This window comes from Akebia trifoliata, chromosome 4 (genome assembly GCF_017979445.1).
Source record: "Akebia trifoliata isolate Shusen 1 chromosome 4, ASM1797944v1, whole genome shotgun sequence".
NCBI lineage: Eukaryota > Viridiplantae > Streptophyta > Magnoliopsida > Ranunculales > Lardizabalaceae > Akebia > Akebia trifoliata.
This window is the reverse complement of record NC_141378.1, coordinates 35,001,233-35,073,321: the sequence shown is the minus strand read 5'-3', so window position 1 is coordinate 35,073,321 and position 72,089 is coordinate 35,001,233. Positions and strand designations below refer to the sequence as shown.

Below are 72,089 nucleotides of genomic sequence, written 5' to 3'. Positions count from 1 at the left end.
AAAAACACCTCCACGTTTATCCAATTGATTCGATGGATATATAAGTACAATGTTGAATTTTTCAAAAATGGTCCTCATTCTAAATATATATGCTCATCATCATATAAAAGAATTTCAAAATCCTCCAAATTCTTAGCCACTAAATCAGCACTATTGCTAACCTAGAGAATGATAAAATAAAAAATAAATTTGAACCTCCATCATCATGATTCGCATAAGATTGACCCGAGCACAATGATCATAAAATTTATAGAAAAAAGTTAATCTATTAACCTTGTTAACATGATCACGAAAAAAAAAATGAAAGAATGAACAAGAATGAAAATAAAAGAAAAATAGGGATGCGATGCTGTAAACAAAAAGAAACAAAAAAAATACTAAAAATAAAAAATAAAAACAATAATTTACCTGTAAAACGAGGTAGCAATTATTTTCTTTCTTTAGAGATGAATCGAGAACTCGCAAGTACTATAATAAATGGAAAAAAATAATGATATTTGTGATTGCTGCGAATGTATTGCCACTATTGTGGTCGTGATGGAGAGTGGCGGGCTATTGCTGTGCGTTGATCCAGAGAAAAAAAAACTAAAGAACGCCTAGCTGGGGACTATTGGTTTGAAAGTTGGAAAAGAAGGAATAAAGTAAAGGTACTGTTGGTTTGAGAGTTGGAAAAGGAGAAATAAGGTAGATAGGGGGGCTGTTGGTTTGAAAGTTGGGAAAGAATGACAAACGTAAGAATGTATATACTGTCAAGGTAAGATAGAGTCTAGAGAGCAGAGGTGTGTGAGAGAGGGAGTGTAGAATAGAAGGGATATGGGTTATTTTTTTATGACGTTTTGAGGATAAGGGAGACTGAGGTTGTTGTTGTTACCGTAGAGAGTTGGAAACAAAGAGAAAGGGAGACATGGAAAAGCTGCCTATTAGAGAGAGAGAGAGAGAGAGAGCTGAAGAGTCTGTGTGAGAAAGATGGAGGACGTGGGGGAAAGCAAATTGTGCAGGAAAGCAGATCATGGGGGAGAGAACCTTGGCTATCCCAAAATGTGGAGAGATCCCTCTCATTTATACAATATTTGTTTTCCTTTTTATTATTATTATTATTATTATTATTATTATTATTATTTTGTTTTGGACAACTTTTAGAAAGGCTGTAACGTGTAGATGGAGAGTTGCTTAAATATTTTTTATTTTTCTTTTTTCAACCCTTTTTAAATTTTTTTTTTATTTGGACGTTTTATTTCTTTTTTTATTTAAAAAATATATATTTTTTAATTTGTTTCCATGTTCTTTTGTTTTGAACACTTTATTTTATTCTTTAAACAAATGGGGACTAATCACATGTTTGTTGCGATTCGATAGCCTTTTGTTTAATTTTTTAATTTGATCGGTCAATTTAAGTTTAATTTTAGATTTGATTGGTTGATTTTAATTTTGAATTTGATTCATCGATTTTAATTTTGAGTTTGATTGATCGATTTTTAATTTTTAATTTTTAATTTGATTGATCGATTGAATTTTAATTTTAATTTGATTGGTCGATTGGATTTTAATTTCAATTTGATTGGTCGATTGAATTTTAATTTTAATTTGATTGGTCGATTTGATTTAAGTTCAATTTGATTAGTCGATTGAATTTTAATTTCAATTTGATTATTGATTGGTCAATTGAATTTTAATTTTAAATTTGATTGGTTGATTGATTTTTAACTTCAATTTTCAATCGGATTTTTAATTTGAATTTGTCAATTAGTTTTTAATTTGATTTTGATTAGTTAAGAATTTTTCAATTTTTTTAATTTTTTATCATGTTTTTTTAAGAATCACTGTCTTTAGGTAAAAAATCAGATATTGAGGGGCATTTTTGTTATTTTGTTGATTTATGCAAGTTTTATGAATTTTGGCATGAAATTTCTTTCAGTCCCAATGTGATTATTTCTAAGTCTCGAAGTTGTATTTTCCTAGCGTCACGATATCTCTATGTTATCGAAATATATAGCGAACCTAAGTATACATACTTACTAAATCAGGAGTAAGGTGTAACGATCCTAAGCGTGCATAAATTTCTATGTAGAGTAGTAACGAGTAAGGACTAGAAATAAAAAAATATTAGTGACAGTACTTACAAGCTTTTGAGTTCTTGGCTCATTATTAAGAATCCACTACAACTAGGTGACGAATTGTCGAATTAGGCAAATGCAAAAATGGAGTGTCTATAGGGTACGAGGATTAAATTACGAAATTGGAAGGTGTTAGGCATAAATCCCACCTGACGAAAGTCGATATCTACTATTCTCAAAGATTTACATTGAAAAAATGACCTAAATCAAAAATAAAGATAAGAAGATCACATGTTTTACCTAGGTGATTGTAACGATTGATTCCCTCAAAAATTGATGGTGAGCGTTCCTCGTGCGAAGTTTATCGGTTTGTATCCGCTTCTAGATCTTTTCCTGAACTCCAAGATGAGAATTTCTTCTAGTAGATCTGAATATTTTCTAGATATTTTTTAGGGTTTCTAGGTAATTTTTTATTTAAAAATAAGGACTTGGGGGTTAAGGTATTGAGTTGGGACTTCAAATTTAGGATTTTGTGAGATTTGGTTGTAAAGATATCTTTTTATAAAAGTTTTAGATAGGGTTAAAGTTAGATTATGTCTTTTCTAAATGGATTTCATGTATAACTAATCTTTAAGTTATTTTAGATAATATGTAAGTGATTTTTTATTTGGATTCAGATTTTTTGAGTTACGTAGAATTAAATTTTTAATTTTTTAAAGAACTGATAATTGTGTAAATTAATTATATTTACCCCTAATTTGTGGTGATTAATTAATGTTAATATGATTAATATGACCTAATTAGTTGAATTTTTTTTTTTGTAGGTCTTGGAGGTTCAAATGAGAGAAAAATGCTAAAGATGGATTTTTGGTGAATAAAACATGTTAAAGGGTGGAGGAACAATTATGAGCCAAGTTAAAGGAAGGGCTAAAAAATAAAGAAAAGTTTTCAAAAAATAGAAATTTATGCACATTCTCTTACGTAAAAGAATAAAATTTTCTTCTATTTTGTCTTATTCTAAAAGATCTCATACATCTTTCCATATCTTTGTCGTTTCTATTTCTTTCTATCTTTCCTCTACATATTAAATTCTCTCCTTCCATATCTCTCACTTTCTATTTTAATTGATTTTTATTTTATTCTATTCTCCTAACATTATTTATTTCTCTACACTTCTAATTTTTTCCTCTTCTTCTTTTTCTTCTCCAATCTTCATCTCTAATCTCTCTCTCTCTCTCTCACTCTCTCATTTCTCTTTAATTTCCTTTAATTTTTTTTTCTATATTTTTTATTCAATAATTTTGATAGACTTGTCTATGGAGATTGTTGGTTAAAATCCTAGTTAGGGTTAAAGGTGAAACTCAAAGATTGTAATTTTATATCGATCAACAATGGTGGATTAATATTTATATTTTTTTGCATTGATTTAAGGTGAGTTAATTATTTTTATTTAATTATATATCGATAATTTTTTTTTATCTACGATCATCACATTGAATGTTTGAAAAATTTTCTTCATTTAATTGGAGATGATTGTTACATTGATTTAAGGAATCCCTATGGCATGTGAATGTGAAACACGTGACAAACTTATATTTTAAAAAATAGTTTTTTGGTTTAATTGTTACATCATCTGGTTAGGGAGAATCTTTATTCGAACCTAATCGAGAAAAAAATGTTGAATGAATAAAATAACGACTTTTGAGTTGATCCTCGATGCCTTAGTGATTTTTAATTTCTATTTTAAATCTTTTAATTTTGTCTCAAATGATAGTGTGGAAAAACATATTTTTAATAGTTTAGGCCAAATCTTCGTCCACCTCATCTGTGTTTTATTTTAATTTTTACATAATTCCCGTGGATCAATATTGGACTCCTGAGATTTTACTAATTTGCTACAACCCTGCATTTGAGGTATTTAATCTATACTATTTCAATTGTAGCAAGACCGCCCCCCCTCCCCCCGATAGAAGGTTTATTTGATTATTTTAAATTCTTTGAGACCTCCAGTAGAAGATTCTTTAATTAAATGTCATGTGGGCCCCACTTAAATAAGTGGGTGTCACTTGAAATTGGCCCATGGTCTTAATTAATTGTATTTATTTATTAAAAATAAACTTTATATTTATTAATATTTTTAATTATTGATTTCAGATTTTTAATTTTTAGGATTGAAAAATTACTATTTTTCCCTCAAAGAGGGTTTTTGCAATGGGATGTCATTTTTTGATGTTTTGGAATCGATTTTCACAAGAAATTCATTGAGAATATTAATTGTGTCATTTATGAATTTTTGAGTGAAAAGAGTGCGGCCCCACGAGGGGAATTTTGATAATTTTGTCAAATTTTGTGAAAAATGGTGAAATAATTTATTTAGTTCCAGGTTGTCATTTTATGTATTCAAAAGGGTCTTTCTAAGTATAATGTAGCCTTTAAGGGCGTTTTGGTGTCAGGGGCATTTTTGTAATTTGATAATTTTTTGATGATTTTTCTTATAAAATTTCTTTTAATCCAAAAATGATGATTTCTATGTTTCGAGTCACATTTTCCTAATATAGTGTAGTTCTAAGGTTTGTTTGCGTAAAATATCTCATCTAAACTTTGAAGAAAAAACCTTTAGAATATTCGTCCATCATCAAGAATTGTCACAACTGAATTGACGAGTCGATTAATTAAGTGAATGCAAAAGTGGGGTGTCTACACCTGTTATTATCGCTCAAAGGCTGTCAAGGGAGCCTCAATGTCAAACTCCTAGCCAAAGTCTTCAAGGGGAGGCATCGAAGCATCTTGAAAAGGTGCAGGCTTATTATCTGAAAGTGAGGGAGGCGAATAAGGCGTATCTAAAATATTGGGAGCTTGTTGGACAGATTTGATTCGCCAAAAGCCTTGGCTGGAATCATACGTAAATGACCGATTCCAAGATGATACTCGAGGGCGAGATGAGAAATGAGATTACCAAAATCGAGACTCTTCTTGGACTTTAGATATGTCGACAAGATGATGTACTGAAGAATGATCGTCAATAAAGACATTAGATGGCCTTGAGCCACATAGTACATTAAATCGAATTGGTAAGACGCTAATTCAATAGTTATTCTAGCCCAAGGATACAAATTTCGCATAAAAATACTATGCAAAATCCTCAATTGAGTGAGCATACTTGTCAAGCGTAGGCCGGCATCACTGGACCAATGGAGTTGATTGGTGGAACTACATAATACTTGTTGAAATTGGTTCTACCGAATTAAGAAATTGGACTTTGGATCGAGCATTTGAGCATCGACAACAGGAACCCCAATAGTCTACCAATGGTGTGAAAGTGATCACTATACAGAGGAGCGGCTGAAGAGGGCTTGTCGTTGACAACGAGAGACAGGTGATTGTAAGTGTATTTTGTCACACTAGCGTAGAAGTTGAGAATGTGCATTGGGTACATTTCATTGCCAAAATGGATCATCTCTTCCCAATCCACATGGCAGAGTATATCCAACATGCCGAATTTGTGAGTGGTAGCTTTTTCAACGTTGATCTCACATACAATAGCACATCATTTGACATTCGTGCATTGAGCAAGATAGAGATCATAGCTCTCAAATTGATCTCCCTCTAATTTGGAGCCCTAATCAACCATTTGAGAGGGTAGAGGCAAGGGAGGGGATAAGGAACATGTCGGGAAGAGGAGGTTACATCCTTGGTGTTCTTGACGCGAGTGGAATGGCAATGAGGTGGATTTTATGAATTTTGCCCTATTTTGACCATGAAACCCACAAAAAGAGATATGGAAAAGAAAATAATGAAGAAGAAGATGATTATGGTGGATAGAGAAAGAGATAACCTAAAGAAGATAATGGAACAGATGGAAGAAATTGGGAAGAGAGAGCAGGAAGAATGGAAAAGAAAGGATGGGGGACGTCAAAAATGAAGGAGAAGGGAGGAGAATCAAAATAATGAAATTGGGGGTTTTTTCATGTTACTGCCAATGTCGCCGGGTGTGGGCACAGTGCCTCTAGGCGAAGGAAATTTCTGGCAAAAAAAAATTTATTTTTATTTTATTTTAAGCAACTTTTTGATTTTTGAAAATCAAAATTTTTCGCCCCAATTCCCTCGCAAGATCCCTTGAACCATTTTAGAAGATTTTACCAATAAACTTGATTTTGGAATAATCAAAAAGGAGAAATTTCGTCGAATGAGACTCAAACAATTCAAGTGGCATTCAATTTGGAACTTAAAGGGTATATGGACCCAAATCTATCAATAATACCAAGTTTCGGAGAAGCTCAAGTTTGACAAAAAATGGCCAAATAGGCTAAACAAGACATGAAAATTTTCACAGGGAAAACATTCACAAGAAGAAGATCGGAACCTCAAATATTACTAAAAAAAGCACACAAAATTAGTCTAAGGACTCGGATTTGCCCACATTTGATGAAAACCGAAAATACGAGAATTTCTATGAGTGCATATGAGCACTCGACCAATTTCTTGAACTGGGGGTTCACAAGAAGCACACCCCAATGGAATTTCAAAAACATTCAAATCACATTGAATCCATGGGTTTTGTGAGAATATCGGCTAGTTGATTCTCTGTCATAACATATTCTAACAAAATGTTGTTATCTTCAACAAGTTCATGGATGAAATGATGTTGAATGTCAATATGTTTAGTCCGAGGGTGCTGAACAGGGCTCTTTCAGATATTGATGAGTATTATCACAATATAAGCTAATCATATTTTGTGAATGAAGCATTTGCTTCATTCACAGAACTTGCACACAGTAACTTCCGATCACAATGTGCTCGGCTTCAACGGTAGATAAGGAAATGGAGTTCTGTTTCTTATTATGCCAAGCAACAATACAGTTCTCGATATAAAAATGACCATCATTGGTGGATTTTTGATCATCAATAATAGAAGATGAATCGAAGGGGTAGTAGAGGCCATACTTGGAGGTGCCAACCACATAACGAATAATCTGTTTGGCAGTCATTAAATCAATTTTTTGGAATTGTCTTGAAAGCGAGCATAAGCCGATTGTCTATCAGATAAATGAGGCTACCTATCATACTTTTATAGAGATGTTGATTCACATTCTTTCCAGATATATCTTTAAAAAGTTTGAGTATGGTGCTCATTGGGGTATTGTGAGTTCTTTCAGATTGAAGATCAAAACGATCTACCAATTCATACGCATACTTCGTCTGGGAGACAAACATACTATCCCAGGATTGTCTAACTTACAACCCTTGGAATAAGTTGAGCTCACCTATCATGGTTATTTCAAATTCTGATTGTTTCATGTGAACAAACTTGTGAGCCATCTCTTCATCTGTGGAACCGAACACAATGCCGTCCACATAAATTTGGGCAATAAGGGTATGACCTTTGACCTTTTGAACAAAGAGTATTTTATTGACACTCCCCCTATAATAGTTATGGTTGATCAAAAACTGAGTCAACCATTCATACCAAGCTCGAGGGGCTTGTTTAAGGCCATAGATTGCCTTTTTAAGTCTAAAGACTTTGTAAGGATATTTGGGGTCAATGAAAACCTTAGGTTGTTCAACATATACCTCTTCATCAATGATGCAATTTAGAAAGACACTTTTAACGTCCATTTGAAAGAGTTTAAATTTCAAAAAATAAATGATGGACATTAAATTTCGAATGGACTCGAGTCTAGTGACAAATGCGAATGTTTCATCAAAATCAATGCCCTCAATCTAAGCGTATCCCTATACTACTAACCGAACCTTGTTACGGACCACATTGCCATGTTTATCGGATTTGTTGTTCTTATAGATCCATTTTATTTCGATGACATTTTTGTCTAATGGATAGGGTACCAAGTACCATACTTGGCTCCCAATGAACTGAAGAAGTTCTTCTTAAATAACTTGTACCCAATATTCATCAGTAAGGGCTTCATCAATATACTTGGGCTTTTAACTTTGATGTGAAACATAGATGACCATTTAGTGTTTCCAGTTATTATCTAGTTTTTATACCAACTTTAGGTTCTCCAATGATTTGAATGGGGGATGATCCTTTTATGACGGGTAAACCTTTCGGAACAAAAGACGATGACAACAAATGAAAAGTTGATTCAGGAAAGATACCATTTTTTGGATTGCTGTATCAGAGGAACCACTATCCTTGGTAGGTTGCTCATTAACCACCACATTAATGAACTCTTGAATGGAGCTGATTCTCTTATTGAAGACTCGTTAAGCACCACTATTCATAACATATCCTAAGAATATTACCTCATCACTTTTCGAGTCAAACTTACCCAAATTTTCGTGGTCTTTCAAGATGTAGCATTTGTTTCCAAAGACCCTAAAGTCCTTAAAACTGGGAGTTTTATTGTTCCAGAGTTCATAGGTTGTTTTATCCAACCTTACTCATAGATATATGTGATTAATGATGTAACAAACAATATTGACAGCCTCAGCCCATAAATCTTTGGGAAGCTTTTTACTATGAAGAATAATTGTGGTCATCTATTGGAGAACTTGGTTATTCTTTTTAGCAACTCTATTTGCTAAGGGGTCTTGGGAGTCGAAAATTCATGTCAGATTCTATTTTGATCACAAAATTGTGTAAAGTGAGTTTCTTCATATTCATCGCCATGATCACTCCTAATTCTACTTACGATAATTTATTTTTCTATATGGATTCGTTTAATGATCTTTTTGAACTCTTCAAAAGTATCAAATTTTTCTCTTAAGAAAGCGACCTAGGTGAACCTTGAGTAATCATCGACTATTACAAAAAAAATTTTCTTACCTCCAAGACTGAATTCTAGTGAGACCCATTAAATCCATATGTAATAACGCTAGAGGTTTTGAGGTAGCAAGAGTGTTAGTTTTTTTGTGGTTACTTTTAATTTGTCTACCAATTTGGCACTCCTCGTAGGCATCTCTCACTTTTTTGCCCAATTTGGGCCTTAGACTAAAACTCGTGTAGCTAATCGAGACAGGTTTTTATAGTGAACATGGCCAAGACGTTGATGTCATAGTTAGATTTCGTCTACTTGAACCATGTTACAAACACAGGAAGTGGTGGACTTCCCAAAATTTTAGTTAACATAGTAGTTATCGAAAGTGTGAAGACCTCTCATAATAATTTTACCATCATGGCTTGAGATCTCACAAACTTCACAGTTGAAACTCACAAAATGATCTTTGTTACATATTTGAGATATGCTTAGAAGATGTTTCAAACTATCAATACAAAACACATTTTCAACCTTGGGCAATCTTGATCCACTGACCATGCCTCTTCCAACAACCTTTGTGGTGCTGCCACCACCAAAGGTAACAGATCCTCTATAGAACTCAACTATGTGAATAAACTAACTTCAGTCACCGATCATGTGTTGGGAGTAATCGCTATCCAGATATCATCGTGTAAAATTTTCAACTTTGAGAGTTGTGTGGATCACGAGGTACTCCTTATTCCCAACTTTTCTATTATAGGATTACTTTTAGGAGGAGAAAGAATTTTTCTATTAGGTTATGTTCTCTCCTTTATAGATAAGTTCCTCTTAGGGGACCTACTTTTCTTAGGTGATCTTGAAGGCAATTTCTTCTTCATGATCCTTCTTGCATCTTGATTGCCTTCACTTAACTTAGTAAAGTCTTGAGTTTTTAAGTTCAGGATAATAATTTTTTTGTAGAATTCCCTAACATAGTTGTCCTATTTGGGAGGAAATGGATTTTTCACTCCCTTGGACTTGGGATACTTCTTTTTCTTAGATATTTCATAGTTTTTTTGTAGACTAATATTTATTTTATAATGTTTCTATTTCTTAATCACTCAGGATTTACCAGTAGGAGCTTGTGTGGTTGTGCGGTAGATGGTCTTGTATTTGATACACTCGAATTTCATGTGACCTGTACTACCACAGAAGTTGCATCTGATGACTTTCTTGGAGTTAAATGATTCTCTATGAACAAATAGTGGGAAAGGGAGGTGATGTAGAAGTATACCTATCATAGCCCAAACCTTCTTTATCTTTATAGCGATTTTGCACACCAAGAGTTTTTCTAACTCCAAATTTCTTTGGGTGTAGTTATGCCTAATTCTAGTTTTTTTTTTTTTTTTTTTTTTTTTTGCAGCTCATTGACGTCAAACTTAAAAATTATATTTTCATCATGAAGGTTTGATAATTCTAAGTTTTGACAAGCTATTGTAGAGTTCATCATATTAAGAAAACTTCTCAATTGTTGTAAATTGGTGAGCAACTCATTCTTTTTATCAATGGCCTTCTCAAATACTGAGAGTAAGCTAGATTGTCTTTCCAAGGCTATTTCGAGTTGAATTTTAACATCTTCTAACTAAAGTCCTAAGGAGCAATTTTGTTCACTGAAATGTTCATACTTACCACGCCATTGTTCTTTTTAAAGTTTTTCTTGGTGAATTTCACATGACTTATGAATAGTTAGTCAAACTCTGAATGAAGTTCTAATTCATCGTCATCGACGTTCTTTCTTTCCTCATTAGAGGATGATGCATCTTGAGGAGGATTTTGATTTTTAGATTAATATTCTTCCTCAACTTGATGAAGACTGTGGTGGATGTCATAAGGACTCGAAGGGTATTATAGTTTTCAGAATCTAAAGATCTTTGTTCCTCACCTCCCTACTTATCTAAGTCATTATCCTACGTGGCTTTCGTAGCCATAGTAGTTCACTTAGGCTTAGGCCTTTGAGAACCTTTCGATTTTGATTTAGAAGGACATACAGTGGAATAATGGTCTTTTTCGCCACAATTGTAACACTCAGTGTCTTCCTTAGATTTGGACGAGAATTTACCTATGGGTGGTCATCTTTCTATAGGTTAATTATTTTTATCGGTGTTATTCAATCCTTTCCTCTTAAAGAATTTATGAAATCTTGAGACAAGTAAGGCCAAGTCCTCTTCTTCAAGATCATTTTCATCATCTTTTTCATTCGTGATTTTACTATTATCTTGAGATGAGGATTCAGAAGTGGTACGGGATGACCATTTAAAGGAGGCCTTAGTCGATGAAGTCTTAAGGAATGATATCTTTCCTTTAGAGGGAGGACCTTCGAGATGAAACTCAAAAGTAGTGAGAGAACCCATAAATTCTTTAATTTTCATAGTCTACACTTCTCGGTATTCCTCAATTGATGTAACTTTAGAGGCGAACCTCTTAGGTAAGGATCTAAAGATTTTGGCACAAATTCTACCCTGTGGGATAGACTCCCCTACATAAAATATAATTGCATATATCACTTAAATGTGCATAGAATTCTAAGATAGTTTCATTATTCTCCATTTTAATGTTTTAGAATTGCATTCTAAGGAGTTGGAGTTTAAACTTCTTCACAATACTAGTTTCCTCATTTGCGGCCTCTAAGATTTTCCATGTTTTTTTGGTTAACATACATGTGCATATCTTTTGATATTCATCATAAAAAATTACACTAGTTATGGAATTAAGATCCTTGAAATTATTATTACTATCGATTTTATCTTGTTCGGACCATTATGTTGATGGTCTAAGAATCATAATAGAGACTTCATTCGATGTCAACGTGAGCTTCCCGACCTTCCTCGACCATGTTCCACATGTCCCTACTTAGGGAATTAATGTATATTATTATTTTATTTTTTCAAAAGTCGTATTTGACACTATTGAACATTGAAGGATGAGTCAAGGTCCACTTCTCAAGTTTAGACATGATTCAAAGTCAATCGGATCAATACAAGGTTGTTAGACCTTTTTAAGGTAAACCATTCTAATACTAATTGAAATTCCGGGCTTTGTACCTAGTCTAATTCTAGAAGGGTGGTGAATATGATAATAAAAAATTTCTTCTAATATAACCTAAGTTCTTTAGGTAAGGCCAAAGATAAGAACAATTCACCTAGATCTATTCACCAAAAGTAAAATAAGTCATGGTCTCAAAGTTATGCTAAATCAAGTAATGAACTTATGGTTGCACAAGTTTAACTCATGTCATTCATGGCAAAGCAAGAGTTTAAGACATGATGTAGACATTTTAGCAAATATTTGTCTACATCCACTACCAAGTAGGCTCTAGGGTCTTAGACTTAACTCACAAATGAGGTTTATGGTTCACTTCAAAACCTTACAACTCAGATTTTTCTCTAAGATAAATGTAAACATATGGTTTCAAAAGAAAGTTTCTTCATCAAATTTGTGGATTTTATCCTTAGGGAATTCACAACCTTGATCTCTTGACTAGAGTCTTCAACTCTAGCAAGAGCTTGGTTTTAACTAAGAACCTAGAACCTTAGAGAATGAAAAGTAAAAGAATACACTCACAAGGACTTGACTTTGAAATTATGGGCTTTGTATCGTGTCTAAACCTAGAGGAGGGGTGAATAGGTAAATTAAAATTTTCGTTTTAAAATCACCCCACGAAGTTAATAAGTTACTATATTATGCTAAGATTGTTACAACATAGAGATGCACAAAGTTAATCTATTTTGAGTTATGGTATAACATACAACACATATTCATAAAGTAGACATTTTATCAAACACTTAATGTGCATGCCATGGCATTTATGTCATTTATATAAAATCAAGTATAATGCATAATCAAAAAGAAGACACAAGGTTTATATTGGTTCAGCACTTGCCTACATCCATTACGAAGTACCTTACTCTCGGGTCTTGGGCTCCACTATCACATAAAGGTTTATGGTTCACCTCAAAACCTTACACATAAATTTTATGTCTAAGACAAATTCTAACCCTTAAGATCAAAAGAATGACATCCTATCGAAATGGAATTTTTTTATCAATTGAATCCCTAAACCAATGTGTTCAAAAGAGGTAGAACCTCATTCAAACTCAAAATTTTATCCTTAGGAAACTTAGAATCTTGTTCTTTTGAGTAGAGTAATCAACTCTTCTCAAGAGCTTAGTTTTGTATTAGAACCAAGAACCCCTTTTTGTTAAAGAAGGAAAATAACAAAAATTCCACAAGGACCTAACCTAACTTGATTAATTTTCCAATGTATTAATCGAGTTCTTCATGTCCTTGAGAAGGTCTTCTTCAATCCAAAGTGCTTCTTACTTCGAAAGGATGCTTTGAGCTCCATTAAATTCACCAATGTGTGTGCTAGCAAAGTTGTTGGATGGAGTAGTTCAGTAGTGGGAAGGGCTTGGGTTGAAAGGGTTTTCAATGAAGGATATGGCCATTCATGGGCAGAGAGAGTTTTAGAATGGTTTGGAAGTGAGAAAGTTTCTTCTCTAGAACTTCAACCAACCAACAAAAACAAGTTGGGATTGGTTTAAAAGAGAAATGGATGAGTTCGTGTCTCAATGGTAAAAAATATGACCATTGAGCACTTGTTGTCGCCAGCATTGTCATGTCATGACGGTAGCACCGTAAATCACAAGGGTGGCATTGTAAGAAATTACAAAAATACCACTGAAGGGTATTTCAGTTATAACTTTCAAACAGTAGCTCCGTTTCACATGCCATTAGGAGATCTGATAGATCTTACTATGTAGAACATCCCAAACTACCACCAAGGGGTGAGTTATGATAAAAAATGATCAAAATACCTTTTTTTTTACCATTTTTGGTCAAAATGAGTTTTTGAGAAATCCAGTGAAAAAATGGTTCGAAGGTGTGCTAAATTTTACCAATATAATGTCATCAAAAAATCACCAAGGACATAAGATGGTTTTAGAGTGGTAAAATCTATAATGTCCCCTCTATGACCATTTTTTATTCCCAAAAGGTCCGATGAGTGAATGGGTCAAGGAAAAAAATTTCCTAATCACTACGGGTCGACCTTTCAATCATCTGAGTGTTGGGGAGTGGTCTTAAGTGGTCTCATTACCTTTTAGGCTTTGTGTACACACATTGGAGCTTTTTGTCGAAGCGTATATGGTTGAGCAATTTTACTAGAGTCTTCATATGTCTTCAATAGAAAATCGATCCGACACTCAACATGTCTAGGGATTGACAAAATATGGATCTAACAATTTCCTTCTTTGTCAATTACAAGACAAAACCCTAAACTAGACCAAATAAACTAGGAAACACTCTTAGAATAACCAACACAACTTACACCTGATTAGAATCTTACAAAAGTGTTTAAAAATAAAATCAAAGATTCTAAATGCTTCGCTCTCTTTAAGTAGTGCTCCCCCTAAATGATTTACCTATATAACTTGATTGAGACAGTACACATGGGTGGGAACTATATTTTCTGCCATTTTGCCAGTATTTGAAAAATGGCGTAATCAATCCAATGTCGATACAATGTATATACCAATAAGGATAGGGGAATAATATACATGCACGCAATTAATATGACTATCAGAGTGAGATGCATGACGGAAACAAACAAAGGCATGCTAAACAAAATAATTATAAGGCATAGGCATGGCATGATAAATGACATAGATAAAGAATAGAATTAATTAAAGCAATGTCATATCATGTATATGTGTGCAAAAAGTAAATGATATGCAAATAATCGATCAAGTGCACATGAAATATAGGCAAAAGATGTTACTATTAAGAATGGGTCAAGATCAAGGGACATATGAAAAAACATATGTAAAAATAATGTAACATTAATAAAATTTCAAAATATGGGTTAGAAGCTTCGGATTGAGCTGATTTTTTGTGAGGATGATCTCTATGATGGGAAGATCATCCAACAAAAAAATTAGTCCAATCTGAAAATTCTAACCCCATTAAAAGTGATTTAGAAGGTGGACCATCGATTTTTTACCAATTTTTGTCAATAATTTGTAAATCACTTTTGATGGATTTAAAAGTTTCAAATTGAGCTGATTTTTTGTGAGGATGATCTTCTCATCATAGTGACCATCCTCACAAAAATAAGCTTAATCCAAAACCTCTAACCCATATTTTGAAAAGCCATTGTTTTTACATATGTCCCTTGAACCGCCCCATTAAGAATATACATAATTGTTTGGATTACAAAATGCAAGTCGAGGTTACAGGAACAAGACTCAAGCAGACAAACAACCTATTACAATCCAAGAAATAACAACCTACAACTAACAGGAACATACAAGATCTAGACGTCACTAGAGTCACCTAAGGTAACGGGGCTTGTATTAGGAAAAGGTGGCAAAAGTTTGTAGGATCGAATGAGCCTATGAAGATTGTGTTGAATCTTCTTCATCCATGACTCGAGCCGGACATTTTGTTGTTATATGTGTTCTTGCGATGAGAGAATTTGATGTTGTTGTTTGCCAAGAACCTGTTGTTGTTCGCCAAGCGCCTATTTTTGGCTTTTTTAACTGGTCAAGCGAACCTCAATATCAAATTCCTAGCCAAGATCAGTAAGGAGAGACACTAGAGCCTTCGAAATTAGAGGAGGCTCCTCATTTGAAGGAGAGGCAGGTGGTTGAGGCAGAGCGGATGGATCGATGATCATTTTGAGGATGTTGGTTAGATTCTTGTTACTAAACATCTTAGTCGGAATCATACGGGGAAGGCCGACTCCAAGTTGACAATCCAAAATAAGTCGAAAGATGAGATGACCAAAGCCAAGACCCATCTATGATTGAGGTTATGTTGTCATAATTATGTACTAAAGAATGAGCAATGGCAAGCACATGGGAACACCTTGGATCACATAATACAGCAAGTCATACTGATGGGATGCCAGTTTGGTAGAATTGCCAACATGAGGATACAGGTTGCGCAAGAAAATGTTGTGTAAAAAGAATGAGCATGTATGTCGAGCATATAACACCTTTGGGTCATCAAAGTCGATTGTTGGGACCACATAACACTTGTTGAAGTTGTTTCTGTTGAATCAAGTAGTCAGACTCTAGCTTAGGCATGGGTACACTAGTGACGGGCAACCCCAAAAGTCTATTAATTGTATGAGGGGTTACCACAGTGCGAAAAAGTGGTTGATGGTGGAATGCTGTGATGACAAGTGATGGAGGATTGTACTCGAATTCCGTCACACTGGCATAGAAATTTACCACACGCATGGGATACACATCACTTCCAAACCAAAACATCTTGTCCCAACTTACGCGATGAAGCATACTAAAAGCACCGTATTTGTAGGCAGTGGATTCTTGAACATTGATTTCACAAATAACAAAGCACTTTTTGAAAGATGTGCAGCAAGAAATATAGCTAGTACGATCCGTAGGTAGTTCGTCACCTGATTCCGATTCCATCTCCACAACTAGCATCTGAGATGGTAGAGGCGAATGAGGAAGTGGTGGAGTGGTGCGGGAAATGAAGCCAAATTTTTGGACTTCTTGGAGTGTGGGGAACATCTTGGAAGCAGATCTTGTAGAGTTTGCCCTCATTTAACCATCACAACTACTAGTAAGGAGATGGAAAAAAGGGCAACTAAGAAGGAGATGAGAAACATAATAATAGGCAGATGAGGGATGGGGGAAAAATTGAAGAAAATGGGGAGGAATCTTATCTAAGAGAGAGAAAAGAAGAGAAGAAAGGAGGTTAGAAGATGAAGGAATTGTAAAAAAAATGAAGAAAAACAAGTGTTGGAGGCATTTTTATGGTGCTGGTAGCGTCGTTGTCAGCTACTGTTGGAATTAACGGCGCCGTCGTTAATTCCAAAGAATGCTTAAGATTTTTTTTTGTTCTCATGTTTTCAACATGCAAAAAAACGTTATAAACATGCCCCAAATCTCTTCCAAGAAGTCTAAAAAATTTTTTTTTGCCAAAACCCGAAAGTTTCAAAATTTAGAAAGAGATGAAACGAGCTAGAAATGAGCAAAGAAATCGATATAAGCTCAAGATTGAACTTAGGAGGGGTCCATGAACCGAAATCTACTAAAAATTTTAAGTTCGAGAGAGGTTTAAGCATCGGAGAAATTATTCAAAAGCATAGCCCAAAAACGATGTAAAATTGTTTTTACGCAAAAGATGTCATAACTTCAGGTATGACTAAAAAGCAGAATAATAGAGCCCAAGGACTTGCATGTACCCATATTAGACGAGAATATGGAAATTAAATATTTCCAAGAGTGTTAACTAGCACTCGGCCAATTATCTCGAATTGGGGGCCCACATGGAGCACATCCCAATGGATTTTTGAAGATGTTCAAAATGAATCGAATCCAAAGGTTTTGTGAGATATTGGCAAGCTGACTCTCGGTCGGAACATATTCAAGAGAAATAACATGATCTTCAACAAGTTCACATATGAAATGATGTCGAATATTGATATCTTTTGTTCAAGAGTATTGGATAGGATTCTTTGAGATATTGATAACGCTAGTATTGTCACAGAATAAACTCATCATCTCTTGAGATAACCTGTAGTTTAGAAGCATATGTTTCATCCATAGAAGTTGTGCACAACTTCTAGCTGCAATGTACTCAACCTCAACAATGGATAGAGAAATGGAGTTTTGTTTCTTGTTTTCCAAACAATGAGATAGTTTCCAATATAAAAAAAATCGCCAATGGTGGATTTACGATCATCAATGTTGCCAGCCCAATCAACGTCGGAGTACCCAACAATAATGAAAGATGAATCAAATGCATACCAGAGGCCATACTTGGAAGTGTCAGCCACATAACGAATGATCCGTTTGACAGCCATTAAATGCGATTCCTTAGGATTAGTTTGAAAAGTGGGCACAGATTCCAATAGAATAGGACATGTCTGGCCGACTAGCTGTCAAGTAAAAAATGCTACCAATCATACTCCTATAAAGGTGCAGATCTACACTTTTTCCAGATATATCTTTAAAAGCTTGAGTGTGGTGCTCATTGCGGTGTTGTGAGTTCTACCAGACTGAAAATCGAAACGATATACCAATTCACGTGCATACTTAGTCTGGGAAACAAACATACCATCCTTGAGCTATTTAACCTGCAACCCTAAGAAGAAGTAGAGCTCACCCACCATGCTCATTTCAAATTTAGATTGTATCAAATTGGCAAACTTGTGAGCCATCTCTTCATTAGTGGAGTTGGACACAATGTTTTCCACATAGATCTGGGCAATGAGGGTATGACTCTTGACCTTTTGAACAAAAAGTGCTTGATCAATACTTTCCCTACTATAATTATGGTTGATCAAAAATTGGGTCAATCGTTTATACCACGCACGAGGGACTTGTTTAAGGTCGTAGAGTGCCTTTTTGAGTCTAAAGATTTTATGGGGATGTTTAGTGTCAATGAAACCATTAGGTTGTTCAACATAGACTTCCTCATCCAAGATGTCTTTTAGAAAAATACTCTTAACGTCCATAAAAAATAATTTAAATTTTACAGAGCATGCTATGGACATCAGAATCCGAATCGACTCGAATATGGAAATAGGGGCAAAGGTTTTATCAAAGTCAACACCTTCAATCTAAACGAGCTACTAAATGAGCTTTGTTTCAAATGACATTGCCCAGTTCATTGAATTTGTTCTTGTATATCTGTTTGGTTCTCGATGAAATTCTTATTAGATGGTTTTGGTACTAAGTACCAAACCTGATTTCGAGTAAAATGAAGAAGTTCCTTTTGCATAGCTTGAAGCCAATATTCATTAGTGAGGGCTTCATCAATATTTTTGGACTCGATTTTAAATGTGAAGCAAAGGTGATTATTCAACGTCTTAAGTTGTCATCGGGTTTTACCATCGATGCTAAGATCTCCAAGGATTTGATTAACAGGATGATCCTTGACAACATGTAATATTTTTGAAACCTAAGACGTCGAAGAGGGTGAGGATGGAGCAGGAAATACTCTCTCGTCCTCAACCTCTAGGTTAAAGGGATTATTGTCCTTAATGGATTAATCATCGATCACCACATTTATGGATTCTTGGATGTAGGAGGTCCTCTGATTAAAGACTCGAAAAACATGCACTACGTCATAATGCGCCAAAAACAACCAAGACAGTCTTTGTGAAAAAAATGACTACTCCTACAGTCGCGAAAGGAGTTGTGTTTAAAAGGAGTGATTTTTTAATTGCGACAAACCAAAACAGTCGGAAAAAATGACTGTCCTTGACAGTCGAAAAAAAAAACAACTGTCTTTGACAGCTGGAAAAAACAACTATAAAAATGACTGTCTTAGACACTCGTTTTTCTTGAATTATATTTTAAATTTTTTTTTTTTTCTGAAGTTATCAATTAAAAAAAAATGTAACAGTGCAGTGAGTCCTCTTCAATGCCTTTTTTGTGCAATACATTCATATACAGCAATAATATTGACCTTGATCGAGTACCTAGTACTCGATCTAACAGCCCTTATTGTTCTTTGCTTAGTCGGGGAGCAATAGTAGGAGCTTTCATCTGGACAATTGTTCTTCGCTGATTGGTAATACTTCTTTCTTCCATGCATCTACTGCTTTGTCGACCATGGGAACATATTCATCATACTCCGAAAATACACCAGAGTAGCTCCCCTTTCCAGCAATTTCAGCCTATATTTATCAAAACATATCAACAACAACATACATATATGTTTTGAAATATAAAATTCACTGATGCACATCATCATTCAAAAATCATAAAAGTTAAATTGAGATGACAATAGCAACACACAACAATAAAATAATAAAATTAATCCTCAATAGAAAAAGGAACAATATTAACAAAAATAATAAATAAATAACGAAAAAAAATGGAACTTGAAGCTCATGTTCCACGAAGATTAATTAGAAATCTTACAACTGTAGTGTGGCTCAACATAAGAAATTATCTTCCCCTCAATGTTGGAAACTATCACAATTTGTCTGGCACATCGTGCTACACCATCTAAAACCATCTATAATAAAGTACACAAACAAGTAATCATAATTGTTTCTAATCCATATATGAATCACAGAAGATGAAGAAAAAGCTAAAAACCCATTTCTACATTATTCTCAAATATAAGAAATAAAAATTTTCCAAGGTAAGTAACAAAACCTTCAATATGTTTGGGTCCTTCCATGGACCCTTATCAGACCTAAGGCAACCCCCCTAATCTGTACAGGTACATGTACCACCGAGAAATTCTGGCAACTCACTAAAAACAAAGACAATCCAGAAATTTTAAAACATATATGCAAAATTAAAATATGAAATAGAGTTATAGAAACTCGATCAAAATAAACCTGCACTCTGATACAGAGATGTAGATTGAGAAAGCTTTCTTGACAACTCTACCACCATGTAATCTGTCAAGTTCTGTAAACTCACTCCGCTGATTATGCACCCAACAACCTGTACACAAATTTCATGGTAAGCTTCCATAAAACTAGGCCTGGTCCTCAGAAGCAGGGATACCTGAACCTGCAAAACTTATAAAGTACGTAAGATATGGACTTTTCTGGAAAAAAATGGATATAAGCAACAAACATCTCATCAAACCTTGGGAAAATGGACTGTCACTATCATGGAAATGTGGTGGTCCCATAAAATTGGCTAATTCACCACGGCACTCATGGCACACAAACACAAAAGTACAAAGAGACATTGAAGTAGAATTTCTCACCCCTTAGCATTCCTCACTCAAAGCAATTCTACATTTGAAACCATTTGGAGTGTTTAAAGTACAACAAAATGACATTTTAACCTTCAGACACTATGTCACCTAGATAAAGCAAAGATACAAGACCTAACAAATTATATTTGCAGTTATACTTAAGACAAGAGTACCCAATATGGATACATTAACCATTTTGAAGCATCTGCTTGATATAACTCGACACACAGCCTCAACAAATGTGCTGCATAGACAAGTCATCCAATAAATTCTTTGCTCAAATATGTGGTTTTTGTACAAATGTAACCCTATTTTCTAAGGAGCAAGCAGAAAGCATCTATCCAAGAAGCAAACAAGAAAGCTACTAGAGAAAAAGATGATGAGAAGTAAACAAGAAATCTTTTTTCATAAGCACACCATCATGCATGCAAGTCAAACACAAGGAAGCAAAAAAAAAATAGGAAAGAAGAAGAAAAGTTTCAACATTCCAAAGCACAAGATTGTGAACCTGCACTCCACCTGCAGGGCTTGGTCCATGGCTCAGTTAATTGACATATTGAAACACAACTTTGGGGCAAAACCCCAACACCAATCGAACTTTCAGCCTCTTCAATGAGTAATAAGATTCTCCCATCAGAACATAAAGTCACCTTAGTGGGGCCCCTAGAATTCCCATACAATCATTACATTCTCTCCAAAGGAACTGCAACAAGAAGAAGAAGCCAGTATGCCCTAAAATCTTCCCTTCAAGGGAGAACACACTAATTAATTCATAGTTTCAAACCACATAGAAATATTTTTCAAAAATTCAATTCAAAATGGTGAGGTAGAGTGACAGACAAGAAAGTGGACAATAGAGAAAAACGAAATTAAGTGTATCTTTACTACACAACACATAACTTGGGGGCGGGGGATATCACACAAGAATTGCTAGTAATGCTAGGAGGGAGCCAACAACCCCAAGGTTGCAAGGCAGAGCCTCATCCAATTCATCTATGAACCCTTTTTCGCTTGCAAAATTAATCCTGGCACATATGGTTTGCACTTGCACAAGGAATAAAAGAAAGTGAACTTAATGCTATTATGCCTAACATGCTTCAAGTGAAACCAACTCTATCTTACATAGTCCAATGATATATATAGCATATAAAATGGCAATGGATGCTATGCTACAAGTCATAAAAGAAACCTTTATTATGTTGATAAATGAGAAGGAAAAAACAAAAGATAAAATATACTAGGGGAAGGAACTCCCCAATACATAAGGAGGACATATCTTCCCATTTCACAGAAATGGGTAAAAGAAATAGTTGTAGCATAAAAGAAACATTTATTATGTTGATACTTAAGAAGAAAAAAAGAAGATAAAATATACTAGGGGAAGGGAATCCCCAATACATAAGGAGGACAAATCTTCATATTTCACATAAATGGGTAAAAGAAATAGTCAGATCTCATAAATAACTTTTTTTAAAAAAGGATTACATAAGTTAACATTAAAGGCCCTGGAGGTTCACTTGATCGCATTAGTTAAATCTACTTGCATACAAGCAGGCCCATAAAAGAGTGGGTTGAGTACAAATCCTAACCACCTAAGAGGCCAAGATTAAAGCATTTTAGTTCAGCATCAAAAATAATAGTAGAGCATCACAAGAGAAAGCAACCATATGACAGCTGAAAATAAGTACCCAGAAAAAAACAGTGACCTTAATTACACAAATGAAGATTGTATGTCAATAAAATCAATGAAAAGACAGCTTCATGAAATTGACTTCAGAAAGATAGTTGTTCAGCTACATTCCAGCATTTGATTGTGTTGAGAATTGAGATTGCATTGCATCAGACAGTTTGCATTATATATCAAGTAAAAGGAAAGAAATGACCAACTGAAATTTGAAAAATGTCAAAAAGTAAAAATTAAGAGGCTGAATTGTATAATATTGGCCATAAATACATATAAAAAAGCATACGTGAATCTTGAAAGTAGTTTTGGGATCAAGAAAAGACTTCACAGTACTCCATAAAAGTCTAAAACTAGGACCAGCATTGATGATGAACATTCGACTTAGTGTCTGCAACATGTATTTTCCATGTCATAATAGAGAAAAATACCCACACCATGAGTTTGTTGGGATCAACTTTTCCAAGTCTTTTGATGTAAACAGGCTTTCCTTCCTTATTCACACCTGAACTTCAATTTTTGTAACAATGACAATAATGACACAAAAAACTAAGGGAAAACTCCAAGTATGTTAACACCTAACAAGTTACAATAAACAAAAGCAGAGCTTTCTGGGTTAAGAATAAATAAGAAGCATAGGTGACTATTCCAAACATAATAGAGTCTTTTCAAAAAAATAAATCAGAAAGTTTGACTGCCTCAAAAAATTCAAGAGATAAATGAATGAAATGCATTTTATTATCCAAGAAAAATGACTATAGGTGAAGTGGTCAATTGAAAGTATGTCCAAGTATCTAAGCCAATGTGTCAAATTTAGAAGATTCAAGCACTTGCCTGTTTGCCAATAAAAAATTCATCTCACTGCAGAAATCATGGAATATGGCTATTAATCTCCATTCATTGCACAAACTTCTTTTCCCTCCTCCTTTATCCGGGCTTAGGACCATACTTATAGTATAAACTTACCAACTCTTCGGCGATCCTTGCTTGTCCCTTTCGGCCTGAAGTGTGTGTAGTCTTTTGTGCTTTCCTAGTTTTTTTCCCATTATGCCACAATGTTTGCACCTCGGGTCTTGAACCCTCGTCAATGAAAATTTTCCAATCTTCTTTCTTCACGTATGGAGGTATATGAATTTTTCTTTTTGCATCCGTATTATATTTATCATATACCTCACAACGAAGGTAACTTTTCCAATCTTTCCATACGAGATTGGCCTTTTTAAGGACCCATTCTCTATTATCATCTGAAATAGCATATGTATTCTGCAAGAAAGATAAATTATTTTAAATTAACGGTTAAAATATGCATAACAAATAAACAAAATAACAAATATGTAGAACAGATAGAAAAAAAAACTCACCTTTATAACTTCCTACATTTGATTTTTAAAATCATTGGCCACATTGCTCCATTTGACATAAATTGGCGATACATAAGTCTTCACAACACACCCTATGGATGTAGATAATTTTTTTGAGTTTTTCCCAATAGGTTGCCCATCTATACTAAATTTCACAGGAATACGTGCACCTGTTACAAATAGTCGATAATTTACAAAATCAAACATCTAATAAGAAATACAAAACACAACAATTAATAACATACACTGATAAGTAAACCCATGAGAAGTAGATGCAAATGATCTATCGCTTGACATAGTACCTGTCAAATAAATACAACAATTATAAGAAACTATATACATTTATAATTAAGATTAACACGCATATAAAATTGATTTGTTAAAAATAAACAAAATGTTTAACCATTGATTACAAGCGTTGTCAATCATCATTTTCTATGTTATTGTCTTTTATGATATCATCTCGTAATGTTATTGTTAAAACATCTTCATTCATTTTTGCCTCAAATACAAACGGATCTTCATAAGAGTCCATGTCTCGATTCAATCTCTTCGGAACTTCTAAGACAACATGCTAATCATCCATTGGTCTACTATGATTTTTACAATAGAATATTTGAGTTACTTGAGAAGCAAAAATAAATGGTTCATCAGTTTCTCTTGTATTTTTCATCAATCTTTTAAAATTAACACAAATCAAATTTATTTTTGGATCAATTGCATATCCATTTCCGTCTTCTATGCGTACCCAATCACAATAGAATACTGCAACTCTAAAGTCATGATAATCAAGATCTAGAATCTATTTCACAATGCCATAGTATGTGACTTCTTCATTCACCAAATTCGTATCCCGGATACTTGACCTAAACCTAGTTATGGCTTTCATAGAGACCCCCGCTGTTCTGTGTTGTTTTATTCATTTCTGAATCTGCTGTACAAAAAATATATCCATTTACTGAATATGCACTATATGAAATTGTTTCAAACTTCGGCCCATCAACAAGTCTTTTTAGGGGACAATTTGGTTCATTTTGTAATTGTTATCTGAGCCAAGGAATGTAATCCATCACCTTTTCTTGTCGTAAATTTCCTCTTTGAATTTGATTGTCGAATGTGTGGCTCTGAATATAAGTAGCATACTTCCTATGCACGAAAGTAACGTGAATATGTTATATAATCTTTAACATAATATTCAAGTTTATAAGAAAATCAAATTGTATAAACCTTTCCCACTCAGCATTTTCAGGCGATTGGTTGAGTACCCATTTACGTGATTGCTAGTATTGAACATTTTCAAGAATGCAAACATTCTCTTTTTTATCAATAGGATAGGGTCCTTCACTACCAGCATTCATTACTATCTCACATACTTGTTTATGGCATCATTTTCTATCATTGGGCATGTAATTCATGGCATACATCATTACCTCGTCCATGAGGAAACACTCAGTAATAGACCCCTTTGGATATGTATAATTTAGTACGTATCGTTTGTACGTTTTCATCATCCTAATATGCATATGTCGTCGAATATTAGAACTTGGCGTTAAACTTATTAATACAATATAGAAACATATACATAATATAAAACTTTTTACATACCTTTCAAAGGGATATATCCATCGATATCTAACAGATCCACAAACTTGGGCTTCCTCTGCCAAATGCACAACAAGATGTGTCATAAAAATAAAAAATGATGGCAGAAAATACTTTTCAAACACACATAATGTTTCCACAATGCGTTCTTTCATATTCGAAAGTTCTTCACAGATGATCTCCTTCGAACACAAGACATTAAAGAATACTGATAATTGTCGAATAGCAACGCGTAAAGCTTTATGTGTCTTGAATGCATGTATCAGCAACACTGGTAATAACTGTTGCATGAGAATGTGATAATCATGAGACTTCAAATTTTTTAACTCGTTATCTTCTAAGCTCACGTTATGTTTTCAGTTTGCACTATACCCCATAGGAACCTTCAAATTATACAAAGTCATACAAATCAACTCTTTTTCCCGTCGAGATAGTACGTAAGGAGCTTCCGGATATGTCAACTTGCAATTCTTTTCTACTGGCCACAATTTTTTTTTTATTCTCATATCCTTAAGATCTTGACGAGCTTGAAGACCATCCTTAGTCTTATCCTTCGTGTTCATAATTGTTGCAAACAGATTTTCTGTCACATTTTTCTCTATGTGCATTACATCCAAATTATGACGAATAGGTAGATCCTATAGGAATGAAATACTATATGTTAGTTACAACCATCATTATATAGTATAAATCATTAATATTTTAAAAAAATTATAACACACCTTCCAGTATGGTAAATAAAAAAAGATCGATATCTTAGACCATGCAGATGATTCATTTTCATCTACAGACCTTTTCCGCTTATTGCCTGATACTTTTCCAAATTTTGTTTGGATATTTTTCATATTTTTTAATACCTCAAAACCATTCAAACGTTGATTATGTTTTCTATATTCTTCATTTCCATTAAATTGTGATTTTTTACTCCTAAAAATATGTCTTGGATTTGTTAGAAATCTTCTATGTCCCATGTAAGCAAACTTTTTTCCATGTTTTAGTCACAATGCCTCTGTCCCTTCGCTACAAACAAGACAATCATACTTTCCTACAGTCCTACAACCCGACAAATGATCATACACAGGAAAATCATATATTTCCCACAACAAAATTGCTTTCATTGTAAAATTATTCTTTTTATGAGAGTCATATATTATTATTCCACTAAACCACAATTCATTTAATTCTGTAATCAATGACTGTAAGTAAACATCAATATCGTACCTAGGACCTTTTTTTCTAGGAATCAATAATGTTAACATTGTAAACTCCTTTCGCATGCATAGGGATAGAGGAAGATTATACAGGACAATCATGACAAGCCAACAACTATAAGAATTGTTATTGTTTCCAAAAGGATTGAATTTATCTGTTGCAAGTCCTAATCGAACATTACGCGCTTCAGCAGCAAATGTGTCCCACTTACGATTTACTTGTTGCCAATAGGAAGAATCTCTTGAATGACGCATACTTAATTCATTCAGTACTGAACCCACATCTTCATGCCATGTCATATTCTCTGCAATATACGGTATATTATACATTCATTGTAGTCTTGGTGTTAATGGAAATATCTTAATTTTTTCCACGGTAATCGTGAGCTTCTCGATTTCAAATCGTTTATCGGTTTCCATCTACTTTCACCACACGTATGATAACTATCCTTATTTTAATGTTCTCTCCAGTATAGTATGCAATTGTTACGATATGCATGGATAATCTCGCACTTCATACGCAAAGATGTGACCATCTTCTTAGCAGTGAAAGTATTATCCGGCAAAGTGTTCTCATCGGGTAACATTTTTTAAATTAATTGTAACAACTCTGAAAAACTCTTATTAGACCATTGATGTCTAGCCTTCATGCTTAATAAATCAATTGTCACAGATAATTTTGTATTCTCAATTCGACAAGACGGATATAAAGGTTGCATCGAAATATCCTCTAGTGAATCATCATAAACTTGCACATCTTCTTCGTCATTAACTTCATCCACATATGTAGGCGTACTAGCCCTTATATGATCTTGAACATTATCCTCATCACGAATACGTTCAAATGTGTCATTTACGATATCAACTATTCTTGGGAATGCATCTTCATTACGATTATTAGTAGACGGACCAATATCGATATTGACATCACTTATGGGGATTTCTCCATGATAGATCCATGTCGTGTAGGAAGTATCTATACCATCACATATTAAGTGTTTATGAATATCTTTAAGTGTTTTCTTTCCTCCTAAAAGATTACGACATTTAACACAAGGACAACAATACCAATCATCACTCCTCAATTTATGGGTATTATCTTTTATGAATCTAAAAAAATGAATTAACTCCTTTTAAGTATTCAACAGATAGTCTTGGTGCCGTCATCCATTCTTTACTTGGGGGCGTAGACGAGGAAGACATTTTCTACGAATGGAAATAAAAATAAATTTATTATTGTGAAAAAAGTGAATAAAAAGCTAAAATAAGGTAAAATGACTGAAAAATTAATGCATTGCCAGGTCAAGGAATGTAGTATAATACGTCAAAAAATTATCATTGAGACAAGAAAAGATGTATCATTCTCAAGGTGAAAACTAATGCAAATAAAATAAGAAAACAGATGATTTGGAAGATCTTTGAAAGATTTCAACATAATAATTAAGAACTTCTACACTTGTCGTTGAAGTGTAAAACGATTATCAAAATGTTCTTTTGAGGCATATGGAATATATATATAAGTGTCAACTATGACAACATATGGCATCCTAAGTTGATCTAATACATAAAGTTCTTTCCAAATTTCTGTTATTACTATCCTCAGTATGTGTTCCAAAACCACAAAATTAGTGGGTGAGGATTCAAAATAAAATCAAAGTCCCTAATAGACTGACTTGCAAGAACATGTTTTATCTTTTATTTTTTTATTTAATTTAATGTTATAAACTAAAGACATCATGTAATTCATAGTTTCTAAATGGACTATTGAAACAAATTGTAAATAGTAAACAAGTTCCAATAGAATATAAAAAAACATTATTTGTGTTTGGTTCTTCGATCTATTTGTTTGAATTTTAACTCGTCTTTAATAGATTAATGGGCTCAATTATGGATCAATGCATGTCTTGGATCACTTGGATGTATTTGAGTAGGAGATTTTATAAAATGAAATTCAGTCCCCCAATCATATCTGGGATGCCTATTCCACATTACCATGCCCAATTTGGATGTGTGGGACCAATTTTTGACATTAGAAGTATTTTTTTTAAGGATTCATGCAAAAAAAAAAATCATTTTCAAGGCAAATGATTTGTTGCCTGATTTTCCTTGCAACCAAACGTGTCCAAATAGAAAATGATTGGATAAATTTGTAAGTGATGAATAAATTTCCTAATTAATTGGAATGTGTAGAGGAGCAAATTTAGTCAAAATAAGAACTCAAAAGTTGCTTTTCTCAATTGAGTTATGCTGTGAGATAGAGTGTTCAAGGCACAATAGGATTGTGTTGCTTATGCTGTGAGATAGAGTGTTCAAGGTACAATGGAGTTAGTTTAGATCCAATTAACATGTAGTGTGTGACGATGATGCAAAATGTATATTAGGCAAGGATTATTTCAATGGTTAGGGTGGTTGGTTCTAAAACTATGACTCATCCGATTGAATACAAGTGCTAAAACAAGGCCCTGAGTGGAATCTAAGCAACCGTTTTCATTAAAATAAAATAAAAATGTCTATTATTTTTAAAACTTTATATTAAAAAGTTTTATAATCACTTTTTAAGGTGCCATCTCAGTGAGGTGGTGAAGTTTATGTGTCGTAATCACCGATATGCAATCAAAAAAATTAACCCCGTCTTCATACTTAAACATTTAACAAAAATACTACCAGGTTGCCACAAAATCAATAGAAATAACTTTTTACAAAAAACATAAACAATCGGATAATTAATTTTAGGGGGTATTTAGAAAACAAATATCAGTGTGCAATAGGTCATTTTTCCTAATTTTATCCAGATCAAAACCATAGTTTTAAAAATCGAAAACTCAACTTGATTCATACATCTATTGAGTTTTGTATGCGAGTCACCTTAAATTCCAATGGATTGGAGTTGACCCAGCCAAGTTTCAAGTTGACTAGATGAGTTTTAAAACTACGATTAAAACCAACCAAGGAGAACTGAACCCTACATGTTGTTGAAGCAATATAACTGACATATAAATACTTGCTGGAATAGTGTACTAAGACGAAGCCTGGTGCACACACTTGTGTGTGTGTGTGTGTGTGTGATGATCATCATCATCTCTAACATTCGATGGTCTGTAAAATGTACATTCAGAGAAGGGGATTCAACTGTAGATGCCCTTGCAAATTATGGAATCGAATCTAATAGAGATAGATTTTCTCAAATTTCCCAGAAAATGTAAAGTAGCATATCAGGGGGGATTAGTTTGTTTGTAATTTAAGGGCATGTTCTTTTGTTTCTTAATACAAAAATTCACTTACTTAGCAAAAATAAAAATCACCATCATCGATAAAGAAAAAATGTTTATAAAACTTGTATAAACATGTGAGATTCATGGGTTTGGACTTCATCTATATGGGTTTAGGAGTCGTCACCATTCAAGATTAAGGTGTGATTGGACACCGAAAGTGGTTTTATAAAATCTATCTTTTTTTTATATACTTATAATGACTCACATCAATGGAAATGGTGGTCTACCTAAGAAATTAGGTAAGAGTAAAATGAACTATAGTTTGATTGGTAAAATCAAGCAAAAGAGTAGGTGAGAAAGCTAAAAGGAAAATGGGTGCTTGTTGAATTTTTTTTATGGGCTTGGAACTTGAGTGCAAATCCACTTGGATTTCACTCTTTTAGTCCCGAAACACTTACACATACTTACATACTCACTTGGGAGTAGTTTTGTGTTGGTGGTATTGATTATTGTTAAGTTAGGACAATAGGGATATTAAAGTTGGAAGGTTATGGCTTTAGGTGTATGTGATGATGAGAATTGAAAACCTATATAGCAGGACTATATGGAATTCCTGGAGAAAATCAAGGTTTTCTAGGATGGCTTGCTACATTAAATAAGATGAACACATTAAATTAATATATAACTTGAGTTTCTATACTAAGTGTGAAAAAATATAGCATACGTAGAGTCTCTATTGCCTACTTGATTAGGACATTATTGTACCATGTTGTGTATCTGATTTAGAATAATGCACAGTGGAGTTCTAAAATCATAAGGATTTTTGATAATATTTTCTCTTGATGATTTACTTCATGTGAACTAGGAATTAAATACGTGGAGTTCTAAAATGACTGAAAAACTACCCATTACAATCCCTAACAAAGAGTCACAACTACACAAAACTAAAATAAATTCATAGTTGGGCACCCAACAAAGAAAAAAGCTTCAGATTAAGATTTCTTCACAAAACTAAATTAGATGAAGATTTTATAATTAAATCAATTAAACAACTAACATCCAAGAATATATAGCATTTTAATAAATAACATTAAAATTAGAATCTAAAACCCTAACATAATTGAGAACAATTTGAGTTTGGATAAAAAACCTTAACATACCTTAAGAAAAATCAAAACTTAGCTGCTGAAATGCGATCTTATATGGATTTCCTCTGCAATAGAAGGTAATTCAAAATGATTAGGGAAGGAGGGATCAAACAAAATCCTAAAATCTATTTTAACAATGAAAAAAATATTTGAAACCCTAAATTAATTATGGAAAATCTAAGATTCAATAAAAAACTTTAACATACCTGAAGATTTGATCACAAACCAAGCAAAGGGAGGGAGATCGAACAAAGCCCTAAAACTTTCGATCAAACGCCGATCGATTATGCCCTAAAACTTGTAAATCGAATCTGATTGTGTCTTCAAAATCACAGATTCTTTGAGTGAGAGATTGAGTGAAGATCTTTCGATCAAACTCCGATCGATTTGTTTCTAAAAAAAAATTTTGATCGATTTGTTTCCAAGAAAAAAAATTCTAATCGATTTGTTTCTAAAAAAAAGAGTGAGAGTGAGAAGAGCGATGGAATAAAGAGAGTGAGAAGAGCGACGAAATATAAAGGGAAAATCAGTCGAGTGAGAATGAGAGACGAGTAGAGTGTGTGAATGAGAGGAAAGAAGAACTTCGACCCTGATGAAGACGAGTTCTGTATGCGAAGGTTCTGAATTTTTTTTTTAGTGGCTATTGGCACCCCAACTTTTACTTATTACCATCAGTGCGTTGAAACGATGGTTGAAAACTGTCGTAATTAACGACTGCCTTTAGCAGTCATTTTTAGCGTAATTGTGGCGTCGCCAAATCCGTAATATGACGTAGTGATGACTGTTTGAAGAATATCCTAGAAAGATTGCTTCGTCGCTCTTTGAATCAAATTTTTCCAAGTGTTCACGATTTTTTAGGATATAGTATTTACTTCCAAAGAATCTAAAGTATTTGACACTAGGAGTTTTGTCGTTCCATAGTTCATAAGCTATTTTTTTAAGCCTATTCGAAGATATATTCGATTGATGATGTGACAAGTAGTATTCACAGCTTCGGCCCACAAACTTTTAAGAAGATTTTTGCTATGAAGTATAACCATTTCCTGAAGAACACAATTATTCTTTTTAACAATTCCATTCTATTGAGGAGTCTAAGGAGTTGAGAATTCATGTCGGATTTCATTTTCATCATAGAAATATGTGAATGGACCATCCTCAAACTCTCCACCATAATCACTTCTAATCCTAGACAGATCCTTTTTCTGTCTAGATACGCTTAATGATTTTTTTGAATTCATCAAAAGTATCAGATTTTTTTCTTAAAAAAGTGACCCAAGTGAATTTAGAGTAATCATCAACGATCACTAAGAAATGTCTCTTACTTCTTAGACTTCTAATTTTAGTAGGACCCACAAGGTCCATGTGTAAAAGAGCTATGGGTTTTAAGGTGGCAAGAGTTGTTGTCCTTTTGTGAGTACTTCAAATTTGTTTACCAATTGGGTACTCCCCACAAACATCTCTTGCTTGTTTACCCAACTTGGATAATCCTCTGACCAAGCCTTTTGAGGCAAGATGAACCAAATTCTTGTGATAAACATGATCGAGTCGTTGATACCACAACTGGATTTTATCAACTTGAGTCACGTTACTCACACAGGAGACGGTGGTTTATCTTGTATTTTCGATAATATAACAGTTATCAGAAATGTGAAGGCCTCTCATAATAAATTTTCCATTGGGGGTTTAGATCTCATAGACTTCATGATTGAAACTCACACAGTAGTCTTTATCGCATATTTGGGATATGCTAAGAAGATTATATTTTAAACCATCAACGCATAACACATTTTTCACCGTGGGCAATCTAAGACCATTGATGGTTCTTTGCCCAATAATCCTGGCCGTGCTGCCATCACCAAAAGTGACGAACCCTCCATCAAAGTCAACCATGTGACTAAATTAACTTCGGTCACCCGTCATGTGTCGGGAGCAGTCGTTATCAAGGTACTATCATACAAAATTGCCAGCCTTGAGAACTGTGTAGATTACGAGGTACTTGTTGTCCCCATTTTTGACTTTTCATTGTAGAGTTGTCTTGGGGGATTTAGGATTACGTTTAGGAGGGGAACAAATTTTCCTTTTCGACTCTGTTTTCTCCTAGACAAGTGAGTTCCTCTTAATGGAACTACTTTTATTGGGTAATCTTGAATGAGATTTTTTCTTTGGATTCCTTCTTGCATCTTGATTGTTTTCACTTGACTTATCAAATTTTTTAGTTTTAGGTTCAAGCGAGCAATCTGTTTGAAGAGTTCCCCAATATTATTGTTCTACTTGGGAGGTGATAAATTCTTCTCTCCCTTCCACTTGGGAGATTCTTCATTTTTAGCATTTTTAGTTTAGTTTTGCAATGAAGACTTCCTTTCATCATGCTTCTTCTTTTCAACTAATAGAGATTTACTAATAGGGGCCTGTGAGGTTATATGGTAAATGATCTTGAATTTGATGCATTCAAATTTCATGTGACCCATTCTACCATAGAAATTACATGTGATGACTTTTTTGGAGTTCATTTTAGTATTAGATGATTTTCCATGAACAAACACAATAATAGATGAAGGTGATGTAGAAGTATACCTATCACAACCCAAATCTCCTTTATCCCCATGGTTTGTGAACTCCTAAAAGTTTTTCTAACTCCAAATTTCCTTGAGTATAGTTCTGCTCAAGTTTAGCTTTTACTTTTGCAACTCCTTGATGTCAAATTTAATAACTTTGTTTTCATAATGAATGTTCGATAATTATAAGTTTTGACAGGCTATAGTGAAGTTTGGCATAGTAAGAAGATTTTTCAATTGTTGAAGATTTGTGAGCATTTCATTCTTTTCATTCATGGCTCTCTTAGATATAGAGATAATGCTAGATTGTCTCTATAGGGTTGTTTCAAGTTGAATTTTAAAGTCTTCTAATTGAAGCGCTATGGAGCATTTTTCTTCACTGACTTGATCATATTTAGCATGTCATTATTCTTTTTGAAGTTTTTCTTGATTATGTTTCTTGGTCAGTTTCACACGACTAATGAACATTTGATTGAATACTGACTGAAATTCAAGTTTATCGCCATCAACATCTTCTCTTTCCTCATCAGAGGAAGAGGCATCTTGAGGTTGATTCTGATTTTTAGATTCTAGTCCTTCCTAAACTTCATACTCATTAGTTACGGAGACTATGGTGGAAGCTATAAGGATTTGAAGGGTTTTGTAGTTTTCAGAATCCGATAATTTTTAATCTTTATTTCTCGACTCATTTGAGTTGTTATCCCATGTGATTTTTGCAGCTATAGTATTTTCCTTGGACTTAGGCCTTTAAGGACCTTTAGATTTTGGTTTAGAGGGACAAATGGTGGAACAATGACATTTTTCGTCATAGTTGAAGCTCTCGGTATCTTATTTGGATTTGGACGAGTATTTTCCTATTATTGGTCGTCTATCCACATGATGATTCTTTCTATCGATGCTATTGAAACCTTTCCTTTTGAAGAATTTATTAAATTTTGAAGCAAGCAAGGCTAAGTCCTCTTCTTCAAGGTCATTCTCGTCATCTTCCTCATAAGTGATTTTACTAATATCTTAGGAGGAGGACTCAACAAGATGATGAGATGACCATCCAGATGGTGTCTTGAATGAAGAGGTCTTAAAGACCGATGTCTTCTCTTTAAAGGGATGGCATTCAAAATGGAGTTCAAAGGTTGTGAGTGAACCCATAAGTTCCTCAATTGTCATTGTTTCCACATCTCGGTATTCCTCAATTGAGGTGACTTTAAAGGCAAACCTCTAGGGTAAGGATTTAAGAATTTTAGCATAAATTCTACCCTGTGAGACAGACTCTCCCACATAAAACATGGAATTGCATATGTCACTTAACCATGCATAGAATTCTTAAATAGTTTCACTCTCTTCATCTTAATGTTTTCAAATTGGATTCTAAGGAGTTGGAGTTTAGATTTATTAACAATACTAGTTCTTTTGTGCATGGCCTCTAAGATTTTTTTTAGGTTGTTTGGCCTACATACACGTGCATATCCTTTGATATTCATCATCGGAGATGACACTAGTTATAGCATTAAGTACTTTGAAGTTATTGTTATTGTCAATCTTATCTTGTTTGGACTAATTCTTTGATCATCTTGGAATAGTAGTAGGGACACCATTAACTTCTATGATGTCAACAGGAGGTTCCCAACCTTCATTTATAATGTTCCACTCATCCCTACTTAGGGAGTTGATGTATATCATCATTTTATTTTTCCACAAGGCATATTTAACATCATCGAATATAAGAGGTCGAGTAGATTTCTATTTCTCATATTTAGACATGATCCAAAGTTGATAGGATCAGCTTAAGGTTGTTAGACCCTTCAAGAACAACCGACTCTGATACCAATTGAAATTACGGGCTTTGCACAATGTCTAAACCTAGAGGGGGTGAATAGGTAAATTAAAATTTCTATTTTAAAATCACCCCACGAAGTTAATAGGTCACTCGATTATGCTAAGATGGTTACAACATAGATATGCATAAGATTAATTTATTTTGAGTTATGGCATATCATACAACACACATTCATAAAGTAGACATTTTATCAAATACTTAATGTGCATGTGATGGCATTTATGTCATTCATATAAAATCAAGCATAATTCATAATCGAAGATAAGACATAAGAATTATAGTGGTTCGACAATTTGCCTACATCCACTACCAAGTACCCTTATAAAATCAAGCATAATTCATAATCGAAGATAAGACATAAGAATTATAGTGGTTCGACAATTTGCCTACATCCACTACCAAGTACCCTACTCTCTTGTCTTGGGCTTCACTATTAAATAGAGATTTGTGGTTTACCTCAAAATCTTACATATAATTTTTATGCCTAGGACAAATTCTAACCCTTAAGATCGAGAGAACGACATCCTCTCGAAATGGAATTTTTCCATCAATTGAATCCCTAAACCAATATTTTCAAAAGAAATAGAACCTCATTCAAACCCTAAATTTTATACTTAGAAAATTTATAACCTTGTTCTCTTGAGTAGAGTCCTCAACTCTTCTCAAGATCTTTGTTTTGTGTTGGAACTAAGAACCCATTTTTATTAAAGAAGGAAAATAACAAAAATACTCACAAAGACCTGGCCTAACTTGATTGATTTGCCAATGTATTGATCGAGTCCTTCATGTCCTTGAGAAGGTCTTCTTCAATCCAAAGTGCTTCTTGCTTAAAGAGAATACTTTGAGGTCCATGAGATTGACCAATGTGTGTGCAAGCAAGGTTGTTGGATGAAGTAGTTTAGTAGTGGGAAGGGCTTGGGTTGAAAACGTTTTCAATTAAGGATATGACCTTTCATGGGTAGAAAAAGCTTTAGAATAGTTTGGATGTGGGAGAGTTTCTTCTCTAGAGCTTCAACCAACCAACAAAAACAAGGTGGAGTTAGTTTAATAGAGAAAGAGATGAGTTTGTAACTCAACGGTAAAAAATATGATTGTTGAGCACTTGCTATCGGTGACGCCGTAATATGCTGACGGTGGTGCCATAGATCACAAAGGTGGCACCAAAATAAATTATAGAAATGCCACCGAAGGGTATTTCGATCATAACTTTCAAATGGCAGCTCCGTTTCACATGTCGCTCGGGGATCAAATAGATTTTACTATGTAGAACATCCCCAAATTACTACCAAGGGGTGGACTATAATAAAAATGGGTGAAATGACAAAAATACTTTTTTTTACAATTTTTGGTCAAAACGAGTTCTTGGGAAGTCCGGTGAAAAAAGATTTTGAAGTGTGCTAGATTTTACCTATATAATGTCACCAAAAAATCACTAAGGACAGAAGATTGTTTTAAGGTAATCAAATCTCTAATGTCCCCTCTAGGACTATTTTCGGTTCTCGAAAGGTTTTATGAGTGAATAGGTCGAGGAAAAAGTTTTTCTAATCACTATGGGTTGACTTATCAATCATATAAGTGTTGGGGAATGGTCTTAGATGGTCTTATTACCTATTAGGTTTTATGCACACATATTGGAGCTTTTTGTCTAGGCGCGTGCAGTTGAGCAATTTTACCGAAGTTTTCATATGTCTTCAATGGCAAATCAATCTGACACTCAACATATGTCTCAAAATTGACAAAATATGGAACTAATAGACTCAACTTGATAGATATTCTAATCTGATACTTGAGTTTTTTCATGTCCTTGAGCTTATCTTCTTCTATCCCCTTTTTGTATTCCTTGTTCCAAGAAAGTGCTCTTTGCTCCATTAGATTGCTTCAATATGTGAGTAAGGGAAGGATGGATGGATAAAGGGGGGTTAAACAAGAAATGTGTTAGGTTGAAGGTAGGTTCAACTAGGGCAAAGGTTTCCTATTTGTAGAGAGTTTTCTTAAGGTGGTATAAGAGGAGAGAAAATGTTATCTAGGGTTTGATCAACTCTCAAAAGAGCCAAGGGGCTAACTTATAACTAGTTTAAAAAGCTAACAAAAACTTGTCGGAGGCCCCGGGTAGCTCCAACAGTCATATTTTTCAAATTTTGGTCCATTGGAGAGGCATTATTGACGGCCCTGGTGGACACACTGGCGCTCATGGTAAAAAATGGGTGCTCCCTATCGGGAGCCCTAGCAAAATGCTAAGAAGCCCCAATAGAATTATCAAAATACCCTTTTGGGCTATTTTGATCTCTCGGTTAGTTTGATTATCAAACGTTTCAAGGATTTAGAAGATCTTATCAATAAAAGATCCCAAATTATCACCAAGGTATGGGAAATGGCCTAAGAGAAGTAGAATTATCAAATACCATATTAGCCATTTTTAACTCCTAAGAGATGATTATCGAACGGGTTAGGGAATAAGATGCTCTTACCAATAGGAACCAACCTAACAATCATTTAGGTGTTGAAGAATGGTATAGGTGGTCTCATTACCTTTTAGGCTTTGTGTACACTCATTTGGAATATTTTGTCGAGGTGTTTGAGGTTGAATGACTTTACCAGAGTCTTCACACATTTTCAAATACAAACCAGTCTAACATATTCTACAATCTTGGGATTGAAAAAATGTAGAGTTAACAAATCTAACCTTTCTTCTTACTTAATGGAGGTTGTAATAGGCCCCTTCTTTGATCTACGTGTGATTCACTAGCGATTCTCCTACGCAGCCATTTTGAGTCAAATATTAGGGTTTGGGGACTAGAATTAATGCTTAGGAGAAAGAGTGTGAGTGGGGGGGGGGATAGAGAAACAACCCAAATGAAACACTACAGATCTCTAATCCGATCCGAAAAAATTTTGGATATGTAATTTTCAATCCAAATCCAAACTGAAAATAAAATATTTAAATTTGTATCCTCTTTTTCGGATCGAAACAGATTGGATGCCAGGTTAAATCCGAAGTACTAACAACCCTAATTTTAGGTTAAGTAGTTTCATTATCTTTTTATATATAACTAAAAACTTCTTTTTCGTAAGTAATGTAGTAATCAAAAGGAAAATTTTGATCCAAAATAACTAGGATGTAAACTACTAAAAAAAGCAAGGCTAAAACCACATATTACTATTGCACACACAAAAGAGAGTTTAAAAGTTTAAATTAGGGGATTTTAACAATTAAATCCATGAGTTTTATTTCTGAAGAAAACGTTATCGTTTTCAACTTAACATATCAAATGTGACGTTTTGTTACAATAATCGATAATTTTTTTACGAAAGTAACCTTGGACCCTACGCATTCACGAATTACTTGGTCATTAACTCCCTCTCATTCTCTCCATTGTACCTTTTTGTTTTACTTCTCCAATAAAAAAAAAATATTTTTCTATTACCATTGAAAACCAGTAAAAAAAAAAAATCCATAGATTTTAGATGACTCAAGTTAATTGTCTTCAATCACTTTGTTTTCCTAGACAATTGCCAAACCAAGTTGAAGCGCCTCAACACTTTTTATTGATAAAATAAAAAGTATCTGGTGATATTTGAGATATTTTTTGAGAATGGGAAGTCGCCACCTAATTTAGTTCTAGGAACTATAAAATGACTCCAAATAGATCTAAAGCCATCAACGGGTAAAAGTCATTGACAATGGGTTGAGTTGCGGGCTTCGGAAGGTGTTAAGCACCGATCGATCTCTACTACGATCCAAGAACATCCAAGGTAAAAAAAAGAAGACTAAGGTCAATGCTAAGGTCCAATCATCATCAGTTTTATGTCTATTCAACCAATCAAAACATCATCATCATTATTTCACATCAAGTCGGCCAAATAAACCCTATGACTATGATCTCCTCAAATATCACATGATTTCTCGAATTTCACACGCAAGGAGAAAATGAACAATTTGAGAAAACTTAAATCATCCAATGCCCTGAGGCTCATTTGGCAAATTTTTATAAAAATAAAATTCAATTAAACTGCCACATTCATAAATAATTTCTAAATTGGCAAAAATCACCACATGTATAAATAATTTCCAAACTAACCAAATATCATCACGCACAGGAAGCATTACCAAAATGGTCAAATATTACCATAGGCAAAAATCTTATCAAATTAGTTTGCTTTCCACAGGCTATTTCCCAATTGGTCATCAACACATTATATAAAAAATATCACCAAATCGATCACCAACACATTATAGGCACAAAATATGTCACGCCTCAATAACTCAACTCGAATCCCCATGATTCCCAAGTTGAATCCAGATGCATGATATAAAACCCATATCATGATAGTCAATATATAAACGTAAATGACATAAATAACCATGTCATACCTGATCATTGCTCAAAAGAACAGATACGCATCCTCAAACATCAATACACTTGATATATATACATAAAACAATAATGACATAATACGATATTCATAATTACATAACAAAAAAAGACGACAGCTAAATACTTAAACCTAGCTCTAGTTTAAGACTCATTACTAGTAGTACCCATGCTCCACTCTTGGAAGCTTGAACTGATCATCTATAAGGCCATGGTACTAAGCCTCCTCGAAAAGATCACCTAAATCAGGTGCGCCTGAAATTTGTGATGTCGTAGGGGTGAGTAATAGGGGAGTTACCCAATAGGGGAATCTTACAATTCTAAATAATAGCATCTTATATGCTGTTTAAACATTCTAAGAATTTGTAAATCATGCATATTTTATGCTTAACATATAATTGAAAATAATTGAACATCGATATCATGAAATCTAACAGGAAATTGAAATTCAATTAAAAATCTGAATAAACAATTGTCTATATTATAACATCAATTAATAGAGTATTATAATAGAGAGTTGAGAGTCACGATTGATGTAAACATCTCAATCAAAATATGATTATTCTAATACTTCACCAGTGTGGAATCCCACTGTTAATTCTTGATTCTATAGCCAGCCTCTGTCACAATTTGGGTAACTATCTTTCAGCTCAGGTTGGCAGTTGACCAAGGCCTTAAGAAACGGGCCAAATCAAGTAGGTCATTTTTTCTTGACTATTCTAAACTATTAATGATCATTAACTAGCCATCTTCATCTATGCTAATCTGGCGTGCATGTGATCCTCGATAATCTCTATCAATCATACAACTATCTACATCTTGTTCTCTATTAAATATAAAAAGAAAATTCTCATATTTCTATTGTGATGTTGTATTCTTATGCATCCCATAATACATAAGAACTCAAATAACGCAACTGTTATCATAGAATAATATATCGTTCCGAAAATGTCACAACATGTTATTCTTTATAGGATTTCACAATCTCTTTAATAAATCACTAAAATACTACATATAAGTATTTATTTTCTTTTCAAAACGTATTGAAAATAAAACATACACGTGTTTTAAATACCCAGTCCACTCTTAAATGTACAATCTCATCTCTCTTTTCTTTTTCTTTCTTTCGTGTCTTACACGACCCTTAGTCGAAGTATTTAACTCATTCGTGTCTTACACAGTTTATGACTGAAGCATCACTTCATCTTTTCTCTATTTTCCGTGTCTTATACGGCATACGCTGAAGCATCTCACTAATTGAGTATTTTAAAAACACAACAATCAATTGAGAACTCGTTCTTATATTTCATTTTAATAAATTACTTTTCTTACTCAACTTTTTAATTAGAAGTATTTCTTGAAAATCCATCACCAAAACGATTAAAGTAAATTGTCCACTAGTTTAACTTATTCAAAATCATGCCTGTCTATAAAATATGAATAAAATATATGAATTTTGTATAAAAACAACAACTTATATAGTTACTGTATTTTCTTTTTTTGATAAGTACAAAATATGTATAAAGTAACAAATGGTTTAAGCATTCAATCTAAGTATACATAGTAAAATATTATATAAAAGCAGCAACTTTTATAGTTACTGTATTTTATATTAACACGTATAACGTATGTATAAAATAATAATTTTTGTATCCTTCTATCTAGCATACATGTTGTGTCAATTTTATACAAAAACAACAACTTTCATAGTTGTTGTATTTTATTTTTAGTATATATAAATACGTATAAAACATGTATAAACCAATTATAAGCATGTAATAATTCTTTTTAAACAAAACAACAACTACTAGCATGCTTTAAACTCATAAAAATAATAATATAAATATATATAAAGTATGTGCATGTTGTTGAAAAAAAATTACAAAACAACTTTAGTTTCAAAATTACTAAATCAGAATTGTTTTTAAAACTAAAATAAATTCTATTTTACAACTATAAAATCAACAATATATTTTTTTTAAAATTTTACTAAAACTATCATAAAGAGTTGCAAGGGCCTATATCTTTGCTTTTTTTTCTTTTCCTTTCCTTCTTTCCTTTATCTTCCTTCTTTCTTTTCTCTTCCTTTTTCCTTCTTATTTTTTTCTATTTTCTTTGTGTAGAAAGTGAGACAAACAACAAAAAAAAAATCAACTAATATCATAATTAGATACTATCAAATAATATCTAGATATTGTTAAAAAAAAATTTAATTCTTTTAGAATTTTCTAAAAGGACTTTAGTCAATTTGACTTGTCAAAGTTGTTTGACTAGAGTTGACTTGACTTGAGTCAACAATGATTGACTTGATTTGAGTCAACAATGGCTGACTTGGTCAATAATTTTTATTTTTATTTTTATTTTGAACATTACAAAATATTATTGAATTGGTCATCGACATATTATTGACACAAAATATTATTGAATTGGATATCATTCCATCATATGCAAAAATAATTACCAAATTGGATATCATTCCATCATAGGAAAAAATAATTTTCAAATGGGAAAAAATTTCACATACATGAATAATTATCAAATTGGTAAAATTCATAACATGCATAAATAATTACTAAATTGATTAAATATCGTAACACGCATATATAATTACCAAATTGGTTAAAAAATTTAATATGCATAAAAATTACTAAATTGGTTAGAATTATTATGTGCATAAATAATTATCAAATCGATTAAAATCACAACATGGAACATGGGAGAGTACTCCTAAAGGAAAAGACAACGAATGGTGTTTGGCTATGTCACTATGAAATTGTGATTGCACTAGTGTGCGACTTCGTTCGAAAAAGAAGAAGAATGAGAGTGGTGGTTCGAAGAAGTCATGGGGGCTATAAGAGAGTAGGAGGGATTCTATCGAGAGAATGAAAATGAAGTCAGAGGGGTTGTGGAAGAATATAAAGAAGAAAATGAAGATGGGTGGAGGCTGGTCCATGAAAGGGAGAAGAAATTAAAAGGATCGATTTGATGTTAACAAAAGAGGAAAAAAAGTTTAGGGATAGGTATTAGTTGGGCTGTGCATGAGAAGAAAAGGAATAGAGGTCCTGACTGGACGTTAAAAGAAGAAGGTCGGGAAGATATGTTGGTTGGATTTAGAGCAAGGGAGGAACGAGGTGAAGAAGAAAAGAAAGATGAAGATATGGACATTGTAAGTTGTTATTGAGAAATTAAAGGAAAAGATTTGATGGGGCTATAAAGGATTTGTTGGGAATAAAAACAAAGGGAATTGGTCTATGGGGGTGTGTTGAAGCAAGAACAATGGAGGAGATATGAGGGGCTATGAGTAGAAGCTGAATCGCAAGAGGGAAAAAATGGAGAGTAAGAGGCCAAGAGGAGGTGATGGTTGGCCTGAGGTTTGGTTGAGAGGAGATGATGAGGTGAAGATATTGTTGGGCCCAGGTCATGCATGGTTGTTGGGGTCTTGCATAGTGGCTGGACCGGGATAAAAAAAAGGGAGGAAATATTTGGGGTTGTTATGGCATGAAGGTAAAATAATAAGAAGATAATGGGGAGGACTAGGATGTGAGGAAAGTTGTTGTACGCATGCGGGTGCTGTTCATTATTCAGGGAAGTTTAGCTTCAATCCTTTTTTTTTCGCTACTACTATGTCGTCACAAGAGTAGTAAAGAGATTGTTCTTAGAGAGAAAAAGGTCTGCACTTAAAGAGAAAGGTCCCCATTTTATAGAAAGGAAGGTTGCATTAGCATTCTCGGTAAAAGGAAGTAAAGCCTTGACTTGCTAGTTGATTGACCATATTTTTAGTCATCAATAAACCCTATAGAAGATTGTAGCAAAGTGATTTGTAGGGTATCTGAAAGCGCCCTCGATCCGCGGGGTGCGCGGATCCACTTTTGACCCTTGAGGTTTGGGAGTCGCCACCTAGTTATTGTGGTCCAGGAACCGAACTGACTCTAACATGGATAAAAAGAACTAATCTACCATAAAAAATCTGAATTCGGGGATCAAGTTACGGGGTTGGAAGGTGTTAGGCACCAACCCCGCCCGGCCAAAGCCGGTCTCTACTAACTTCCCAAGTAAATTACATTGCTAAAATCTAGATAAAAATAAATATAAAAAAATACATACCTTTCCGATAGCAAGGATTTTGCTCCCTCAGATCTGACAAAAAAAATTCCTTGTACTGTACTCCCTTGCTTCGTTCTGTCTCCAGATTTGACTTCGGATCTCCTAGATCAAGGTATCTCTTTATTTCTGAATCTGAACTCTTCAAGTTTTTTGCGGATTTAGGGGTGTTTTTGGAGGGATTTTAGGGGTTTTCTAGACTAAAATTGAAGGGGGGGATGTTAGGTAAGGAGTTGGGACTCCAAAACTAGGGTTTATGGGAGGCTAGGGGAGCTTCTAGACCTACTTCTCTTAGGGTTTATGATTTGATACGAAAATAGGGTGTGAGCACCTCTATTTATAGATGTTTTTAGGGGTTGATTTGGATAGAGTTAGTGTTTAATTAGAAATCTTTTAATTAGAGTTGTGTTTTAGTTAGACTTATTTTAGGTAGAATTGTGTTTTAATTAAAATTATTTTAGGTAGAATTGTTTTTAAGTTAGAACTCTATTAGATAGAGTTATTATTTAATTAGAGTTCTATTATGACTTTAGGTCTTATTTGATTGACTTTTAATATTTTGACTTTAGTCTTAATTGATTGACTTTTAATATCTTGACTTCAGTCTTGCTTGATTGACTTTAATTTTGACTTCAGTTTTACTTGATTGACTTTACTACCTTGACTTCAGTCTTGCTTGATTTACTTTTAATTTTTGGAGAACCCCCTTCCATTATTTCTTTAATTCTTTGGACCCCCAAATGGAGGGGTCCTTAAAGAAATATCTCACGAACCCTCAACAATTTTGCCTGAGAGTCCGATTAATCGATTTTTTAGGTTCAAAATTTTAAATTAATTTCATTAATGTTTCACTTTAATTATTTAATGTTTTATCTATTAATTTCGAATTTTTTAATTATGAAAATTGTGAAATTATCGTTTTGCCCCCTGAGAGGACTTTTCACGTTTTAAGTCGGTTTTTAATGTTCTAGGATGTTTTAGAATCAATTTTTCGTAAGGAATTCAATGAAAATATTATTTTGTGTTATTTATGAAATTTTTTGTGTGAAATGGTCGTGAACTTTATGAGGGGCATTTTCGTAATTTTGTCAAATTCTGTGAAAATTGGCGAAATGATTTATTTGGTTTCGATTTGTTGTTTTATGTGTTTGAATGAGTTTTCCTAAGCGTAACGTAGGCTCTAGGGTTGTTTTGAGGTTAGGGGTATTTTGGTAATTTGATAGTTTTTAGTGATTTTTATCGTGAAGCTTCTTTTTGGTTTGCAAAATGATGATTTCTATGTTTCTGGGGTCGTATTTACCTAGCGTAGCATGGTTTCTAAGTTTTGTCAGTTCGAGATACCTCATCCGGATTTCTGAAACATATCTGGTAACAAAATAAAGCAATGGAATACACATCCATCATTGGGAATCATTGCAATCGGGTTGACGAGTTGATTAATCAGGCGGATGCAAAAATGGGGTGTCTACAGTATCGTTATTGGCCGGGGATTGCGGGTACTCCTATTTTAAAGAGTCATAACAAATTTTAGTTAGTTTAATTAACAAATTGAAAACAAACATATTACACAAATTTGTAAGGGTTTCAATTTTGGCGATTCGGATTAAAAAAATAATAATAATAATAAAAAGAAAGAAATAATAAAAATTAAAGAAATAAATATTTACAATTGATCATCTTCTCTCACAATTCAGAAAATCAAGTTCATTAAATGACTAATCAAATTGCTTCAACATAGCTAACGAATTTTATGCCTTAATTACATATCCGAATTGAATCAAAGTGCAAGCCTAAAGAGATCATGCATCTTATAAATTCCTTCTTAGATAATCCCTAGGATTTTGGAAAAGTCTATCACCTAGTTATTTTGATTAAGCAATCGAGTTAAAACTTAGCGTATCCTTACAACTTCTTAAACAAATCATTAAGATCAAAAGGAATTATGATTCAATAACCTACTCTTCAAACCTATGGAAAAGTCCATGGCTAAAGAACATGCAATTTTCAGATCACAAGTATTATTCATAGTTTTTACCACTTTTAAATCATATTCCAAATCAATTAGGTGATTAGAAATACAATTATGGCTTCAATGACCGTTAATATTAAAGTTTTCAATATGACCAAACTGAAAATTCAGCATACATAATTAAAATTCACTGATTCATGTGTCTACATATCACCAATCCGAAAACATCAATTAATGAATCTGAAAGTCACTAACTCATTGAATTAAAAATTTCCAACTTAAGAATCCAACAAGATGTTCTTTAATCCAAAAGCAACCAAGGTTGCAATAATAAAAATAAATAAAAGTCATAAGGGTTACACTTTTTAACACAACCAAAGAAGTTTGAGATGTGTTGGTGGTGATATTCCTCACGGTGATGATGTTGATGGTTGAAAACGAATACAAGCAGCAACGTTGTAAACTTCTTGGCAATAATGTTGCTGAAAAATTTCAGCAACTTCTCCTTCTTCTTTACAGCAACTCGTTGGCCCCTAGTTCCCCAAGTTTCAGCCACTTCTTTCCTAAATAAAAGATTGAAAAAAAACCTAATATAGAGAGAGCAAGAGAGAGAGAGCGAGAGAGATCTTCTTTTTCTTTTTTTACACGTTCTTCTCTTCCTTCTTAGAAGCCAACAAAATCTCCTAAAAAAAATATTCTAAATTTTATCCTCCAATAACAATATATAAATTTGACTAATTAAAATAAAATAAAGTCCTAATATAATTAGGAAAGTGGTGTTTTAGTTGGAATTTTCGTGCACTAGATTTGGAGACTTTCGAAAATAAACCTCATCAAATTTTTATCAAATTCGCGTCAAATTCGCGTCAACAGTGTACGTGCAGTAACTTCAAACCCAATTTTGACCTTGATACAGTCATTATCTCTTGAAACGCAAAACACGAAAGTTGTAGATCTTTTTTCTCAGCGTTCTATAGCATTTGGAATTATCTCAATTGGAGTTCGGATGAGAGAGTTATGCCCAGATTACAAAGCGATGTCGAAACTGTCCAAAATCGCCCAATTAATTTCGTTTTGCACTTAACACCTCCATTTGCATCCTAAATCAAAATAAAAGAATGATGAGTATATTTAGGCACTAAATATGTATAAAGGACTAAATATTAAAGGAGAAAAATATGACATTTTGCATTCTTATCAAATTCCCCCACACTTAACTTTTGCTCGTCCTCGGGCAAAACAGAACAAAATGTAACCTAATAGAAACTCAAGGAAAACGACAAAGACTAACTAAAAACACCACAATGACTTAACACAAATTAAATGACTCTAATCCTTCCAACTTACATCTCAGAGATCCTTTAGATGGTATGGCATAATAAAGTATGAAGAGCACAAGTTTCCTTCAAAAATAAGCCACAGAGTTATTAAGACTATATAGCATCCATACTTGGAGTGTGTGTGTGTGTAGCCAAATATAAGTGTAATATGCATCCTCAAGTTAATGCACAAATTGTATCAAACTTTACTTCTCACGATGTATCACTCTGGTTTTCTCTCAATTTGATATGGTGTTAGCTACACTAATCACTCAAACACTTGTGAAAACAGTTTAAACCATAGGCTTGCTTGTCCACCCACTCTCCACATTTAAAACAGAACATCAAAGGATCAAGAGGTCTTTGAAAAGGTTGTAATGGGGCTAAAGGGTCAAGGGTTCATAAGAAGGAAAAGAAAGGATATCACAAAATTTCCTCAGAACTAGAAAGTAATTAGAAATGTCAATAAATAGGTCTTCATCATTAAGTACCACATTTCGATCACTCTAAGGTAGATTTCATCAATTTTTTTTTTCTTTTTACTTTGCTTTAGAGATTTGTAATGCTCCCATTTCTTCAGAACTTGTATTCTTTAAATCACAACACTTCTTTTCATGTCCCTACTTCTCCTTTGATCACAATCTTCTTTTTTTTTTTTTTTTTTTTTTTTTTACAAATCTTACACCTTAGAACCATATGAAATCCTCCCCCACACTTATGCTTTTCCACCCTTCTTGATATCACCTTATAAACAAGATCCAAGCTCACTAGTTCCAAGGAAAAGGGTAAGTAAAGTGTTTAAGTTTAAAAGAGTAAGTGAATGTGGGTTAATGAAGAAAATAGGCTAATGAAGGCTCAAAGGGCTATCTAAGGGTCAAATCACAATCAGGACAAAGGCTATTTGGTCATGGTGGTAAAATCCTAATTTGCCTCCGTCTTCTCCAAATCTGAACATGTAAAATTGTCTCAAGCAGGTTTAAAGCAAGTTCTAGAAAACATGATATTCACAAGATGCACTCAGAAAAGAAGTTTAAATTGATATGTATAATGAATCAATTATAAGGCTCGAATAGCTCACAAATATTGTGGAATTATGCAAGTATCATTCAATATGTCTCCATGCTTCACTTTAAGATAACAGATTACTCGAATCAAGGCTAATGTGCATCAAAATTTCCAAGTATGACTACAATATAAGCAAATTAACTTCATTTCTTGTTTCATCTGTAAAAATATGCTCAATTCTATTTACAAGCCATCTATCTTAAGAATCAGTTTCATCATTGAGTTGAAAGGAATTCTAAAAAGGAAACAAATTTTTTTTTTTTTTTTTTTTTTTTTTTTTTTAAATTTGAAGTTGTAAATCCCTCCCCCACACTTAAATCCTACATTGTCCTCAATGTAGATCAAAATAAGCCTGTAAGTAGAAATATAAATATGAGCAAGGTATTCACGAAAATCACACAATAAAAAAAAATGAAAACCACCAAAGTAAATAGAGGAGAGAAAGAAAATGCAAATCTGTGTTGATGTATCCTCAATAGCCTTGGCTGAATTGGGTTGCCTCCCAGTAGCGCTTGAATGTTTATAGTCCTTCAGCCTAGACTTTGTACCTCGTTTTTAGTCCTTTGTGAGTGGAGCCTCTAGGAGGGGTACTTCTTCCACAGTGTGCTCCTTAAAAGCCTCATAATAAGGTTTCAAGCGATGGCCATTCACCTTGAATTCATTTCCAGTTTTGTCACTTTTTATCTGTACAGCACCATGAAGAAAAACATTAGTGACAACGAAAGGACCAACCCATCTAGAACGTAACTTACCAGGAAAAAGTTTAAGTCTAGAATGGAAAAGAAGAACTTTTTGGCCTACAACAAAGGCCTTGCCATGGATCATCTTATCATGAAAAGTTCTACTTTTCTCCTTGTAAATCCATGCGCTATCATATGCCTCGTTTCTAATCTCCTCAAGTTCATTCAGTTGCAATTTTCTATGTAAACCGGCCTCATCAATGTCTATGTTGAAAGACTTAACAGCCCACCACGCCCTATGCTCAAGCTCAACTGGTAAATGACACGCCTTACCATAGACAAGTCTAAATGGAGACATCCCAATTGGCGTTTTGTATGCTGTCCTATAGGCCCAAAGTGAATCATCAAGTCTTTTACTCCAATCCTTGCGTGTAGAACCCACAGTCTTTTCCAAAATTCCCTTAATCTCACGATTTGAGACCTCTGCTTGTCCATTCATTTGAGGATGATATGGTGTTGCCACCTTGTGATTCACCTTGTATTTTTTTAGCAGAGCGTCAATTGTTTTGTTGCAGAAGTGTAATCCACCATCACTAATAATCGCACGAGGCACTCCAAACCTAGTAAATATGTTAGATCTCAAGAAATCTGCAACAACTTTAGAATCATTAGTTCTGGTGGCCTTAGCCTCTACCCACTTGGACACATAATCAACAGCCAAAAGAATGTAAAGAAAACCGTTAGATGAAGGAAATGGCCCCATGAAATCAATGCCCCAGACATCGAAAATCTCAACAGTTATGATATGGGCCATGGGCATTTGATCTTTAGAACTTAAGTTACCTGTTTTCTGGCACCTATCACAAGTCATGCAGTACATATATGCATCCTTAAAAATAGAGGGCCAAAAGAAACCACAATCTAATACCTTACGGGCTGTCCGACGTGCACCAAAATGTCCACCACAAGACTCAGAATGACAAAAGGCAAGTATAGATTTATGCTCAGATTCAGGGACACACCTCCTAATGATTTGATCACTACAATGCTTCCACAAATAAGGTTCATCCCATACATAATATCTAGCCATTTTCTTAAGCTTTTCTTTATTAGACTGAGGTAAAGTATCAGGGAATTGCTTAGTAACTAAATAATTCACGATATCTGCATACCACGGTTCACTTACCTCAATCCCAAAGAGCTGTTCATCTGGGAATGATTCTTGCAAGGGTAAGGTGTCCTCCTCATGTACAAGTCTGCTCAAATGGTCGGCTACCAAGTTTTCACTCCCCTTTTTGTCTTTGATCTCCAAATCGAATTCTTGAAGTAACAGCACCCATCTAATCAGCCTCGGTTTGGCCTCCTTCTTTGTCATCAAATACTTCAAAGCTGCATGATCAGTATAAACAATAACTTTAGTTTGAAGTAAATAAGAGCGAAATTTATCTAAAGCCAAAACCACAGCAAGGAGCTCTTTTTCAGTTGTGGAATAGTTCAGTTGGGCATCATTGAGCGTCCTAGAGGCATAGTAGATAGCATAGGGCTTTTTATCTATTCTTTGTCCCAACACAGCCCCAACAGCGTAATCTGAGGCGTCACACATCAATTCAAAAGGTAAGGACCAGTTAGGTGGAGACATAATTGGAGCAGTAGTCAATAACTCCTTCAACTTCTCAAAAGCCTTCTTGCACTCCTCATCAAACTCAAATGAAGTGTCTTTTTGGAGCAACCGGCACAAGGGCCTTGATGCCTTGGAGAAATCCTTGATAAATCTCCTGTAAAATCCTGCATGACCAAGAAATGACCGAACCTCTCTCACACAAGTGGGAGAGGGTAAGTAACGCACAAGATCTACCTTAGATTTATCAACCTCAATCCCCCTAGCAGATATAATATGTCCTAAAACAATCCCTTGAGTCACCATGAAGTGACACTTTTCCCAATTCAGAACCAAATTAGTTTCAACACAACGTTTTAAAATAAGTTCCAAATTTCCTAAGCATGCATCAAAATCTCTACCAAAGACACTAAAATCATCCATAAAGACCTCAATGATATTCTCAATGTATTCAGAAAAAATGGAAAGCATACAACGTTGAAACGTACCTGGTGCATTGCACAATCCAAATGGCATACGTCTGTAGGCATAAGTGCCAAAAGGGCAAGTGAAGGTGGTCTTCTCTTGATCCTCTTGGGCTATACAGATCTGGTTGTACCCACTATATCCATCCAAAAAGCAATAAAAAGGGTAACCAGCTAACCTCTCAAGCATCTGATCGATAAAGGGCAGAGGGAAATGGTCCTTCCTTGTTGACGCATTGAGCTTTCTATAATCTATGCAAACTCGATAACCAGTCACAACTCGTTGAGGTACTAGCTCATTCTCCTCATTCTTTACTACAGTAACTCCAGACTTCTTTGGCACAACTTGAATAGGAGACACCCACTTGCTATCTGAAATAGGGTAAATAACGCCACAATCAAGTAATTTTATTATCTCATCTTGCACTACCTTCATCATGGGTGGATGTAGGCGTCTCTGGGCTTCTCTGGTGGGTTTGGCACCATCCTCCAATAGGATTCTATGGACGCACATGGTTGGGCTGATTCCCTTGATATCTGCCAAAGTCCAACCAATGGCGGTCTCGTACTTCTTAAGAATGTCCACAAGCTTCTTCTCTTGATTCTCCTCCAACTTCGAGGATATAATAACAGGCAGCGTCTCCTTATCCCCCAAAAAGACATACTTCAAGTGATCTGGCAAAACCTTAAGCTCAAGTGTAGGGGCCTGTATCACTGAAGGTAACATCTTGTTAGTAGAAATAGGAAGGGACAAAGGAGGAATATACCTTGGTAAAATGGGTAGGGACTCAAGGGAGGCCACGGTTCTGATCACAATGGGCTCCTCAGCCTTCTCCAACTCAGCTTTAGAAATGGAATCTCCATTCTCATTATAACCAACTCCTTGAGAGAGTGTTACTTTCAACTCATCCTCTTCCATTGCTTCCATAAACCTCTGCGCAAATGAATCAATAATATCAATAGAAAAACAGGGTTTAATGTCAGTCAATGGATACCTCATAGCTTCAAAGATGTTGAAGCGTATAATTTCATTATCAAATTCCATGGTCAATGTTCCTCCATAAACATCGATCTTTGTTCTTGCAGTCCTCATGAATGGGCGCCCTAAAAGTAATGGAGTGGAATTTAGGGGTGCCTCTTCCATATCAAGGACATAGAAGTCAGCGGGAAAAATGAGTTGATTCACCTGCACAAGAACATCCTCAATGTATCCTTTAGGATACTTGTTAGATCGATCAGCCAATTGGATAACAACATTATCACTTTTAAGTTCACCCAGATCTAAAGAAGCATAAAGACTATAAGGCATCACATTAATTGAAGCTCCTAAGTCTAACATGACATTATCAAATTTATTCGTACCAATCACACAAGGAACAGAAAAACTCCCTGGATCCTTAAGCTTTGGTGGTAATTTCCTTTGGATGACAGCAGAGACTGTCTCATTCATCTTTACCACCTCTTTCTCACGAGTTTGCCTCCTTGTAGTGCAAAGCTCTTTCAGAAATTTGGCATATTTTGGCACTTGCTTCAAACACTCAATCAAAGGCATGTTGACTTGTACCTTCTTAAAAATCTCCAAGATGGCTTGATCAGATTCATCCTTCTTGGTTTTGGCAAACCTACTAGGAAAAGCCACACGAGCAAAAAGACTATAATCGAAAGAATTTTTAGGGTTTTGCTCATTACCTCGAGGTTTCAAAGCCTTCTCAGATGATGAAGGACTAATCATTTCTGTCTTTGATGTGGTAGGATCTTTCTCTTTGTCCTTTTCCTCATTGTGGGTCACTTGGGCCTTCTTTAGGGTTTTGGGAACATCCACAAGGGTCTTACCACTCCTTGTCGTAACAGCTTTAGCTTGTTCGATATTTGGGTTGGGAACAGTGTTGCTAGGCAATTTTCCGCTCTCGGTTATCTTTCCCATGAAGTCTACCACTTGTCCCAACTACTTTTTCAACTCTACAATGTCTTTAGTGTGAGCCTGTTGACCTGTAACAAGAGCTTGAGTAGCAGTATTTAAATTCTGTTGCCCTTGAGCAAGGGACTTTAAAATCTCATTATAATTAGGAGCATTAGAATTTGTAGGCACATGAGGATTAGATACAAAGTTTTGAGGTACCTGAGGTCTCATCAAAAAAACCTGGAGGGCGTGGAAACACTTGCCCTTGTCCTTGAGGGTTCTGAATATTATCATTGTTGGCCTAACGTAAATTGGGGTGATCTCTAAGTCCAGGGTTATATGTGTTAGAGAAAGGGTTATACCTTTGTCCACCTTGATTACCTTGAAACCCAACAGTGTTAAGAGACTCCCATCCTTCATTATTGATCAGTTGGGGGCATTTGTCAGTTGGATGCCCTTGGGTACAACACACACCACAGATTTGAGCAACTTGTTGTACTTGTACTCCATTCACGTTCAATACCTGAGACAGAAGAGTATACATTTTATTAACTTTTTCCTCAAGAGTAGAGTTAGAAGATACCTCATTCACCCCACGAGTGGAGTTTAACACTCCTTCATATTATTGATAATTAAGAGCACGTTGGGCGAGCAACTCCTTAGCAACTTCAGGTGTCTTATCCACAAAAGAACCTCCAGCAGCAGCATCTAACAATTGACGTTCAAGAGGGAGGAGTCCCTCATAAAAGTAAGTAAGTAGATTTCCTTCCTTCATCCCATGTGAAGGACATGATGCAACTAAGCTCTTGAATCTCTCATAGTAGGCATAAAATGCCTCATCCTTCCTTTGCTCAATTCCAGTTATTTGCTTTCTCAAGACAGTAATCCTTGAGGCGGGGAAGTACTTAGTCAAAAACTCAGTCATCAACTTCTCCCATGTGTTGATATAGCCTGAAGGTAGATCAAACAACCAAGTCTTTGCCCTATCTTCAAGTGAGAAAGGGAATGACTTCAGCTTCAAAATGTTGAGATCCGCATTCTGTGGGCACATACTTGAACACACAAACTGAAACTCCTTGAGATGCTTATGAGGATCTTCATTAGTAAGCCCATGGAATTTGGGCAAATGGTGTAAAAACCCACTCTTCAGTTCAAACTCAGCTACTTTGCCGATTGCTGGTTCTGGATAAGTAATACAAGTTGGTGCGGTTCCCCCATCAGTTGAAGAAGACATTTGTCTAATGGTTTCAGCCATTGGTAATTCTTCTTCTTCACTTTCTTCTTCTAAATCAGGTATGTTTTCTTCCTCGTCTGACAAGGGATAGGAAGAGCTATCTGACTCTTCCGACTCTTCCCTTTCCTCTTGGTGAGGTGGGGGTTGATGTGCAACTTCTTTTAGCAAGGCCAAGCGTTTTGCAAGTTCTTGAGTCTTTCTTCTAACTGCGGACATTCATGGACCTGAACCCAAAAGTAAAGACAACAATATACAAGTTAGAGTTGAAAGAATAATAATAAGCTTCCCTTCCTAAAAACATCACAATGTGATCGCCATAGTGATAGGAAAGATTCATGTTAAAATTTCAATAAGTGTAACACAAGATATATTACATGCAAGCTCAACAAGTAAAATAGAATATTAACAAGTTAAATGACACTAAAACATAGGGATTTTGCAATCCCCGGCAGCGGCGCCATTTGATTGACCATATTTTTAGTCATCAATAAACCCTATAGAAGATTGTAGTAAAGTGATTTGTAGGGTATCGTTATTGGCCGGGGATTGCGGGTACTCCTATTCTAAAGAGTCATAACAAATTTTAGTTAGTTTAATTAACAAATTGAAAACAAACATATTACACAAATTTGTAGGGGTTTCAATTTTGGCGATTCGGATTAAAAAATAATAATAATAATAAAAAGAAAGAAATAATAAAAATAAAAATAAAAATTAAAGAAATAAATATTTACAATTGATCATCTTCTCTCACAATTCAGAAAATCAAATTCATTAAATGACTAATCAAATTGCTTCAACATAGATAACGAATTTTATGCCTTAATTACATATCCGAATTGAATCAAAGTGCAAGCCTAAAGAGATCATGCATCTTATAAATTCCTTCTTAGATAATCCCTAGGGTTTTGGAAAAGTCCATCACCTAGTTATTTTGATTAAGCAATCAAGTTAATACTTAGCGTATCCTTACAACTTCTTAAACAAATCATTAAGATCAAAAGGAATTATGATTCAATAACCTACTCTTCAAACCTATGGAAAAGTCCATGGCTAAAGAACATGCAATTTTCAGATCACAACTATTGTTCATAGTTTTTACCACTTTTAAATCATATTCCAAATCAATTAGGTGATTAGAGATACAATTATGGCTTCAATGACCGTTAATATCAAAGTTTTCAATATGACCAAACTGAAAATTCAGCATACATAATTAAAATTCACTGATTCATGTGTCTACATATCACCAATCCGAAAACATCAATTAATGAATCTGAAAGTCACTAACTCATTGAATTAAAATTTTCAACTTAAGAATCCAACAAGATGTTCTTTAATCCAAAAGCAACCAGGGTTGCAATAATAAAAATAAATAAAAGTCATAAGGGTTACACTTTTTAACACAACCAAAGAAGTTTGAGATGTGTTGGTGGTGATGTTCCTCACGGCGATGATGTTGATGGTTGAAAACGAATACAAGCAGCAACGTTGTAAACTTCTTGGCAATAATGTTGCTGAAAAATTTCAGCAACTTCTCCTTCTTCTTGACAGCAACTCGTTGGCCCCTAGTTCCCCAAGTTTCAGCCACTTCTTTCCTAAATAAAAGATTAAAAAAAAACCTAATAGAGAGAGAGCAAGAGAGAGAGAGCGAGAGAGATCTTCTTTTTTCTTTTTTTACACGTTCTTCTCTTCCTTCTTAGAAGCCAACAAAATCTCCTAAAAACAATATTCTAAATCTTATCCTCCAATAACAATATGTAAATTTGACTAATTAAAATAAAATAAAGTCCTAATATAATTAGGAAAATGGTGTTTTAATTGGAATTTTCGTGCACTAGATTTGGAGACTTTTAAAAATAAACCTCGTCAAATTTTTATCAAATTCGCGTCAAATTCGCGTCAACAGTGTACGTGTAGCAACTTCAAACCCAATTTTGACCTTGATACAGTCATTATCTCTCAAAACTCAAAACATGAAAGTTGTAGATCTTTTTGTCAGCGTTCCATACAATTTAGAATTATCTCAATTGGAGTTCGGATGAGAGAGTTATGCCCAGATTACGAAGCGATATCGAAATTGTCCAAAATCACCCAATTAATTTCGTTTTGCACTTAACACCTCCATTTGCATCCTAAATCAAAATAAAAGAATAATGAGTACATTTAGGCACTAAATATGTATAAATGACTAAATATTAAAGGAGAAAAATATGACATTTTGCATTCTTATCACTAGTGCAACAGTAGCAGGCGGTTCGGTCGATCTCTTTCTTTAGCTCTCCCTGATAGAGCTCTGCTATTAACTAAGTTAGGTGAGTAGCCTTTCGTATATGACTTATTTAGCTTTCCTAAATTGAGTACCTAATTCTTACTGCTTGTTCATTCCGGGTATGCGCAATCAGTACGATGGATTCCTTCTTTCGGTAAAGAATATAGATTAGGTTCAGAAATAGGATCCATCCCTCTTTTCTTAGACCGATTTATTTCGTTTCGGGATGGCTTTGCCTGAATCACGAGTCGTATTGGCTTACGATCACCTAACCACCTATGATAAAAAGACTAGTCAGTAAACTAAAGACAATCCAAGCGCTCCGATAATCTAACGTAAATTATATAAACTATATGTCGTAATTGGATAAAGGTGGATTTCTAACATTTTTGTACGTAAAATGATCTTATGTGTAAATCATGTGCTATGATGTGAATGTATGTGAGATACTTGTTCGACATGGCAAAAATGCCAAAATATTGTGTCCTTATTGCATAGCTTTCCATCTAGGGGCATATACTCTTCTAGAAAGCATGTCTTTAGACCTTTTATTTCCACATCAATCGACACTCTTCTTGGCATCTTTAGGATCAAGTTGAATTTTGATTTTGACATCTCTTGTGATAGCTCCATTGATTCTAAAGTCTTGATTATTGAGTGTGTGGGTGTGTGCGTCTTGTACATATAATATATAACTATGGTTAAGATAACCAGCTATCATGTTATCATAATCTAAAAAGTGTGACTAATTTTTGTTCAAGATGGATAAATAATAGGAATTGAAGAAGACATTCTACAATTAAGATCTGTATTTTGTTATTTTATTTATTGCCAACAAGTTTCTTTTCCTGGAGTATCTATTCAACTCACACTAGTAAGTTCACAAGCTCATATTGTTCAAAATAGATTTCATTTTGTTAATGAGTTAAAATCATGGTTTTTAAACTCGTCCGAGATCGAGATGTATCGCTCGAGTTAACTCGGTATCGAAGTTGAACGAGACCAACTCATAAAGTATTTTGAGACGACCGCGTATCATGAGATAAGCGAGTCGTCTTGGACGATATTTTCCAATATTTCAGGTGATATTAATGAGACAACGCAGAAAATGATTAAGTCACGAGTTAAATGGGATGTATCGGACGAGATTTTCAAAATCTCGTCCAAGTTAACCGAGACAAAAGAGTTAAAGCCTCAACCCTCTATTCTTTCACCCCCAAATCGATTTTTTTTAATTATATATTTTTTTGGGTCCATTTTTTTAATAGGAATCATTTCTAAATTTTTTTAGACTTTTTAAATAGTTAAAAACCATTGCCTAAATGTTGAATGAGATAACTCGAATGAGACGAGACGTATTGTCCGAGTCAACTTGGTATCGGAGCTGAACAAGACGAGACGTGATACCGAGTTTAAAAACCATGTTTAAAAATATGTGACCATGCCTTTGGGGTAGTTCTCAACTTGACCTATTGATGTATGGTTGTATATATATATTGATGTATGGTTGCATATATATATATATAGGGGGCGGTTCAAAGGACGTATGTAAAAACAATGGTTTTTCAAAAAATGGGTTAGAGGTTTTGGATTGAGCTGATTTTTTGCGAGGATGGTCACTATGATAAGAAGATCATCCTCCCAAAAATTCAGCTCAATCTGAAATTTCTTAATCCATCAAAAGTGATTTATAAATTATGGACAAAAATTGGTAAAAAATTGACGATCCACATTTTAAATCACTTTTAATGGGGTTAGAAGTTTCAGATTGGACTGATTTTTTTTTTTTTGGTAATCTTCCCATCATAGATATCATCCTCACAAAAAATTAACTCAATCCGAAACTTCTAACCCATATTTTTGAAATTTTATTAATGTTACATTATTTTTACATATATCTCTTGATCCTGACCCATATATATATCTTTTAATTTATGCAGGATAGGCTGTGTGCCTATATTGTATTATTTGTGTTGGACTGTTGTACAAAATACAAATAGATGCATGTACAATGTATGCATAATGTCACCAACAATTACAAAAATGGTCGTACAAATGTCATGGCCATGGTATCCTCATCTTTCGTCTTTCCTGATAGGGAAACCCAAAACATAATACATGTCTGATTGACCTATTCCTAGTTCCTACTGCACTCTACAATGTGTATCGATCTAATTGTTTTTATTATCTGAAGTTACATATTTAGTTGTTTTATTATCTGCAGTTGCAAGAGAGCTCCAACTAGAGCATATGGAGACTCAATTCACATTCCCTACCAAATCTCCTCCACTTCCATCCATCCATGGCATCTCTCCTTCCACTATTCGTTTTGGTTTTCATAATTGTTTCGATAAATTCAAAACCTCATTCAATCCAACACAGAGTAGTAGAATTGAAGAAACCATGAAAAATTCAAGCTCGGAGTCGATTCTTAGGCTCTCAAGTCTTGTTAAGGATGGAGAAGAACTTTCCTGTGAAAAATACAACAATTCGATCCGTAATCATTGCAAAGAAGGCGAGATCGATACATCCATGTCATTGCTCTCTAGAATGGAGGCTTTAGGGTTTCGTCCTAATTCAATGTCCTATATTTGTTTGATTGAATGTCTAGGAAATTTAGGCCGAACTCTTGAAGCCGATACGATCTTTCAAGAGATGAAATTGTCTGGGTTAGAGCCGAGGGTTAAAGCTTACAATGTTCTTCTCAGGGTGTTCTTGCGAAAAGGACTTCTAAGACTTGCAGATAAAGTGTTGGTGGAAATGCATGATCGAGGGGTCTCAAAGAATCAAGAAACCTACGACTTTTTTCTTGAGTACTATGTTCGTGCGGGGCGATTAGAAGATACTTGGTCTGTAATAAGCAAGATGAAGCGAGATGGCTTTAGTTTAAACTCTCGTGTTTACAGCAAACTTATTGGTCTTTATCGGGATAATGGGATGTGGAAGAAAGCGATGGGCCTCATGAGAGAGATGAAAGAGAGGGGGCTGTCTCTTGACAGACGGATGTATAACAGTATAATTGATACATTTGGTAAGTATGGTGAACTGAATGAAGCAGTCGAGGTGTTTGAGAATATGCAACGAGAAGGCATAAAGCCTGATATAATAACATGGAATTCTTTGATACGTTGGCATTGTAAGGCCGGGGATGTTTCTAATGCTCTTGAGTTTTTTAGTAAGATGCAAGAACAAGGGTTGTATCCGGATCCGAAGATATTCGTTATTATTATTAGTAAGTTGGGAGAAGAAGGGAAGTGGGATGTGATTAAGAACAACTTTGAAAGTATGAAGCTTAGAGGACTTCGCAGAAGTGGGGCCATTTATGCAGTTTTGGTGGATATCTATGGGCAATATGGGAGATTTCGGGATGCTGAGGAGTGTTTATTGGCTTTGAAGTCGGAGGGTTTACAGCTTTCAGCTAGCATGTTTTGTGCTCTAGCAAATGCTTACGCTCAACAGGTATTGTCTTGCTTTAATATTAATTGTTAGTTGGTGGCATGGTTTCAAAACTCGTCCGAGACCGAGACCGAGACGTATCGCCCAAGTCGTCTCGGTGTCAAACATGAACGAGATGGACGGACAAGTCAATTTTTCGAACAAGATTTAATACCTCAAATTCATTTTTTAAAATTTTGAACGAGATGTCTCAAACGTATTGGAAAACTCGTCCAAGACAACTCGGTATCTGGCATGGATGAGACGAGACACGAAACTGAGTTTTAAAACCATGGTTGGTGGTGTTAACTTTTTAGTATTTGTTCTTTAGCATATATGTTGTGCTTTTGTAGTTGTGATATATGGTTGAAAAACACTTTCCTTACTAGCTTAGTAAGATTTTAACTGTTACTAAGGGTCCTTGAGCTCAAATGGATTACCACATTGGCAATCCAACACCTCGACCTTCTAGATTTCATGTAAAGTCTCAGATTAGAAAATAAAAAATCAAAAAGTAATAATTTTTTGAGCTTGATCCAAGATTTTGAGAATGGATGGCTACCGAACTTCCATGGAACTCCCAAAATTAAAATTAAAATTCGATGGTGAAAAATAACATTTTTAGGAATTTTTTTTTTCAAAGTTTATAGAATTTTTTACTCTACAACCCTGTGGCATCAGATCATGTTTTTGGATGCCACAAGGTGAGCTCAACAACCCTTAGCAAGACTTGAATTCTTACTAAGTTAGTAAGACTTGTCGGACTCTATATGATTCTTGATTAAGTTGATGATTATGATTCAATTCATTATGCAGGGATTATGTGAACAGACTGTTAAGGTTCTTCAGCTTATGGAGGATGAAGGAATTGAGCCAAACCTTATAATGCTCAATTTATTGATCAATGCATTTGGTATTGCTCGGAGGCATTTGGAGGCACTGTCAGTTTTTCACCATATGAAGGAAATTGTAGGTTTGATTCTTTTACAAACTCTATTGTTAGAGAAGTTAAATTTTGAGAGCTTCTATTGCCACAGCAACTTTTAATAATGCCACCCCAAGATGCGTGCTAATTCTTTGGTGATTTACATATGAATTGGGGTGGCGTTGGGCAAAAGTTCGTGTGGCAATAGAAGCTCTCTAAATTTTCTCCAATGCCTTAACGTTTCTTCATCCAATCATTTATTCTACTAGTCCTTTCTGACATTACTAATAATGATAAAGTTATTGCTTCTGAAGGGCATCAGTCCTGATGTGGTTACCTATACTACACTCATGAAAGCATTTATCAGAGGAAGAAAGTTTGATCAGGTCAGTTATACCTTCGTCTTAGACTAATATATTTATAGATTTTATATTGCCAAACCAACTTCTTTATAACACAAATAATGAAATCAAATAAGGGTGTGGGGGTGGGTAACTATTATTCTTTTGAAGGTGCCAGCTAGCTTAGTTTGTAAAATCTATGGGTGATGATACCATATAGGCTTGGGTTCAATCACCGAGTTATTTTTTTGCATTAAAGACAGGCTTATTGAAAAAAAAAAAGGTGATTTAGACATACCCCTCAACAATTTGGTTAATATTAAAGATACCTCGTGTTTCAAACTGATGACATGCACCCTTTGACCTGAGGCTTGTATTTGAGACTAACAAAAAATGACCTAAATGCCCTTGTCTTCTAGAACCCTTGCTGTTCCCCCCCCCCCCCCCCCCCCCCCCCCAAAGAGGCCATACTTTTGACCTCTAGGATAAACCATTTTTATCCTATTCAACCTTGTTTTCTGTCTTTGCAGAAATCCCTGTTTTTTTCTTTTTACCCAAAAATTCATTCTACTTGAAAATCCAGATCTTGTTCTTGAGGTTTGAAGGTTAAATGAGTGTGAGATTGAGGACGAGGCTAAAACCCTAAAAATCTGCCACCTTCAAGGTGTTTTTTTTTTTTTGATAAATATAAATTATAATAATGAAGAAAGCGAGAAGAGGAGGCTGAGTTAGCCCCCAAATACAAGACAAAAAACAAAAAACAACAAGGAGATAACAAAGAAAAGAAAAACCCGTCGGCTGTGGGATGGAACTAAACACAAATAGCTTCCCAATTAAAAACAAAATCACTAGGGGAACCGCTGAGTTGGCCATCTTCAAGGTGTTAACCACTAGGGGAACCTATCTTTATCCTATTCAACCTTTTCTTCAATCCCTCATCTGCAATCTCTTGTAGAAATCCAGTATTTTTCTACCCAAAAATCAAACTTCCTACGTCTCCAAATACTGTCACTTGTTCTTGATATTTGAAGGTTGGAGGTTGGAGGAGAATCTTAAGGTCAAACCCGGAGGGAAAAATACTTAAAACTAAGGTTGAACTGTTGAAGATTACACTACTGGTTTTTAGTGGGGAATCAAGTGGTTTTTACCCAAATGTTGAAGACTAGAGCATTTAGGTCATTTATGTCAGTCTCTCCAAGGAGACCTAGGTCCAGGTAGGGGCTTGAATATTGGAACTTGATGAATGCATCACCTCCATTTATTTTCTTTCTTTGTTTCTTCCTCCTCTACCTCATTTCTTTTGGATATTTTGTGGGTCAGGTTGTGGGAATTTACAAGGAAATGGAATCTGTTGGATGCACTCCAGATAGAAAGGCTAGGGAGATGCTGCAGACTGCATCAATTGTCCTTGACCAGAGGCATGGTGAGTATTTCATTATATGTGCATTAATATGCAAGGTTTCTCTTGTTCACGCGTGCAAGTGTAACAGGTCGCACACCCAAACAGTGAACATTTTTCAAGAGTGGAGGTGTTGCTGCAAAGTTCACCGATCTATTTTTCCTCAGCCATATGTATATACAATCGATCTTGTTCCCTTTTTCCGAAAGGTTATCTTTCTTTTATTTATGTCATTTCTAATTCAAGTTGCTACTACGTTTACGACATGAAAAATAAGAGTAAATTACATTTTGACCCCTTGTGGTTTGGTATAATTCCATGTTGACCCCCTAATATTCTGACAAGTGCACTTAACTCCCCTAAAGTTATCAGACGACTTCACTTAGATCTCCTAATGTCTATTTCCAGTCAATAAAACAATTTAGAATTGCTTTTTTATTTTCATAAAGACTATTTTGTCCCTTTGAAAGAATTCGGAACAGAGGAATCATCGAAATTCCATTAATGGATGAATCACCAAAATAAAGCTTTATTCAGCCTGGGCATTTGTCTTTTTGAAATTCAATTTTCTTGCAATAAAAGATATAAAATGAAAGAGTTGAAATGGTAAAACTGTGAAATAAAATTGGAACATTTACTTCGTCCTTGACAAGGGAGATAAGTGAAAGTAAATAAATTTGTAAACCATTTTTGTCATCTCTTGTTAATCATCATCCATTCCATTGTACGCACTGCAGCCATTTTGAACTCAGCCATGACTCGACAAGAGCCCAAGTCAGAGAATACACAAAGAGGTAAGCCCTTGGATACTTGCATCTTTCCTTTTAAGCGATAGATTGTGGTCTAATATAAGTCTTTGAATGTTGGTTGGGTTGTTCTTACAATGGGGAGAAGTCATCCAAACACTTGAGAACTACCTTTAGAAAGATGGTTTAATTCTTCCTTTAATAAAGGAGGCTATAGGTATCCTTGTAAAGAGTATTTGGGCTGACAGCGATGCAACTTTGTTGTATCAAAATACAAAATAAGAAGTTGTCTAGACTCTTCTTATGTTCCTTCATTAACTTAGCCAAAAATAATGTCTCCATTTTTTTGGAAACTGTATTCCCTTGTTACAGTATAAAAATGTGATTTCTATGGCATTTCCCGCTATAATTCAATCCATTTAAAGTGTTTGTTAGTGTATAGTGTTCATAAACAACTGTAAAGCGATCTATATTTACATATACAAACCTTATTATGTGCAATCAAATGAACTAAATTTTCATGTATAAAGAACATATTTGAAACTGTTTATGTTATTCTGAGAATAATTTCAGAAACATCAGAAAACAGTAAACTACTAGGCCACTGGAACTGAAGGCTCAAGGTCGGTTTACGTCTGAGTCGGACAACACCCAATTCAATTTATTTATTGACACTTATATGTTTGCTCTGATTCAGTCAGGTCCCTTATGCAAGCGGCCAAGAGCTTGGAATAGGTTTAACTCCAGATCCAAACACAAATCTGGCTTAGTTGGATCCGACTGACTGAAATTTTGAACCTTCCCATAAGTGCTTTGTTCAAACTCTGTATTTTTCATGAAAAATTCTGTAACGGAATATCAGGATTTAAAAGATTTCGGATACTAAGAAAGTATGAGGATGCTAAGAAAGCCTAGAATGTATGTTAAAATGGTCATGAACTTGAGGTAAGGATGATTGCTGTCCAGCTTTCTGTATATCCAGGATGGTTGTAGCAAGTGTTGTCAAATGCGATTGCATATGCAAAATCTTAAAAAAAAATCACATATGCCATGCTCACATGTACGTGAATATGCTGTCCAGAGTATGCGATGGCATATGTGACGCATATTGTAGCATGTGATGGCATAATTTTCAATGGTCAGAAATACAACCGTTGGACACAGAATGTTTTTTTGTTTTTTTTTGCTTTAAATCACCCTTTTTTCCTATAAATACCCCCCCCCCCCCCCCAATACTTCATCTACAACACGTTCTCTACTCTTTACTACCTTCTTTCAGCTCCAATCTCTCTCTTTCTTCAATTATTCTAAAGTCTCTCAACTCTCAAGTTCTCACTCATTTACTCACTAGTCACTACTATCACTCATCACTCACTCTCAACTCTCAAGACTTGAAGATAAGAATCAAGAATCCTGTTCAAGTGAGGTCTTCTTATCATTCATTCAAGATTTCAAGTTCAAGAATCAAGTGTTCAACTTCAAACTTCAACCTTCAACCTTCAACTTCAAGAATCAAGAAGATTCAAGTTAAGAACTCAACTCAAGAATCAAGATTGATCAAGGGTCAAGGCATTTAAGCATTCAAGCATCACTCAAATTCAACTATCATTCTAAATTCTAATTTCTATCAACCTTCAAGGTTTCAACTCACTCAAGACAAGAAGACCTAAGAATCAAATCAAACTTCAACTATCAATCTATCATCATTCATCATCTTCTTTCTTTTCAACTAATACTACTCAAGTTGAGTTTGAGGTATTTATAATTTATATACTTTTGTGCTTTAATAGTTATTACTTGTAATTGTTTTTTTACTTTGCATTTTTACTTTTTAAAAATTAGAACTTAGAAATTAGTATGTCGTCCTCATCGGCCAACTCTTCCTAAATCTAATGATCCCGGTTGGAAATACGGTCATTACCGTAGTTTAAATGAAAAAAATCTAGTAGTCTGTGAGTTGTGTGGATACACTAGTAAAGGTGGTATTGCATGCCACAAACAACATTTAGTACACATGTTGGGATCAAATGGTAAGGCATGTGAAAAAGTTACTCCCGAAATCTAAAAAGAACTAATGGAATATATGGGCAAGATTTTAATAAAGAAACAAGATGAGTCCATAAATCTAGAAAGTTATATGGAAGGTGGTGGTCAAGAGGATGATGATGATATCATTGCTTACGATACCCCTCCTACATCGACAGGGCGTAGTAGACCACTAGTTCCACTAAGACTATTTCAAAGAGCTTCTAAAAGAACTTGTGCCCATGGTCCAATAGATAAGTGGTGTATATCACATCCGAAAGATGTGGTCGACCAAAGAGGAAAAGGTAAAGGTCCATACCAAACCACCATTGAATATAACACCAAAGATAGGAAAACTACCATTCAATATATAGCCAGTGGCTATATCAAGTTGGAATTGCATTTAACACTATCAAATTAAGGAGTTTCAAAGTAATTGTAAAGACAATAGGTCAACTTGGACCTGATCTCAAGTCAGCTTCTTATCATGAAATAAAAGAACCATGTCTTAAGAAAGAAGTGGAGTTCACCTAGGGTTTAGTCAATGGATATTGAGAATCATGGAAAACCTATGGGTGTACTCTAATGGCTGATGGATGGATTGATAAAACCGGTTGGTTAATAATTAACTTTTTAGTTAACTGTCCGATCGGAACAATGTTCCTCAAATCCATAGATGCATCAACCCATTCTCACACGACTGAGTGCCTTTTTCAATTGTTAGATAAACAATTGAGGAAATTGGTGAGGACAATGTTGTTCAAGTTGTAATGGACAACGCTGTTGCATATGTGGCTTCGGGTTGCCTATTAATGGATAAATACCCTCATTTGTATTGGTCTCCATATGCAATACATTGCATAGACCCAATTTTGGAGGACATAGGTAAATTGTATATCGATACCATAATGAAAGCTAGGTAGGTTATTGTTTTTATGTACAAGCATGCACCGTTACTACAACGAATGAGAGCACGTATAGGTGGAAACCTAATTAGGCTGGCAATCACTCGATTTGCATCAGCCTTCTTGACACTACAAAGCCTACACGGGAAAAATGCTGAACTTAGAACCTTCATAGTGTTGGCCAATTAGAACAATGGGCCCTGATCAAAGAAGACCAAAGGAAAATTAGTTGCCCAGACTTTTCTATCCCAATTTTTTTGAATAAGTGTCACAAAGGCCCTAGATAATGTCATGCCATTAGTTTCTGTTCTTCAATTAGTAGATGATGGGAAGCCTCCTATGGGCTATATTTACGATGCAATATAAAAAACTATTGAAAAGATTAAGTTAGTACACCAATATCGTGAAAGAAATTATAAACGTGTTGATGGATGCTATTTCCAAGAGATGGGGTAATCAAATGAAATCTTCATTATATTTGGCTGCTTACATTCTTAATCCAGTTGTATACTTCCAATCTGCCAATTAAGATGAGGCGGATTTGATGCATATGTCTAGATTTCTTAACGTGATGGAAAGAATGGTCCTTGATCAGGCAGAACAAGATGCAATATCGACACAGTTGGATCGTTACAAGAATTGTGAACGGATCTTTGGAAGAGATATAATCAGAAGGCATAGAATAATGAAAATTCCAAGTAAGTAGTATTTAGATTTAGACTTTAGTAAATATAACTTTGTTGAATAACTATTTTTATGTAGTATTTTATGTTTTTTGTCCTTTTTTGTCTTTTCCACTTATTAGACTTTGTAATCTCTTTAAAGCATAATTTGAACTTTGTAATTAATTAAGAAGTTAGATTTCTCTCAATTCAATTTGGTATCAGAGCCTATACCCCCATCGATCCCTTCTACCTCCATCGACCCCTTCTTTCTTGCTACAAACTCTATCGTCTCTCTCCCCTCTTACATCCATCTTCAACACCTCTAGTCTTTAGATTCAAACATCACCCCTACTAAGGTTTTTTGTCGCACCATGCGATAGAATACACTAAAGCCTAAGGCAACAATAGATTTGCTATTTTTTTGGTGGCTGTTAAGCCAAACGTTGGCCATTAGACTATCCTCAGAGACCTGTGGCAATTGCCTCTTAGCTGTTTAACACTTATGTGACCTACGACAACAGCAGAGGTGCTGTTTGGGACTTATGACAACAGTAGAGGTGCTGTTTGGGGCCTGCGACCATAATAGAAGTGTTGTTTGGGACTTACGACAACAACAAAGGTGTTGTTTGGGGCCTGCGATCACTGCAGACTCATCGTTTGGAAGCTGCAATCACTGTAGACCCTTTGTTTGGAGGTTGCAATCATTGTAGACCCACTTTTGGAGGTTGCGATCACTGTAAACCCTTTGCTTGGAGGCTGCGATCACAACTTGTTGTGCGAGTGTTGCGACGAAAGCAAACCTGCTGTTTTGGATGTTGAGATCACAGTAGCTTGCTGTTTGAGGGTTGCAACAACAACAAATTTGATGTTTGGAGGTTGAGGATTATAACAGCCGCAATACTGCTTCTTATTTGACCTCTCTTCAAACCAAAACACATATTTTTTTGATGGCCTCCGAGACGTCTTCTTCCTCGATCATCGGTAATAGTGATGGATTGGGAGGTCTTTCCTCTCATTCGACCGATTTTTTAAGCATCCAAATTACCACTGTAAAATCAGATAGTCCTAATTACTTTCTTTGGGCCCGATCGGTTGAAATGCTTACTGGTGAAAAAAGAATATCAGTTACCTCATAGGGGCGGACAAACAACTAGCACCGATTGACATTACTTATCCCCAATGATTTGCTAATGACTCTACGGTCCGTTCTTGACTAGTTACATTTATGTAACCACACATTGCTGCTGGTTTCATGTTCTTCAAGATAGCAAAATAGATATGGGATTCTGTAAAGAGTATCTACTCGCAATTTCAAAACAATGTCCGAATTTTAACTTAGAGCGTGAAATTTCCTGTCTTTCGCAAGGTGACTCTTTAGTCACCACCTATATATTACAGCTATGTGCTCCATGGGAAGAGTTGACCTTCTTCTCTTCGTCTTATGCTTGGAAGGATTCTATTGATGAGGCATTATATGTGTCGATTATGGATAAGAATTGAATTTTTTAGTTTGTAGCAGGGCCCCGAGATGAGTTTGAATATGCGAGAGTTCATTTATTGGGTATGGATCCCTTTTCGTCCCTACAAATTGCGTATTCTTATGTCTTAGCTGATGAGAGTTGTCGTACAACTATCCTACCCCACTTTTCAGGTAACCATTCTGCTATACTTGCTCGCATACCTTCTCCACAGCCTTCCAGCGAATCTCTACCTCCTAGTCAGTGACATAAGTGTGATCATTGTGGAAATTTGGATCACGTGAAGGCCCTTTGCTATGCACTTCATGGTCGTCCTAATCAACAACGTCAACTGTTTGATCGATCCTCAACTCATGTTGTCTCTCAGTCGACTACTGATCAGGTACTCCTTTTTACTACTAACTCCTCATCGGAGTTGGTCTCTATGTCCTTGGTTGAGCTTGACAAGTTCAAGAAATTCTTCAATCAGTTGGAAACTTCATCTCAACCAGACTCTACTGTCGTTCACTCAGGTACCTTTGCATCTGTATGCAGTGTTTCCACCACTTCCTTACCATGGATCATTGATTTTGGGGCCTTAGATAACATGACCGGTACGCCTTTTCTATTTAAAATCTATAGTGTTTGCTCTAGTTATCGCAAGATTCGCCTTACTGATGGTTCCTTATTTTCTATTGCTGGTCAAAGTTATTTTTCTATTATCCCCTTATCCTTAATCAATACACTGCATGTTCCTCAACTTATTACTAATCTTATTTCTGTTAGTAGCATTACCAAACATCTAAATTGCAGTGTAATTTTTTATCCCTCTTATTGTGTTTTTCAGGATCTGGAGTCGAAGATGACAATTGGCACTGAATGTGAAGTGAATGACTTGTATTTCTTGGACACGCCTGCTTTACCTACCACTCATTATGTTTCTCAGCTTAGTAGTAGTAACTAGTCTAATAAGGTATTTGTAATGCGTTGACACTTACGCTTAGGTCATACTTCCTTTAGATATTTGAAACACATATTCTATGCTTTATTTAATAATAACAATTTACTTGATTTTTTGTGTAAAACTTGTTGATTCGTTAAATATGTGTGTTCTCATTATCCTATTAGTATGAATACTACTGCGCCTATTATGTTTGACTTAATTCACTTTGATGTGTGGGGTCTTTCTCCCGTCATATCCACTCTCGGTTTTCGTTATTTTACCTTGTTCATTGATGACTACAGTCATATCACTTGGGTCTATCTTACGAAACACAAGAGTGAAGTATATGGGATCTTCAAGCATTTTCTTGCTATGGTTCATACCCAGTTTGGTCGTACCGTCAAGACTTTCCGTTCTTATATAGTGAGGTATTGAAGATTTGTTTAGAGTTTGACATTGAGCATCAAATGTCCAATGTTAAGACTCCTTAACAGAGTGGTCAATTAGAAAGAAAAAATTGTCATATTTTGGAGTTAGCTCGTGTCCTTTCTATTGGCATGAACGTGTCACAATCTTATTGGGCCGATGCAGTTCTTACTATTGTTTACATTATTAATCGGATCTCTCCCGGGTTCTTTAGTTTGCCACACCTTTCTCTCAGTTCCATCCGGATCGTCTTTTGTTTTTACTTCCTCCGCCTGTGTTTGGGTGCGTTTGCTTTATTCAAATTCTTGATCAAACTCGTACTAAACTTGACTCAAAGGCCATAAAATATATTTTTTTGGGTTATTCCTCTACCTAGAAAGGATACTGTTGTTATCATCCTCTTTCTCGAATGTATTTCATTTTTTAAGGTGTTTCATTTTTTGAGCATACCCCATACTACAATGGATCAGTTGGCATTCAGTCTGAGTGCATTCCTCTAGATTCTTGATGATGATCCCTCTCCCTTGTTATTCTCTCTTCCTATGCTTGTTCCTCATTCTCTAACCCCTGTCATCTCGTCACCTCCTTCATTGCAGGCTCTTTCACCCTCCTATCAAAGTTTTCTTGCTTATTTTTTCGCTGTTTCTCCTCGTAATACTATTGCATATGTTTTTGCCTATCCTAAGTGGCAAGTAGCTATGGTTGATGAGTTCAATGCTCTTGGAAAGACTTAGACTTGGGAACTTGTTCCTCTCCCGTCGGGGAGGAAGGTTGTGAGATGTCGCTGGGTTTTCACCCTTAAGCATAATCTTGATGGTTCTATTGCTCGTTATAAGACACATCTAGTGGCAAAGAGTTATGTTCAGACTTGTGGGATTGATTATCAGGAGACATTTGTTTCGATTGCGAAGATGATCACCATTCCATTCTTTTTTCTGTTGTCGCTATTAAAGGGTAGCTTTTGTTTTAGTTAGATGTCAAGAATGCATTTCTCAATCTTCAAAAAGAAATTTATATGATCTAATCTTTTAGTTTTCTCACACTTGCTTCTCCTGCATATGTCTGTCGTCTTCACTGTTTTCTCTATGGACTGAAGTAGTCTCCTCGCATATCGTTTGAGCGCTTTACTAGGGCAATGCATCAGTTTGGTTTCCATCAGAGTTCTGTTGATCACACTTTTTTCTTGCGTCACTCCAACTGCAAAACTGTTGCTTTGATTGTTTATGTGGATGATATTGTCCTTACTAGAGATGATAGTGCTAGCATTATCGAGGTAAAATCTTACTTAGGATGTTAATTTGAGATTAAGGACCTTGGACTTCTTCGTTATTTTTTGGGTATTGAGGTTGCGCGGTTCCATTCTGGTATATTTATTTCTCAACATAAATATGTCATTGATCTACACAAGTTAACTTTATGTTGCCCTTTTGATTTGTCTCTCCTTTTACGAGGGAGGTCATAAGTAGGACTAACCGGTCTCCAAGCCAGATGGTAGGTAACTTTTACCATCTGATGGAAATGGTAGACAAGTTGAGGCGTACTTGACCCATTACTCCTGGACAGGTCCTCTCTCGGTACACCCTCAAGTTGAATTTATTTCGGCCTGACCACTATTCCCTTTCCTCCTGGTCTAAGGACTTAGCTCTAAGTACATGAATTCCCAAACTCAAACGAGACATGGTACTGGGATCCCCTTTTCATATCCAGGGAGTGGGAATTTGGCCTTCATGAGAAGAAGGTAGGATTTAGGGTTCCTACGACTTTTCAAGGTATAAATGCTCTTTCCTTTTTCAAATGTTTTCCAATTTCCCGAAAGAGCACACCCATCTAACCCCTATCCTTCATTCTTGTAGACATGATTGTTGTTTCTGTTGCTGACCATAAGCAGAAGCAAAAACCACAATCTGAGCAACCAACTTGTAGTGAGGATGGGCTTCCACTTCCTATCCAAGCGAACCGACCAGCTCAGCTTCTGTGTAAACCACCAACCACAACTCCCTCAACCCTTTTTTCACCAAATCCCAACGGAGGATCATTCTCTTCCTGTTGAGCGGACTGCAGATGACCTTCCGGATTCCCTGATTCAGCCTAAGGCCCAATAACCTCACTCTCCTTCACCTTCATCACTTCGCTCTATTCTTCTTCCACCCCCTTCAGCCATGAACATAAATCTTGACGTTTTTGAAATCGACCCTTTTCCCATCCAGCTTGCCCCTATCGTTTGGCTTCCTTCTCCAACTGGGCAAGCTGCTAGGGGCAAGAAGAGGCACCGACTTCCTACAAGAGGCCCACTGATTAGGGATGAGGCCCAAGTGGGGTAGGATCTGGAGGACAAAGCTATGGAAGGGCAGGATGCCCCTCCCATTCCAGGAGGCTGCTTTACAAAGGGAAATCTTGATACAAGTCTTGTTTGCAAGTGCCCTGGAACTCCTTCCAAATGAATCAGTGAAACGTTATTTGGGAATTGCTTTCAAATAAGAGCCCAGGAGAAAGTCAAGAGGAAATGGTTCCCTAGATTAAAGTTCTTATTTTCATTACTACCGTATATAAATACCATGGCAAGATGTAGGTATTGGGGGGTCATCCCATCCCAGAGTCAAGCATCATTGTTCATGTCTTATGCCTATATCAAAATCTCGTACTTAAGTAAATTTTACATCCATGTAGTTTGGATTGCTAAGAAATAATCAAAGAGGAGGCTCTCTCGT

The 72,089-nt window shown here is 35.0% G+C and overlaps 1 protein-coding gene and 1 long non-coding RNA gene across 11 annotated transcripts; one reads left to right on the top strand and one right to left on the bottom strand.

The window, feature by feature from the left end:
* Positions 1-18,503: 18,503 nt before the first annotated feature.
* LOC147404792 (uncharacterized) lies at positions 18,504-31,334 on the bottom strand. Of its 5 annotated transcripts, none has more exons than XR_015177937.1 (9): positions 30,937-31,334; positions 30,743-30,795; positions 25,163-25,217; positions 23,803-23,859; positions 23,558-23,727; positions 20,145-23,459; positions 19,957-20,056; positions 19,717-19,813; positions 18,504-19,469 (listed from the first exon to the last, which is right to left on the bottom strand). It is a non-coding gene; the product is annotated as an uncharacterized LOC147404792 (long non-coding RNA). The 5 variants fall into 5 exon arrangements; XR_015177939.1 differs by having other exon boundaries at positions 23,558-23,702; XR_015177938.1 differs by lacking the exon at positions 23,803-23,859.
* Positions 31,335-58,101: 26,767 nt separating this feature from the next.
* Positions 58,102-68,974, top strand: LOC147404791 (Tetratricopeptide repeat (TPR)-like superfamily protein). Of its 6 annotated transcripts, none has more exons than XR_015177934.1 (7): positions 58,104-59,573; positions 60,366-60,518; positions 60,789-60,860; positions 62,136-62,238; positions 62,306-62,423; positions 62,952-63,008; positions 68,860-68,974. XR_015177934.1 is itself a non-coding variant. In XM_086440877.1 (5 exons), the coding sequence occupies exons 1-5, from the start codon at positions 58,365-58,367 to the stop codon at positions 62,323-62,325; spliced, it is 1,557 nt and encodes a 518-aa protein (XP_086297003.1). In that variant the 5' UTR covers positions 58,104-58,364; the 3' UTR covers positions 62,326-62,528. The 6 variants fall into 6 exon arrangements, 1 of the variants encoding a protein (XP_086297003.1); XR_015177935.1 differs by lacking the exon at positions 68,860-68,974 and adding an exon at positions 63,662-63,850; XR_015177932.1 differs by lacking the exon at positions 68,860-68,974 and adding an exon at positions 63,658-63,850.
* The last annotated feature ends 3,115 nt before the right edge of the window (positions 68,975-72,089 follow it).

What these genes read in the sequence shown, in the direction of transcription:
- LOC147404791 (XM_086440877.1), top strand. Translation starts at nt 58,365, where the DNA reads ATGGAGACTCAATTCACATTCCCTACCAAATCTCCTCCACTTCCATCC. An exon ending in CAAATGCTTACGCTCAACAG is followed by an intron (nt 59,574 to 60,365) that starts GTATTGTCTTGC and finishes TTCATTATGCAG; the next exon opens with GGATTATGTGAACAGACTGT. An exon ending in TGTCCTTGACCAGAGGCATG is followed by an intron (nt 62,239 to 62,305) that starts GTGAGTATTTCA and finishes CAAGTGTAACAG; the next exon opens with GTCGCACACCCAAACAGTGA.